The 62745-nt window shown below is 45.4% G+C and overlaps 3 protein-coding genes across 3 annotated transcripts; all 3 read left to right on the top strand.

Annotated features, from left to right (window-relative positions):
* The first annotated feature begins 3733 nt into the window (after positions 1-3733).
* On the top strand, positions 3734-10201 carry LOC129017178 (keratin, type I cuticular Ha3-II). The gene is made up of 7 exons (XM_054457407.2): positions 3734-4144; positions 5680-5762; positions 7076-7232; positions 8149-8310; positions 8402-8527; positions 8703-8923; positions 9746-10201. Exons 1-7 carry the CDS (start codon positions 3797-3799, stop codon positions 9861-9863), a joined length of 1215 nt encoding a protein of 404 aa, XP_054313382.2. The 5' UTR covers positions 3734-3796; the 3' UTR covers positions 9864-10201.
* Positions 10202-22824: 12623 nt separating this feature from the next.
* On the top strand, positions 22825-28000 carry KRT33A (keratin 33A). The gene is made up of 7 exons (XM_054457387.2): positions 22825-23233; positions 24225-24307; positions 25019-25175; positions 26432-26593; positions 26685-26810; positions 26986-27206; positions 27418-28000. Exons 1-7 carry the CDS (start codon positions 22886-22888, stop codon positions 27533-27535), a joined length of 1215 nt encoding a protein of 404 aa, XP_054313362.1. The 5' UTR covers positions 22825-22885; the 3' UTR covers positions 27536-28000.
* Positions 28001-58300: 30300 nt separating this feature from the next.
* LOC129017800 (keratin-associated protein 17-1) lies at positions 58301-59083 on the top strand. The gene has a single exon (XM_054458559.1). The coding sequence runs from the start codon at positions 58361-58363 to the stop codon at positions 58673-58675; it is 315 nt and encodes a 104-aa protein (XP_054314534.1). The 5' UTR covers positions 58301-58360; the 3' UTR covers positions 58676-59083.
* The last annotated feature ends 3662 nt before the right edge of the window (positions 59084-62745 follow it).

Here is a 62745-nt window from a genome sequence, read left to right as displayed (position 1 = left end):
TAAAAAAAAACACATAGCATAGATGAACTTTGTATTTTTCTGACTTGGCTTGGTCCCTGAAGACTCCAAGACTCCATTACCATTGGGAGTCCAAGACTGAGTGTAAGAGAAACAATGGTGGCTCTGGAGAGGATTTGTAGAACTAGCTCCTGAGTTCCATTTTGAGGTGTTTGTATCTGTTTTTGCTCAGCCTAACTTACTGCTGACCTGGCTTATTCTTCAGCCCCTCTCCTGCTTGTCCCTTATCAGAAGCCCCATGGAACAGGGCCAAACCTGTTGGCTTATTTCCTGAATTACCCCTTCAATTTCTCCTCTCAATGTCCTGAGGCTGGAGGACTGATAAATTGACAACAGTTGCCTTTATGGAACAGTTTGTGGAAGCCCTATCTTCTGCTCTTCTAGGAAGCTCTAACAGGCTGGCCCAAAACCATGGGCTTGGGTTGTTATTGGACTGTCTTTCTGCTTTTCTAATTTCCCTCTGGGATCCCTCTTTGGCAAAATTCCATCTTATTGCTCTGTGTGCCTGCAGTGATACCATTCCTGGCCTGATCCTGTGTATCATTTGTACACATTAAAATATAATTAATTTTCAAGTAGCCCAATGTTACTTCATATTTCTAAAAGAATAAATTTTACATTTCTCATGGTAAGAATTTCAAGCACCAGAGCCTGGACATTGGAGAAGATGGCTTTGGGAAGAAGGAGGGAGGCCTCCTAATGCCTTTGAAGTCCCACAATGGGGAAGGTGGCCTCAGCAGAAGACCCATCCTATGTCCACTCCATGGTTAAGCATCACTGGTGGGTTGGCATGTGATCTCTTCTATGGAAATAGCATGGGCTTCCATAATAAATAGCATCCTTAAACCTCAACTGCAATTTGCTCACATCTTAAGACCAGAAGCCTCAACCACAGCATCTGCCGCAATTACATAGGCATGTATAAAACCTTTCGGTTTGTTAGGATTTGACTTGCTTATCATGTTTAATGAAGGGCCATTGAACAGAGACAATAGCATCACCCATGTAAAGATAAGAATTCGCAGTACACAGCAAGTGGAGTAAGTAAAAAGCAATTGCCTTCCAGACTTTGTGAGAAGCTAATTGAAACTTGGCTCTTTTCTCAATAGACCCAAGTTCTTCCAACTATTAGTATATAATGGCCAAGTAGCTGTGCAGAAATCATAGTTACTTCTACTCAAGATGTGGGAATAGTTGTGTTTTCTAAACTCTGACCTCCACTTTTAAAGACACAAGGATACATATATCTGGATTATTCCACTGTGACTGAGGTAGAAGCTACAGCAATGGTTATAGGGATCCCTGTGGACATATTTACCAGTCTGTGACACACTATGCCTTTCCTTTTCTTTAAAAAGTGCCATTGTCAGATTTTTCTCTTTTGATGCTTGGGGCGTAGAAGAAGGAAAGAAGAACACAAGGTAATTAGAGAAAAGCTAATGAATTCAGCTATTTGCTTTATGTTATTTGATCTCATCCAATAGGACTTTAATCGGTTTGGTACTGATTTTAAACCAATATGCCCACACCATATCTCACTGATGGTGGAATCATTTTAAAGGTAGAGATTCAGACCGGGTGCGGTGGCTCACTCCTGTAATCCCAGCACTTTGGGAGGCTGAGGCGGGTGGATCACCTGAGGTCAGGAGATCAAGACCAGTCTGGCCAACATAGTGAAACCCTGCCTCTACTAAAAATACAAAAATTAGCCAGGCACATTAGAGGTGGTGTGCACCTGTAATCCCAGCTGCTAGGGAGGGTGAGACAAGAGAATAGCTTGAACCTGGGAGGCGGAGGTTGCAGTGAGCTGAGATTGCACCACTGCACTCTAGCCTGGGCAATAGAGCAATAGAGTGAGACTCTGTCTCCAAAAAAAAAAAAAATTAGAGATTCAGGCAGGAGGGGCGCAAAGTTGTGGATTGTGATTGTAGGGGAGGATATCAGTACCTTCAATGCATTCACCCTGGAAGACCACACATTTGCCCCAAAGCTGCTGTCCTTTATAAAAGCATATTTGAAGCTTCTCCTTGGAAATGACTTCCAGAGTCACCCAAGAAAACGCACATTATTATTTTGCAGTCACAACGTATTTCTGACCCATTAAAGATGCTATGCAGCTTGGTTATTCACCCTACGCACTAGGTGTGGTTTCAAATGACATCTGGCTGGTTCCAAAAATAAACACACCCACAGAAGATGAAGATTGGCCTTCAATGAGGATAACCAAATGAATGTGTCCCAAGCTGTGAGGGCAAGTTTGAAGGAAGGGTGATCGGAGGAATGGCAGATCACCTGTAGGAAAAGAATTCTTGTATGGCAAGACTTAATATGTAGCTTCCAAAAGGAATAACTTGGAGGAGTATCTTTCAGAATTTGAGCACTGATAGATTAAACATAAAATCCTCATATTTCATAGCTCCATCTGGAATGCATGAGAGCAGAGCATCTGCTTGCCAAAATGTGCCAATGGTCATAAAATGCCACTTCATGTACATGACATAGTGGTGGCTTTGCAGGGTCATATCCTTAGGAGAACTAGGCTTGGGTATTTCTCCCTCAGATCAACCAAGGGTTTCCTTTTTTTTTTTTTTTTTTCAAGCTTCTAGTGGGTATAATGCATTTTCACTTAGTAAACTTCCTTCCTTCAGCATAGAAGTGACTTTTGGTTCTTTAATAAGTAAAAAACAGGCTTGTTATTTTTTGGCCCATTCTAATTTAGGATATTGTCAGCACTGATTGAGCTCAATGGAGCTCAATCTGTATTTTTGCATTATTGCATCTCAGTACTGAAAAGATTGGAAGAGAGAGACATGTAATATGACAGAGAGAGTGTGGACACTGGAATCAGAGAGATCTGTGTTTGAATCCCGGCTCCATCATGTAGGAGCTCTGTGACCTTGGGAGACCTCTCAGAAGCTTAGGGTCCTTATCTACAAACCCTTGCAGCATTTTTGGAGGACTGAAGGAGCTGGTGCATATGAGGTGCCTGGCACAGTTCCTGGTACACAGTGGAGGCTCAGCAAGCAGGACCCATTACCAATGACAGAGTCACGCTGTGCACAGGCATGGAGCACAGTGCTTCATGCAGAGTAGGTGCTCCCAAAATTTTAGTTTTCTTAATGTTCTTGTGAACACTGAATACTAGTAGAAACAGAGGTGGGTGGCTTCCTGCAGCCCCATAGGAAGAGGGTAGAGTTGCCTCCATCTGACTGGGTGGAACTGCAAACTGGCGCTGAACCGATGGCCTTGTAAGTCCTTTCTCATTTCAGCTTCCAGGATTCCCTATCACATAGTCTAGTTTCTAGATGGGTTTCCTTACATGGCTTTTCTCACAGTGTCTTAATTGACTATGAACTGGATGAGACACAAGCCTTTCCTCATTTAGGAGAAAGAGGCACAGATGTGCCCCCTACTCTGGGGACAGGGCCCAGCTGTCACTCTAGCTCAATGTCCCATGGACAAGCACTGCTGCAGGCAAGGTTGGTCAATTTGAAGCCAAACCATGAAGCTCTTACTTAACCAATCAGCATGTTTTGTGAGGAGTCCTGACTTAGCAAGAAGCCAGAGTAAAACATTTAATGAGGTATAGGACTCAGGTGAAGTGGCTAAATAACAAATGGAAAAATCAGCAAAGGAGGTAAAAAGGGGGAATACTTGACATGGTTGCCACACCCACTGCTGACAGAATATAAAGCCCTGGAGAGGACCAAGGCTTATCCCAGGGAAAAGGAATCAGGTTTTGAAACTGACTTCCAGAGCTCCACTGCCTCCCTGCACCATGCCCTACAACTTCTGCCTGCCCAGCCTGAGCTGCCGCACCAGCTGCTCCTCCCGGCCCTGTGTGCCCCCCAGCTGCCACGGCTACACCCTGCCCGGGGCCTGCAACATCCCCGCCAATGTGAGCAACTGCAACTGGTTCTGCGAGGGCTCCTTCAATGGCAGCGAGAAGGAGACTATGCAGTTCCTGAACGACCGCCTGGCCAGCTACCTGGAGAAGGTGCGTCAGCTGGAGCGGGACAACGCGGAGCTGGAGAACCTCATCCGGGAGCGGTCCCAGCAGCAGGAGCCCTTGCTGTGCCCCAGCTACCAGTCCTACTTCAAGACCATTGAGGAGCTCCAGCAGAAGGTGAGGAGGTATATGGCACATGTATACATATGTAACTAACCTGCACATTGTGCACATGTACCCTAAAACTTAAAGTATAATAATAATAAAATAAAAAAAAAATAAAAAAAAGAAGGTGAGGAGGTGGGCACCACACTGCCAGCTTAATGAACTACTTATCTATATTTAACATACTAAACTGTGAATGGATCTAAGTCTATTCACAGTAATGCTGAGAATGATAAAGACATAGATGCACTGGTTTAGGTATGACATCAAGTAGTCTTAGAAAATCTGTTGTAGAGCCACAAAGGAAGATGCAGGCTGGTGTTAGAGTGAAGCATTAGACCAAAATCAGTCATAGCAATCTTATATGGTGTCTTACTCCAAACCAGAATGTCTGATTTTTTGGTTTGATTATGATATCCTGGTTTTGTTTTCAGAGCATTATAGCATTTTCAAAAAGTATGCACCTGAATTATTTTCTATGCTAAGAATTTCCTAAGTAAATCTTCAAATATTTAAAGCCTTTCAAAGCTGTAGCAAAAGATGGCACTTATGGCAACACAAGAGAGCTGTTGACTTCAGCAGTATCTACAGACACATGGACCATCCTCTAGAGCAGCCATGTATATAGATGACAATATGGGGCCATCCATTCTGGAAGAGAAGTAGACATAAGTAAACAGTCCACAGAGAATTGGGACTGAATACCTGGTGTAGGTTTGGGAGGGATCCCAGAAGAGGCAATATCTGAGCGGGGTTTGAAGGATGAGTGGGAGTTTATATCCAATTGTACAAGCCCTTGATTCTGGGAGGGAATTGACTGTCCACTGTTCTGTATATCTGGAAAAGTAGATGCCAGAAAGGGGTTGTGCTATTTGAATATCATTCATTTATTTACCCAGAGTTGGAGAGTGTTAGGCACAGTGCTTGGGTGGGGGATAATGAGTAAGACGGTCTCCTTCCTTCAGGAGCTCACAGTCTAACAGGGGAGATAGATGTGGAAACAAAATGATCACACAAAGGTCATAACAAGTGTTATTGATTAAGTATGTGGGTTACACAAGGGGTCTTGCTAGTAGGTGAGGGCATTCTGGGTAGAGCAAGAAGCTTTTTGCAAAGGCATGAACAAGGGCAATATGAGGGGAGAGTGGAGAAAAGTCAGCAGGTGGAACAAAGGTGGTATGAGTGTTGGATAACCAACTTGTTCTGGCTTGCCTGGGATTTTTCGCATTTTAGCATCCCAGGAACCCCTCAGTCCTAAGTAAACTGGGATGGTTGGTCACCCAACCGAAGGGTTGGATACGCAGTAACCTCAATTATTGCAGGAAGCCAGAAGCAGATAAGAATAGAATTCATGATGAATTCACATTGGTTGTCCTGGTTTTGAAATGGTCAGTTTTATGATCAAATCCTCCTTTAATCTCAGAGCTGAAAATCTGAAAGGACTCAAAGCTATTTGGGAGGAATGAGGCTGAAAGAAAACAGCATTTCACTTTAAGGCATAAGGCATTTCTTAGTATAACCCATTTCATGATTATTCCCATCCCCAGATCCTGTGCAGCAAGTCTGAGAATGCCAGGCTGGTGGTGCAGATCGACAATGCCAAGCTGGCTGCAGATGACTTCAGAACCAAGTAAGATTTTCCTAACCATCAGAGCAGTCTAGTAATGGACAGGCTGAATTGCAAAGTAATGAGCTCCCTATCCTGGAATGTGGAAGCAGAAGTTTCTATTGGGAGGATTCTTGCATTGGGTTAGGATTAGGTTGAATGTCAAAGCCTCTTCAATAGGTGCTCAGATTCTGTGTTTTAAGTTTTTTTTAATTTTTATTTCTTTTTTATTTATTTATTTATTTATTTATTTATTTTTTTGAGATGGAGTCTCCCTCTCTCATCCAGGCTGGAGTGCAGTGATGCGATCTCGGCTCACTGCAACCTCCGCCTCCCGGGTTCAAGTGATTTTCCTGCCTCAGCCTTCCTCGTAGCTGGGATTACAGGCATGCGCCACCGGGCCCAGCTAATTTTTATATTTTTAGTGGAGACGGGGTTTTACCATGTTGGTCAGGCTGGTCTTGAACTCCTGACCTCAAGTGATCCACCTGCCTCAGCCTCCCAAACTGCTGGGATTACAGGCGTGAGCCACCACGCGCAGCCCTGTGCTTTAAGTTTGATTGTAAGACACCATCCATTCTTACTCCTTTTCAACCCAATGTCTGGACTAAGTTTAAAAGTGATTTTCACATTGGTCTCTTTGTATACATTAGTCACTGTCAACCCCCTAAAAAGAAGTTATTAAACCACAAAAACAGGAGGCAAAATCCATTGCCTTTCAGAGAATCAATCAATACTTTTAGATATGACCATTATTACAATCATGAGAATCCTTTGCATTTTCCTGGGATCTTATATTTTACAATATAATTTTACATATATCATCTTCAGTTCAACCCTACGAGGTGTTAGTTTTGTCTCCATTTTACAGTTGAGGAAATCAAGCCTCAGAGAGATTAAGGTATCTATCTACAGTCATTTAATGACAAGACTGGCTCTGACTCTGAATTCAGTGTTTCTTCCACAACACTAGATTGCTTCTTGGCAAGGCTGGAAAGGATGGCAGGACAACCTGGAGCAGGCTTATGAAGGGCACTGATTCACTTGAGATGGCAAAAACAGCAGGGCTTAGTTGATAGCAACTTGTAAACGAGATTCTTAGAACAAACGTAGTTCGTGTTAGACTAAACTACCCACAGGCATTCCATCAATACCTTTTCTGTGTGTCTCAGTGACAAAATAGGCCTTCTCACTCAGTACAGGAGTATTTTCTCCCTTAATTTTTTTTAATTCAAAATATTTCAAAAAATAATAAAATTGACTAAGTCAGCCAAGTAAAGGCCGGGAACCAAAGACTTTTTTTTTGGACCACTTTTGACCTGTGGCTGTGTGTGCAGGTACCAAACGGAGCAGTCTCTGCGGCAGCTGGTGGAGTCCGACATCAACAGCCTGCGCAGGATTCTGGATGAGCTGACCCTGTGCAGGTCTGACCTGGAGGCCCAGGTGGAGTCCCTGAAGGAGGAGCTGCTGTCCCTCAAGCAGAACCATGAGCAGGTAAGAGTCCTAGCCCCCAATATCCCAATACTGAGAGCTCTGTGATCCCCCTGAATAGGATAAGGCAAGATTTGATTTGCTAAGCACCCTAGACCTAACAACATTTTGCTGGTTGCTCAAAACGTACTTTGGGGCTTGTTGGGGAATGAGTGACAGCTTACCTTTTTTACATAAAGGAGTGTGGTAAGCTGACCTATTTCCCCTTGGGACCAGACATGTATGGCTGAAAGGTCACACAAATATCTTTAAACTGCTGTCTACTGTTTGATGCTATCTATTAGCTTCTGAAGAGGTGCCAGGTAGGTTAATGACCGAGACTGGAAGGAGATAGAAAAAATTCTTATACTCTGTTTCACCTAGATAACTAGAACTCAAGGTGGATAAATGGATGGATGGATGAATGGATGGATGGATGAACTGATGGATGGGAAAAACGGGAGAAATGAAATAACTCAAATAATGGTTGATTCAGATCTCATGGCTGAATGCAATACTATGAAATCAGATGCATGTCTCAAAAATTAGATGTTTTCATGATGAAAACATGTGTCATACTCTAGTAGTATCCCATGAAATAAATAGGAGGAATGAAACCTGGTTTCTCTATATTTAAGCAGCAACAATTGTAAGCCAATTATCATGCCAGGCTTATCACTGAGCAAAGGGGAAATAAGAAAGAAATGATAGAATCTTGGATTGGGTAGAAATATTAGCAATCATTTAATGAAGCAGCCGTATCATACAGATGAGGGAAGGGATTCAGAGAAGAGGCCAGAATCTCCAGAGGTGACAGCTGGGCTTCAACTCATGTTTCCTAAGCTGCAATGCAATCCTCTTCCCATTATATTGAACTGCCTCAAAGAGGTTATTTATAGACTTCTTTCTGTGGGTTTATTTCTTCCCTTTTCTCCATTAGGAAGTCAACACCTTGCGCTGCCAGCTTGGAGACCGCCTCAACGTGGAGGTGGACGCTGCTCCCGCTGTGGACCTGAACCAGGTCCTGAACGAGACCAGGAGTCAGTATGAGGCTCTGGTGGAAACCAACCGCAGGGAAGTGGAGCAATGGTTCGCCACGCAGGTGGGCATCTAAGCACGTGGCCACTCAGGACCCGAGGTCCTCCGGGGCCCCGGAGGCAGGGTCTGATCCTTTCTCCCCTTGGGTGTTTCAGACGGAGGAGCTGAACAAGCAGGTGGTATCCAGCTCGGAGCAGCTGCAGTCCTACCAGGCGGAGATCATCGAGCTGAGACGCACGGTCAACGCCCTGGAGATCGAGCTGCAGGCCCAGCACAACCTGGTGTGTATTGTTCAGACCTGCTGGTGAGCTATGGGAACTTGGGAGGCAGAGTCTTGGGGATGCCATTGGGGCCACACACTCTCCTTAGCTCTTGGAGCTTGTGAGTTTTTTGGAATCCCATGGAGGAACCCTATGAGGAGCAGCTCTCTGACACTCTCGATCTTCCCCACCACAGCGAGACTCTCTGGAAAACACGCTGACGGAGAGCGAGGCCCGCTACAGCGCCCAGCTGTCCCAGGTGCAGAGACTGATCACCAACGTGGAGTCCCAGCTGGCGGAGATCCGCAGTGACCTGGAGCGGCAGAACCAGGAGTATCAGGTGCTGCTGGACGTGCGTGCCCGGCTGGAGTGCGAGATCAACACGTACCGGAGCCTGCTGGAGAGCGAGGACTGCAAGTGAGCACCTGGCGGGCGGCACCCCTGCAAGGGACAGGCACTGTTCTCCTGTAGGATAAAACAGGGACTTTGAAAATCAAGTTTCAGATGCCAATCAGTCTGTAGAGGTCAGAGTTTTATATTAGAGCCGTGGGAAGTATAGGATATTTGTTGCTAACATTATCCGGGCTAAAGATATTTTCTTTTACGAAAGATAGTCATGGGACTTGACTCCTTCCTCCAGTAGAGATTTTTTGGATGCTGATGGCCAAATAAATCTTTCTGTCTTCAGGACTGTCTTGTCACCACAAAAAGGAAAATGAAACTGTAACAATGATCGCTTTTTCTGATTTAAACAGAACTTTAAAATCCACTGTTTCATTAATTCTTGTTAGAATCATCTGAGGCAGGCAGAGTGGGAATCATTATCACCTTCTTATAGATGAGCATTTGAGTGTCAATAGGGATGATGATCAATAACAGTACAGCAGTTGCCAGCGAACATAATATTTTTATGAACACAATCTTGTGGAATTTTCATAATCCTGTGTGGTCGGTACTACCAGTCCTACCTTACATGTGGGAAAGCTGAGGCTTAGAAGGAGGAAGTGACTTTCTTGTGTGTCTAGGGTCATAGAAGGAAGGCTGGGATTCCACCTTACATGTTCTTTGCTCATTTCTGCCACTGTATCAGAACTCTGTAGAAGGAGTGATCCAAACAAGGCATGGCTTCCTAGGACATCAGAGAACCGGTTCTGCTTGCTTCTGTGTCTCTTTGGATTGAGTCTCCCTTGTTTGAATCACCCTTCTCATGCTGACAGTCTAACGCTTCTGCATCCCCAGGCTGCCCTCCAACCCCTGCGCCACCACCAATGCATGTGAAAAGCCCATTGGATCCTGTGTCACCAATCCCTGTGGTCCTCGTTCCCGCTGTGGGCCCTGCAACGCCTTTGGGTACTAGACACCCTGGGGCCAGCAGAAGTATAGCATGAAGACAGAACTACCATCGGTGGGCCAGTTCTGCCTCTCTGACAACCATCAGCCACCAGACCCCACCCCGAGGCATCACCACAAATCATGGTCTGGAAGGAGAACAAACGCCCAGCGTTTGGGTCTGACTCTGAGCCTAGGCCAGCTTGATCCTCCTCACCCCAGGTCCCTCTCCTGAAGTCAGTTTGAGTTCTGATGGTCAGAGGTTGGAGCTGTGACAGTGGCATACGAGGTGTTTTGTTCTCTCTGCTGCTTCTACCTTTATTGCAGTTCCCCAAATCGCCTAATAAACTTTCCTCTTGCAAAGCAGACATGATTCTCATTTGTATTCATTCTTTTCAAAGTGTTGAGTCTCTGTGTACTTCTTATAAAGCCACTTGAAAGCAGAAGGAGGACTTTATAGGTTAATCATCTCCTAAAAGGTCTTCATCACCTTCATTAACATTCATTAAGCACAGTGAGTCCCAGCATCCACTTAGGCCAGCATAAAACAAGTGGGATCACTAGGACAAGAGGCCTCATCTGAATATGATAAACATATTTCTCATGGGACCTTACTCAGTAAAATGCAACGGTGAGCATCTCTAGACAGTTCCACTCATTCTTTTAAGTCCCTACCAGGGATGACAGAAGTTAGTATTTATTGAACACCTATCAAATGCCAGGAATTGTGCTACTAATTTTTTCTCTTCCTCACAGTGAGGAAGGATCAATGGCAGGACTGAACCCAGAGTTCACTCTCTGCTTGTCAGTTACACATGAGGTGTGATTATGAGAGGACAAAATTGATTTCAAATAAGCACCCAGAGTTTATACATCCTCCTGGGGAGACACAATGCTATTAGTGCTCAAAACATCTCTGAAACTCTCCTTTGTGAAATACTGAATAACTCAATACTAAAAAGCACCACCTTGCCGTCTTCCATATTTGAGCAATACCCAACCTATTTTGAAAGTGTTTCTTTTCTCACTTGAATTGTTTAACTATGGGAACTACATATGAATTTTGGGGCCCTCCCCCTCAAAGTTATTTAGAATCATGTTAGGATATTACAAGTCAGGTGTCTGCAAATGCTAACAGTGACCATGGCACTGGTGCCTGGCTCCTACTGGTGCCCACTGATGTCTAACCAAGGTCAATGGCTCCCATTACTGTTCATGCTGTGGTTTGTGCCAAGGCCACTCCCTCAGTCTGCAGACTGTCCCCAGATTAACCAATCTGCTAGTTATGTCTTCTCTCCTTGAGATGAAGCTGATACTATCTCCCCTGCTATGATGATGCCAGTTCCATCATCACATGTCAGTCTTAAATTCTTAAATTTTTTTTTTTTTTTTTGGAGACAGAGTCTCACTCTCTCACCCCAGCTGGAGTGCAGTGGCATGATCACGGCTCACTGCAGCCTTGAACTCCCCAGGCTCAGGCTATCCTCCCACCTTAGCCTCTTGAGTACATGGGACTACAAGCATGCACCACCATGCATGGCCAATTTTTGTATTATTTGTAGAGACGGGGTTTCGCTGGGTTATCCATGCTGGTCGTGAACTCCTGGGCTGAGGTGATCTGCCTACCTCAGCCTCCCAAATTGCTGGGATTACAAGTGTGAGCCACTGTGCCTGGCCAGTCTTAAATTCTTGTGCTCTCATATTCTAGTTCATTTAATATCTACTCCTTTGTTGTTGATGTTGCTGCAGCTTAGACAGGAGACCTTGGAAGACCATCTGAGTGATACACCATGCTCTGCTCAGAATGTCTTAGACCCAGTTTGTGGACTCTATTCTCTCTTTCCTCAGGGACAGTTCATTCCCTGGAGCTACCTCCATGCCTCATGCAAACCGCCCTGGTTCAATTTATCCCAGCAGTTCTCCACACATACTGGGATTACTGTCCACTGATAGTTACCTCTCAACTGCCTTCACCAGGAACAGTGCCTCCCAAATACCCAGTTGCATGCTTTGTGAGTGAGAGGTCAAAGTTCTCAACACAGTAAATACACTTTGTTTTTAGTGTTCAATGTATAAAATATTAAGCAAAACTTGTCTCTATGTTTGATGTTGTGTCCGTGGAAAACGTGGATCTAGGGAAAACAGTCCTTAGTTCTTATCTCTGCCATGGTGCTTTCCTTGGAGGATAAGAGAAAGGAGTGTCAGGGAGATCACTTTTTCTCAGGACAAAGCCAAATTGCTCTTCTGAAGTACCTGGGGAGGGTCAGTGTTACCACTGAGAAATAAAACTAAAATCCTAAGTCCCCCAGCTGACTGAACAGACCCCGTCTTGGCCAAGGGGACCGAAGAGAAACCTTAAAAACAGAGTTACATGTATGTTTATTGCAGCAATGTTCACAATAGCAAAGGCCTGGAATCAACCCAAATGCCCAATAATGATAGACTGGATAAAGAAAATGTGGCACATATATACCATGGAATACTATGCAGCCATAAAAAAGGATGCATTCATGTCCTTTGCAGGGACAAGGATGAAGCTGGAAAACATCATTCTCAGCAAATTAACACAGGAACAGAAAACCAAACACTGCATGTTCTCACTCATAAGTGGGAGTTGAACAATGAGAACACGTGGACACACTGGGGCCTGTTGGGGGGTGGGGGGCTAGGGGAGGGATAGCATTAGGAGAAATACCTAATGTAGATGATGGGCTGATGGGTGGAGCAAACCACCATGGCACATGTATACCTATGTAACAAACCTGCACATTCTGCATATATATTCCAGAACTTAAAGTATAATAAGAAAAAAAAAAAAAAGAAAAAAGAAGGAAAGAAAGAAAAAAACAGAGTCCCTGACCATGACACGATGGGAGGTCAGACATGCCTCAGTATGCCCCTTCCTTATTAGCCTTTAACCAGAATTCTTTCCTAAGGAGTAAGCAGAAACCAGCTCTGGAAAATAAGAAACAGATGAATCATTCCTTTATCACCTTTAGCCCATCATCTGAAGCTGTGACTGGATTCCTTCCTCCTCTCTTGCAGTTTCAACACAGCAACCGACCAGCATTCCTTCCTGATAAGAGACCACCAACCATGGAGTGGTCTGGCCAGTCTACAGAGGATGTGCTGTGAGGGTTTTCACATCCTCTGCCTCACCTTTCAACATCAGAGGGCCAAAAACTCCATCCTTGGATCATGCTAATGCCACCATTTGTGAACATGCAACCCATGAAGAGGCATGAAGCTCAATTGCACATGCTTACATTTGTCTTCTCATAAACATTCATGACTCCTCCTGTAGCTTATTAAATAGTACATTTGGCCACCTCACTCAGCATACATTCCTTTCTCACATTTCCCTCCCTCAAAATGCTTACTCTTGGCTTCTGCCAGAGGCTACGCTTTCCAGCTTGCAGGATGGCCAGCCTGGAGGCTGCAGCTTTTTATGAGAAATAAAGCTCTCCTTTCCAACTTTATTAATCTTGTGATTTTTCAGTTGGCACTGCTTAGCTTACTGACTTGGCAAGATACACTGGCTGTAAAATTCACCATGACACAATGATGACCTGCAATTGGCCATCTAGTGTGACAAGGCAATGTTGCCAATGAAATGTGGGTGCAATCTAGCTTGTCTCACTTTATAATTTTAAAGTTTCTAGTGAAATTAAACATTTAAAAAACTTTTTATTGGTCATTCATGTGTCTTCTCTATAAACCAATTCAATTCAACATATAATCATTGAATGCTTACGATGGTGCCTGTTGGGTAGAGCACTGAACAAAGCAAAGACCTGCTCTTAGAAGTCTACTTTCAAGTGGAAGAAGACAGACAATAAAAAGAGGCAAACAAGCATGACTGTGTCAAGCAATAAGTGCTGAGACGAAAAATAAAGCAAAGAAAGGGAATAGGAAGTAGAAACTTTTGGATAAGGTGGTCAGAGCACTCTATGTCTGATGAGGAGAAATAGAGTTTAATCTATTTACGTGTAATTTTATTACTGACTTTTTGGACTAATTTTAAAAATCTTACTTTGTCCTTTCCATTAAGCATGATTTTTTTCGTTGCTTATTGTTTCCTCACTTTCTGACACCTGTGGATTGATCTTGTTTTCTTTGTTCCCCTTTTTAATATGTGTTCTTAATTTTTAAATGTGCACACTTGACTTAGCACTATATAATTTAATCTCTTTCTTCTTGCATTAAAACAAGGTCCATAGAAAATGTTTTTGTTTTTTGTTTTTAAGAGACAGGATCTAACTCTGTTACCCAGGCTGGAGTGCAGTGGTGTAATCATAGCTGATACAGTTTGAATGTTGTCCTTGCCCAAGTCTCATGTTGAATTGTAATTCCAAATGTTGGAGGTGGGAGGTGATTGAATCATGGGGGCAGTTTCTCATGAATGGTTTAATACCATCCCCCTTGGTACTGTTGTCACAACGGTGAGTGAGTTCTCACAAGATCTGGTTGTTTAAAGGTGTGTAGCACCTCCCCCACTCCCCTGCTTCTTCTCCCACCATGTGAGACACCTTGCTGCACCTTTGCCTTCCACCGTGATTGGAAGCTTCCTGAGGCTTCCCTAGAAGCAGAAGCCTCTATGCTTCCTACACAGCCTGCCGAACTGTGAGGTAATTAAACTTCTTTTCTTTGTAAATTACCTAGTCTCAGGTATTTCTTTATAGCAGTGTGAGAATGGATTAATACAATGGCCCACTGCAGCCTTAACCTCCCAGGCTCAAGTGATCCTCCTGCCTCAGTCTCCAAAGTAGCTGGGACCACATGTGCATGCCACCATGTCTGGCTAATTTTTTACTTTTTATTTTTGTAGAGACAAGTTCTCTCTCTGTTGCTTAGGCTGGTCTTGAAATCCTGGGCTCAAGGGAGTCTCTGTGTTGGCCTCCCAAAGTTTAGGGATTACAAGTGTGAGCCACTGTGCCCTCTCAGAAATTTTTGTTTGTGTTCTTTACTTTACTTTTTACCTTGGTTTATTTTATTATTTATTTATTTATTGACAGGATCTTGATCTGTTGCCCAGGCTGGAGTGCAGTGGCATGATCATAGCTCACTGCAGCTTCACCTTCCTTGTCTCAACCTATCTGCCTGTCACAGCCTCCCAAGTAATGGGACTGTAGGCATATGCCACCATGTGTAGCTAATTAATTTTTTTTTTTTTTTGCAGAGACGAGGTCTTTCTAAGATGCCCAGGCTGGCCTTGAACTTGTGGGCTCAAGCAATTCTCTCACCTTGGCCTCTGAAAATGCTAGGATTATAGATGTGAGTCACCACGTTCAATCTTACCTTATTTTTATGCTCCAAAATTTGGTCATTATTATTATTATTATTATTTAGAATTATCTACATGGTTACCAGTTTATTTGTTTGCAGTGTTTCTTGGACTTTATTCCTCCTTTCTGGTTTTAAATTTCTGTTTTCTGAAATACATTCTTTGTTAGTTTTTATAGCATTTGCTATGGTTTGAATGACACCTCCAACCATTCACTACTACTTAAACCATTCACTACTACTTAATGGTCAAGTAGTGATTAGGCCATGAGAACCCTGCCTTCATCAATGGATTAATGTCATTTTATCATGCGAGGGGGTAGTTATCACGAGAGTGGGCTTGTTATAAAACGAGTTTGGCGTCCTTTTGCTCTCTGGCTGTCATGCTCTCTTGCATTTACATCTTCTGCCATGGGGCAATGCAGCATGAAGGCCCCCATCAGATACCAGCATCTTGATATGGGTCTTCCCAGTCTCGAGAACTGGAGAAATAAATTTATTTTCTTTATGAATTACCCAGTGTGTGGAATTCTGCTGTAGCAACACACAGCAGACTAAGAATCTATAAGTGATAACTTCTCTGTTATTTTCTGAAAATGTCTTTTCTTAGTGGTCACTCTTACACGATGGTTTAGTTTATATGAAATTCTAGGTTGGCAGCTATTTTCCTTCAGCATGTTGGAAATATTATACCATTATCTTCTGGCTTCTGTTGTTGATGCTGAAAAGCCTATTGCTAATCTGTATTTCCATTGTTGATAATTCTTCTATTTTTTTCTCTCTTTGACTGTTTCTAAGACCATCTGTTTTTCTTTAGTGTTGTGCAGTTTCACTATGTTATTTCTAGGGATGGTTTTGGTTTAGTTTCCCTACTTAGGACTTGTGTGCTTCTTGATTGATTCATGTATTTCAATACCTGTGGAAAATTCTCAGCCATTACATTTTTTGAATATTACTTATATCTTATACTCCATTTTCTCCTTCTGAATTCCTTTTTCTAAAAAAATAGCTTCACTGAAGTATAATTAATGTATCATATATAATTCATATACTATAAAATTTACGGATCTAAAGTATAAAATCAAATGGTTTTTAGTATAATGAGAGTTATAACTACTACTACCATTTTAGAACATTTTATTACCTTTAATAGAAACCTTATACCCATTAGTAGTCACTCTCTGCTCCCTGCAACCCTCCAGGCCCAGGAAATCACTGCTGTCTCTTTAGATTTGCCTGTTCTGGACATTTTATACAATGAAGTCATACAATATGTGTTTTTTTGACTAGCTTCATTTACATAGTATGTTTCAAGGTTCATCTATGTTGTAACATACAACATGTATTATGGAGAAATAAGTGCATGATCCTAACCTAGGATCATGAAGATTTACTTTTACATTTTTTTCCTAAGTTTTCTAGTTTTAGCTGTTACATTTAGGCTGTGCTCCATTTTGAGTCATTTTTTTGGTCTGTGGTATAAGAAAGGGGTCAAACATTTTATTCTTTTGCATGTGGATGTCTACTTGTCACAGCATTATTTACTGAAAAGACTATTTTCCCCCATTAATTATATTGGGACCTATGTTGAATATTAATGGACCATAAATGTGAGGGTTTATTTCTAGACTCTCAATTTTATTCTGTTGGTCTATATGTCTATCTTTATGCCAATAGAATACTGTCTGTGTTACTGCAGCTTTGTAGTAAGTTTTGAAATCATGAAATGTTAATCCCCCTACTTTGTTCTTCTTTTTCAAGATTGTTTTGGCTACTCTGGTGTTTTGCATTTCCACATAAATAAAAGGAACAACACGTCAAGTTCTATAAAACAGCTCGCTGGGATTTTGGTAGGTGTTGCTGAAAGTTTAGATCAACTTGGGTGATACTGCCATCTTAACTGTGGGGCCCAATGGAACATCTCTCTTGTAACACAGAGGTATGTAGGAAAGAAGGACTGCACTCTTCAAGCCACCCTGCCTGGATCCTCCCTGTGTAGAGGGAACTGGGGTTAGAAATGGGTGAGCTATGAAAAATGGGATCTGCTGATGTGTATTGGCTGCTGGGAGGATTGGGAACTGCCACTCAGCTGCCCAGCCCATGGTGCTTCTGGAAGGCAGAGCCATGAGAAATAATGGAGTCCCTCATTTAAACATGATAGCCCCCAGTGTTCTTATCAAGTTTCCATTTTTTTTTGTGGTTGTTGAGTAAATGCTTCTCAATTTGTTGTAAGCCCTTTAATCAATGCCTAGAGCCTTTGACTGATGTCTTTGCTAATTTCGAGTGGCTTGATAGATGTCTTTCTAGGGGAGAGACTTCCCCAAGCTCTTCATACCACCATTTCTGTGCTTCTTCAAACAGATTTTGGACCTTCGCATTCTAGCTTGTCTGTCATCTCTTTCATATTTTCAATCTCTAAATATTTCTGTGTTATATTCTGGTAAATTTCCTTAGATATCTTTTCCAGTTGACTTATTCTCTTTTCATCTTTGTCTAATTTAATGTTTAACCTATCAATTGAGTTTGAAAATTTACTGTATTTTACTTTTGTAGAAAAGAAAGGCTCTTTTATTATTAATTTTTTAGACTTGGCTTTAATAAATGCAATTCTAACAGAGATGACAATACTTTATTTGGCTTTGTAAGAAGAGGATATTTCAGTTATTAAAGCTGACAACAATTTGATACATAAAAAGTGATTGAACACATAAAAGTAAAGGGAATAATAAGGCAGAAATGCATATTTTATATCTTAACAGAAATGAATAAATGCAACATTCCATGTAAAAACTAACAAAATTACATCAATCCCCAGATAAAAAACTATTAGGAGTCAACTTAATTTTATAAAAATGAATTTGTCATTTAATGAAAAAAGTAAAAGAAAAACAATTAAATTTATTGACTCCTAGAACTCTGTTAAAATATTTCTGTGAAGCTCTGTGGAACAATTATTAATAAAATTAAGCTGACAAAACAAATGCAACAATTAAACAATTGCTGTGACTTAATAGGAGAAGTATAAAATATCTAAAAATGTCCAATAGAATTATGAGAGCTAAAACTTTGTTTTTAATTAAAATTTCATTAGTTCAGTAGGAGATGAGTGAAAATTTAACACCCTGAATAATATTATTGATATCAAAGAAAATTTTGACTTTTTGAAGTCACAAAATACCTAGTGATGAAATTTTACACTTAAAATTTGCACTTTAAATTATACTCTTCACTTTTAGAAGTTGTTTGACTTTTTTTTTTTTTAAACATGCCTATGCTTTTTGCATAGTGGCTACCATTTTTTTAGGGATTTGATTCCTTATTTTGTCATATAAGCTCTTTAAACATAGTTATTTAATATTCTTGGCTTTAACCTTCGTTTCTTGTGTTTTCTCCTCCTTGCTAATTGTGAGTTATTTCCTTGGGTGTTTTGTTAATTTATCAGCATGAAGGTTCTTGAACCATATGGGTAGCATCGATGCAACCCCCAAACCTTAATGATAAATAGGTCACTAGTTTAGCAATCTCAAAGGAGATTTTTACTATTTACTTTTTTTTTTTTTTTTTTACTATTTTTACTATTTACTATTATAATTTTAAAATTAGAGCCCACTAATAGATAGTTCAGCTTTTTAAAGTTTTTCTTTAACAATAAGCATCCTTGATTTTTCTAGTTCACCTTTTTATTAAGGGTTTAGTGTTTAGAGAGACTTGCATCGTTCAGTGGTCTTAGCCTGAACTCTCTCATAAAGACTAAAAGCCTTATCCTATTTCTTTAGTCTAATTTATCCTCTTTCAATTTAGACTCTTTCACAAGCTCTCTGCAAGTTTGGGCAAGTCACTTCCCCTTTTGGGTCAAAGTTATTCCATTTTTAAAATGAAAGAGTTGAGTGAAATGACCAGTTAGGTCCTTGGTAGCTCCAGCATGCTAAGCCTGTAGGCTTTATCTGACTTAGATAGTATTTCCAGAAAAGAAATTTAATTATCCTTTATGTGTATGTGGGAAGTATAGTCTATGGATGCGGGTCAATATGAGGTGGTTCTAGCAGCCGATCTTGGACCATGGGCTAGCAGTCAATGGCAGAATGTTTCTCCAAGGGTTACTCCTCCTTGTCTTTTCCTTAACCTGAAGCTCAGACCTCATGCCAGTCAATTCATGAGCTATAGGTAGCTTGATTTCCCTTCATCCCTTCTTAGTAGCTCACCTTTGGAATGGACAAAGTCAGCAGTTGTCACAAGGGCATGAATGCCGATCACAACAAAGGCTTTATTTCTAGGAGAACAGGCTCAAGTGTAATTTAGTAATTATATTGGAACAGGAGCCTCCTAGGCTTTTTTTTTTAAATAACTCATTGTTCCTCTAGAAGATTTGCAAGAATTTCCTTCTGAAATTTTAAATGTAAATTTTATTTTGTTTATTGTGCAGAAGTAACACATATATTTTCAAAGAATTTGGAGAGAAGAAAAAAAGCATTCATAATCCTGTCATTTAACAGCATCCAGTGTCATTGTGGTGTGTTTTTTTAATCTCTCAGTTGTCCTCATTTTAATAATAATTTAATTTTGTTGTGACTATCTTTTGTGTACCTTACTCTGGATAAGCATATTGCTGTCGAGTAGGGTCACCATTGTTTGACCAATTGTTCTAAGTTGCTCCAAACAGATGGGATATAATCTATATCTGATGGGATATAATTATGTTTAAATTACTCCAAATTGTTGGTATATAATTGTATCATCAACTTAGAAATGACAATTGAAATCAGAGAGGTAACAAGAAACTGTACTATTGCTGAATTCTATCTTTATTTACACATTGACTCATAATTCTTCTTTAACACAGCATATCTATGGATAACAAGATGTTTTTCTCACTGCCCTTGATTTCTGTCCTTAGGTAATAGCAGATCAGATTGGTTGTGAAATTCTTCAACATTTCAGTAGAATGGTGATGGGGCTGACAATGCAGTGGGAATCAGAAGATCTGGGTCCTAGCTAGATGATAATAAGCAAGCCATTTCTCCATTCTGAGCCTCAGTTTCCCCTTTGTAAAATGAAGGGGTTGGATGAGTTGACCATTAGGATCCACAATATCTTGTTCCAAGATTTTCCCTCTCTCTTTTAACCATTTTCATATTTAGGATCTATGTTAGGAGGTGAGAGGGAGAAAGAGAAGAGCCAAATGCAAAGCCATCTGGTTTTTGGTCTGTAGCTGTAGCTGGGAGGCTTGGAATCTGTGGTCTGCTTCATCCTCTGCTAGCAAGGACATAGGGAGCCCCTCCTCTTTCTGGCCAATGTATGCCTCCTCAGGCACATACTTGAATTTTTTCCTCATTGCCTCTTTAGGATATCAAATAAGGCTCATCTTACGTCTTGTGACAAAACAGAAGTGGTGTCATATGCATGGGCAGTTCAGATTACTCATGCTTCTTGGATAATTGTTCCTAAATAATAAACTATTATGAATCATCAAGTTCAAACAAGTCTGGCATCTGCTTAAAGCCCACTCCAATTATTGTATAAAAGTCTGTATTGGTAAGATCAAAGCTCCAAGCTTTATAATCAGATATATAAATGTATTGCAGCAGAACTTCTCTAGGTAATGAACAGCTCAATTCTGTGTGTTTTAAGTCTTGGTTTACCAAAGTTCACTGTGGGCATTACTTTAAGAATGTGCACAGGCGCTGCATACAGCAGACATACCTGTGTGACCCTGGAAAGGTCCTGGTAACTTTCTGGTCAAGGTAGCCGGTACCCTCTCCATGGTCCTGATCATGTGCGGCCCCTTTGCTGCACTTGGCACTTCTAACATCACCTCCTCTTGGAAGCACCCTCCTTCCTGCCGTTCTGGGATGCCATGAACTTGTTCTTATCATTTTTTTTCTCATCATTTCTCCATTTATCACGGATTCTTTTTCCTTCTCCTGATCTCTGATTGGGAAATTCTCCAAAATTTGGTCCTCAGCTCCTTGTTGCTCTTCTCTTTGTACTCTCCCTTGGCTCAGTTCTCTAACTCTCTCACTTGTACTAAACCTTATCTGTATCATCATCCCTGCCATAAATTCTAGTCTTGAATGGACTGTTGCAATAGCCTCTTTGCTGAACTCTTTGCCTCCAATCTTTCCTTCATTTTTCAAAAACAGATAAATATTTGCTAAAACATTTCCTAAAATGCCTTTTGTCACACCACACTTAGGTTCAAAAGCTTATACTGGCTCTACATCTTCTGGGTAAGTCCAAGCTGCTCCACTTCACCATTGAGACCCCTACCATAGGGTCCCCATACAATCCCCCATAAAGCTTTAATTTCTAGCACTTCCCTTCACAACTCTCCCCTTCCTGCTGCCTAGATTTACCCTGGTCCTTCAACCATGCCTTGGGCTTTCCCACCCCATTCCTGTGTGCACATTATTCTCCTCACCTGCACTTCCTACTTTTCTCCCCTCTGCTTCTTAGAAGCCTCCCCATCCCAGCACAAATCCATTCCTGAGGGCCTCCAATCCTAGAGCTGCTCACCCTCCCCAGTGTGTAAACCACTCAGTTATCACTTGTCAACTTCTGCCTCAGATTATTATTTCCTGTATATTCCTTCATCCCTCTACCCACACCCATTCAACAGTGCCTACCAGGTGCCTAGAGCTGGGGATTCAAAGACAAACTAGACCCTGCCCTTGCCTTCAGGGAACTCAAATAGAGACAGAGAGACAAGCACATAAGTCATGACAGTGTCATGCTCAAGGTAAAAAGAGAGCTTGGAGAGGAGAAAGGGACGACCTGTCTGAAGAAGGGAAGGAAGTAAGCCATTTATATTTAAGCCACATGTTGTGATGAAAAGAAAAGTGAACTGCTTTGGAATCCTAGCTCCACAACTTATTATCCCTCACCCTCTATACCTTGGTGTTCTCATCTATAAAATGGGAATTATACAGTTTACCTTGAAGAGTTCTGGTGAGGAATAATGGACATCTAAGTTCTGCACGTTCAAGGATCATGTTTGTAAAAAGGATCTAGTTTGTGAAAAGTGTCCACACTACCTTGGGCTTGTGCAGGTTCTTAACAAGTAAGAACTTCTTCTGACCATAGCATTCAGTCCTATCTTCCACCCCTCCCAGTGTCTATTACATTACCCTGGATGAAATTGTTGTAGTGGATATCTATTATTTGGTTGATTGACATCATCATGGATATGAAAAAAGCTCATCATATCAGGAAACATGGCCATCAGGAACTGTCCCAGAAAGAATCTATTCCTTTTTCTGAGAACCATGAATTTGGAATTTGGCACTTGGAAATGTGACCTAGCAAAAGATACATGGGCAAGAGCTATGCTTTTCCATTTCACCAAGGAGAGCCAGAGGCTTACCAAAGAGTTGGGGGCCTCAAGCCACGAAGCAGAACAGCAATACTGTCTCCTGACCTGCTGCACCCCACTGAAGAAGGCCATGGCTTTCATGAGTCCAGGTCTTTGAAGTCACACCATGAAGTTCTTACAACATGACACACAGCATGGAAGAGGAGTCCTGACTTAGCGAGAAGCCCAAGTAAAGTCTTTTATGAGGGGAGAGACTCTTCTGAAGAAACACAACAAATGGAGGGAAGGGCTTTTGACAATCACCAAATGAGCAAAAAAAAAAAAAAAAAGGGGGTTGTCTTACGTGTCCACACCCTCCACAGATGAGGTATAAATGCTCCCTGGAGGAAGGAGACCCACCGCTCTACAACTTGGAGATTTTGGACTCTGTCTTCAGCTGGACACTCCCTCCCTGCACCATGTCTTACAGTTGTGGCCTGCCCAGCCTGAGCTGCCGCACCAGCTGCTCCTCCCGGCCCTGCGTGCCCCCCAGCTGCCACGGCTGCACCCTGCCCGGGGCCTGCAACATCCCCGCCAATGTGAGCAACTGCAACTGGTTCTGTGAGGGCTCCTTCAATGGCAGCGAGAAGGAGACTATGCAGTTCCTGAACAACCGCCTGGCCAGCTACCTGGAGAAGGTGCGTCAGCTGGAGCGGGACAACGCGGAGCTGGAGAACCTCATCCGGGAGCGGTCACAGCAGCAGGAGCCCTTGGTGTGTGCCAGCTACCAGTCCTACTTCAAGACCATTGAGGAGCTCCAGCAGAAGGTGAGTAGTGGGTGACACAGTGCCTCCAGTAGGAAGTTGTTGGGAGAGAATCCGAGCTGTGATTGAGAAACAACGTGAGCTCTTGATGTGAATGAAAAGCTGAAAACTGGCCTTTCCATTTTGTTTTCTTGAGGGCCCATCTAATATTAGACTTGGGACTGTTAGGTCTAAATATTTGCATAGTGTTAGTCTATGTGGAGGTAGCAGCACTTTGCATAAATGAGCTGTAATTAAAAACTACCTCTGAATGCTTCCATGCACTTGCCAAGCTCCAGAATTATTACCCTGAGGTGAGAGAAAAGGACTGAGTCCAAAGGAAGCTGGGGAAACGGAATCTTTTGTAAAGATTGGGCCATTTTCTTTCTCCCTCATCTGAGCTTTTTGCCCCTTGGACTGCTGGCTGCCTGTCTCTTCTGTGTTCCTTCTTATCCTGATTTCATTGTCCTCACCTTCATGCCTCTGGGCTTCTCCTGGTGCACAGTGTCCAGTGAGAGCCTAAAATGTTTGGCCAAAATTTGGAAGATTGGAAATTACCTAGGACAGAGTAGTCCCAGTTGTCTGGTACATCTGGGAACATGTGGCTTCTTCCCTGATCCAGTCCCTTGCAATTGCTAGTTTACCTATTTGTCTTTTCTGCTTGATTGAAAGTTTCTTGAGGGCAGGATCAAGCGCTTACCAATTTTTGTATCCTCAGCTCCTAGTATCATGCCAGAAACATAGTAGGCGTTTTTCATAAATGTCAACTATTATGATCAGCTTCTCAGTATTGCTCATTAGGATAGAAAAAAGATTATCTGCTTATACTTTTTGCATATTTTGGTGTTCTTTTTTGAATATAATTTTGGAAATATTCATTGAGTACCTGCTGTATATAGAAAGCATTTAATAAGATAGACATCCTGATCCTTTCAAGGAAGTGAATTAGGAAGGACTGCCATTGGTGAAAAATTACCAAGTCCTTGCTCATTCTTGAATGTTTTGGGCCTTCTAGATCCTGTGCAGCAAGTCTGAGAATGCCAGGCTTGTGGTGCAGATCGACAATGCCAAGCTGGCCTCAGATGACTTCAGGACCAAGTGAGTGGGCAAGCTGGGTGTTGCTGTTTATTTCTCTTCTCTGGCAGCCCTCCTTTCCTGTAGCCTGTTGTCAACACAAGTTAAACAAACACTGACTGAGCTATGTTCTAGCTGCTTTCTCCAAGATTCACAGAGCCACCACACACCGTAGCTCAGAGATCCTTTCCCCAGGCCTTAGACTTCCTTTCCTCTTTCTTCTCCTCTGTGAAGTGACACCCCCAGTCGTACTGTGAGTTAGTGTAGACGTTTTGGCCCCTGATGTTCTCCTATGCACAGAACCCATTCATGAGAATGGAGAATGTGGAAGTATATTATTTTGGAAATCTTACAGTTTGTCAGCTTTTATTCTAAATCCACTGGCTTTCTTTTTTCTTTTTTTTTAGAGACAGGGCCTTGCTCTGTCACCCAGGCTGGAGGGCAGTGGTGCAATCACAGCTCAGTGTAACCTCAGATCCTCAGATTCCTGGGCTCAAGCAATCCTCCCCCCTTAGCCTCCTGAGTAGCTAGGAATATGGAAGTCTATCCACTGGATCTTTAAACATAAAATTACCAGTGCATTTTCCTCCAGCTCGATGCTGAAAACCTAAACAAAAGAGATGGCTATAAAAACTACAAACCCTAATTCCTAGTTGCCTGACTAACCAAACCAAAGCAGAGTCAAGGCCAGGCCTATTCCTGCCCAGCCTGTTCCTGACCCTCCTATGATCACAGATATGAGACCGAGGTGTCCCTGCGGCAGCTGGTGGAGTCGGACATCAATGGCCTGCGCAGGATCCTGGATGAGCTGACCCTGTGCAGGTCTGACCTGGAGGCCCAGGTGGAGTCCCTGAAGGAGGAGCTGCTGTGCCTCAAGCAGAACCATGAGCAGGTGAGTTCCCTGAAGAGTGATGGGCTGAGACTCGCCAGGACCTGTTTCACAACCGCCACAGGGTCCAGGACAGGCTGTCAGTAGAGGCTCAATTAGCTGAAGAAGTAATTCTGCATACAAAAATGGATATGTAGAGAATGAGTAATCTAAAAACCTGTGATATGAGATTAGGATTTTTCTGCCAGAGGCAGGAATGAGAGTGAGGAAGTTGGCAAGCCCAGTAGTGAGGAAAGCTGAGTAACGAGGCAGCAGCCACAGCCTCTCCTCCACCCAGGTTAGAGTGCATGCAGCAGCAATCTTCTATTCCAATTCTCCATTTGTAGCTGGAGAAGCCAGGTTGGCCTAGGCCCACCAGGCAGAGAGGGCTGAGCTGGAACAAAATGCAACTCTCTTCGTTCCTGTCCAGAGCTCTTTCTGCTTGCTGTTCAGTGTTGCTTGGAAACAGCCTCGAGCAAAATGCTCACCATTATGGCTAAGTTGGGCAAAAAAGAAGACATGTATTTTACGAAACCTGAAATCCAAGAACAATGTAAATGGTGACAGTTAATATTAATCAAGTGCTTAGTATGTGCCAAACATTGTGCTAAGTGCTTTAACTCCGGAGGCAGTTCTCATTTTAAGATGAAGAAATCGAGGCTTTAAGAAGCTTCTAGAAGCAATGTATTAAGTGGTAGAGATGAGGTTGGATACAAATTTGTCTGAAATCCGCCTAAGCCCAAGTACCAAGCTATGCTTAGTAGGGAAGTAAACAGATACTTATTGCCTTCAGCAAAATCTATGCTGGTGGAATCAACAAATCACCCTTAAAGTCTCTTCTATGCCAGGATGGCAGATTTTGAAGTAAGCATTCTGTATTTCCTCTTTAGCTAGACTCTGTTCTTTTTATTATCCACGCTTAAGAGTCAAACATTTGAGGCCATATGGTATACTAGCAAAAACACTGAACTGGGCGTTTGGGGACCAGAGTTTAAATAATGGCCCACCGTGTATCAGCTTTGAGCCCAAATCACTGAATCTCTCTAAAGGAGGAGTGATACATTTAATACAAAGAGCAGAGAGAAGTCATGGGCTTGAAAGTACTTTGTAAAAAGTGGAGTATACAAATTAGTCATTGAATATAGATCCTGGTTAGTGACAGAATCAGAGGGAACAAAGTTTCTTGAAAGCTTAAGAATGATGAGAAGTTGAATTGCATTCTCTTAAGGAGAGCACCAAGATCCTTTGTGAAATTTAAAATTTTGCCCTTTCTCCATCAGGAGGTTAACACCCTGCGCTGCCAGCTTGGAGACCGCCTCAACGTGGAGGTGGACGCTGCTCCCGCTGTGGACCTGAACCAGGTCCTGAACGAGACCAGGAGTCAGTATGAGGCTCTGGTGGAAACCAATCGCAGGGAAGTGGAGCAATGGTTCGCCACGCAGGTGGGCATCTAAGCACGTGGCCACTCAGGACCCGAGGCCCCCCAGGGCCCCGGAGGCAGGGTCTGATCCTTTCTCCCCTTGGGTGTTTCAGACGGAGGAGCTGAACAAGCAGGTGGTATCCAGCTCGGAGCAGCTGCAGTCCTACCAGGCGGAGATCATCGAGCTGAGACGCACGGTCAACGCCCTGGAGATCGAGCTGCAGGCCCAGCACAACTTGGTGTGTATTGTTCAGACCTGCTGGTGAGCGTTGGGAAATTGGGAGGCAGAGTCCCGGGGATGCCCTTGGGGCCACACACTCTCCTTAGCTCTTGGAGCTTGTGAGTTCTTTGGAACCCCATGGAGGAACCTTGTAAGGAGCAGCTCTCTGACACTCTCGATCTTCCCCACCACAGCGAGACTCTCTAGAAAACACGCTGACGGAGAGCGAGGCCCGCTACAGCTCCCAGCTGTCCCAGGTGCAGAGACTGATCACCAACGTGGAGTCCCAGCTGGCGGAGATCCGCAGTGACCTGGAGCGGCAGAACCAGGAGTATCAGGTGCTGCTGGACGTGCGTGCCCGGCTGGAGTGCGAGATCAACACGTACAGGAGCCTGCTGGAGAGCGAGGACTGCAAGTCAGTATGGGGGTAGTAATCTTTTCCTTGGGGCACGTGAGGTTGCTGTGGAGATGAATAGTCTTCTTGATGGAAATGAATTTATAATTTCAAGCTTTTGTTTGGAGGAAGTCCAAGGAGGAACAATATTCTTACACAAAGCCCTTTTAGTATTTTCCAATCTCTTCAGCTCATTTTACTCTAACTTGCTCCAACGATTTTCTGCCCACAGGCTCCCCTCCAACCCCTGCGCCACAACCAATGCATGTGAGAAGTCCACTGGGCCCTGTATCTCTAATCCCTGTGGCCTACGTGCTCAGTGCAGGCCTTGCAACACATTTGGGTACTAGAGGCCCCACAACCAGGAGGAGAAGAAAGGCATCAGTCACACCTAAACTTTACCTCATCCCAACATCACCAACAGTGACCACACTTCGGAAAGAGGCAAAAACCTTTCTATCAGCCCTGGCTTCCAGGGGTCAGCTCTAGCCTTCCACTGTATTCCCTGGCTTGATTCTTCAGTATAAGGCTGCAAAATCTGTCTTCTGAAGCACATAGAGAGACCTACAGCAGGATCAAGATCAAGTAATATCTATCATCATAAAGACACATTTGCATAACGTGTTATACTTGAACAAAACTTATCTAAATGTGATTTAGAGAAAATTCCATTAAGTGTGATAGAGCTGCTATGATGCCCACTATAGATGGGCATGCTATGAAACAGAACATAATTGGAGTAAATCTTCCTTGTCACTCTTGGTTTCTGGAGATGCAATAGAAATCCTTTATTAACCTCCTAATAAACTGTTATTCAAAAGTTATAATTGTCTGTTTCACTCATTAATTCCAAAATTGGCTGTCTTGTATAAATTAAAAAAAAAACCCAGTGTTTTCCCATCAGATGAAGAGGTTGTTCACCCCATATATGGTCTGTGATTTCCTTCAATGGAAAAGACTCCATGAAAGACTATTAACTGGATTTAGTGTTTGGGAAGAAGGTGGTGGGAAACAGAATGGCAGATTCATATGAAGGCGTCTTTAGAGATACAGGAACTATTTATTTTGAAACATTAAGTGGAGGGATCCAAAAACATTTGGAGTAAAAAAAAAAAAAACTGTACTAAGGTAATATAAATCTATCACCTTAACGTATGGTATATAATCTCATATACACATATACATAACCACATACCATATAAGCATATGTACACCACACACACAGGCATGCGCACGTGTGCACACACACATGCGCACACACAACCACGCTGTGCTGAAATGTTTAGGTAGAAAGTAGAAAGGAGCAGCCAAGGGTAGAGGGATATAGTGGCCAGGAGGAGTGTGGGATCTGCTAGGCTGGATGGTGGGGAGGTGCCTTTGGTTCACCTTCCTCTCTTTGTCCCTGCCTCGGCACTCAAGGACTCCTTGTGACTTTCTGTAGTTCTATGATTTGGGCCTGGAACTCTATTCTGGAGTTCTTTGCTCAGTTGCCTGGGGTCCACGTCAGATGATGGAGAACTGTGAGTGGGTTATTTGACGGAAAAGCCTCTTTTGTCCTAGTGAGCCTTGAGCTTTGGTCCCACCTGTTTTTATTTATACGCAGTTGGGACCATCATTCTGTCACATTACTGCCTTCAGTGGCATCCAGATTTGGCAATGTTTAAAAAAACAAAAACAGCAATCAAGTAAGGAAACCCAAGGCCCAGCCCACAAATGAGATTGAGTCTCGTTTTTCACTTCTCTACTCTTACTTTTCTAAATCAATGATTGAAATGAAGAGATATTGAGAATGGGAACTCTTAATAGAGATTAGAATATCATCAACCTATGAGAACAGTTAGGGAGGGGCAGGAGGTAGAGTGGGAGTTGGAAATTCTCTCCAAAACTTGCAGACCATATATTTAGGTATGGTAGAGATGTCCAGGGAAACATACCCAAAACCCTCCATTCAGGGCTGTGGATACCAGAAGACAGCTAAGGAGACCAGCCCTCAACACTTGCTCGTGGCCACCTTCTCCCCTTAGGTGTGCCAGTCCTCTCTTTTGCATTAGGGCTAACATGGAGAATGCTGAGTCTCAAAGATTGATCACTCTCTACTCCATTTGTCTTCAGCAGCACAATCCTATAGAATGGAGAATAGATGTTCCTGAGGATCTGAGTGTCTGGGCTCCTTTTTAGTGGAAGATCATGCATACAAAACATTTCTTTATTTGAGTTTGGAAGAGAAGAATCAGTAGAAAAGGTCTTTATCAACTTTAAAAATAACCTGGATAGGATACAGATTTCAATTAAATCAATGTAGAAAGTCACCTCATCATTAATCATGAATGTCTGCTGCTTGCTTGGAAGGAGGAGATAAATAATGGGTTCAGAACGCTTTCTTTCTCTCTTGTATATTTCAGCAACAAGGCAGAGGCAGGGAAAAAAAAGCAAGAATTCTTAAAGGCGAGGTTCTGTTATTCAACCCTGGGCTTTCCCAGGTGCAAACTTAATTTCTCCTTTCCACAGGTTCCCAGGTCTGCAGTCACTGAGGTCATCAGCTCCTAGAGCCAGGCCTTCTCAGAAAACAGTGCTCTGAGGGGGGAGGCCCACAGCAAGGAAGCAAGGAAACCAGAACCTGGGAAATGTCTCCTAATCCCTGCCCCACTCCTCCCTGTGAAATAAACCATGATGGCGCTGGGCTCTGAGTCTTACCCACTAGAAGATGGTGTGGGATGCTGTGATGAGAAGAATTATGGCTTGTTTTGGAGGCAAAATTTTTGGGTCCTGGTTTTTGATATATTGTTGACTCTCCTGACCATCAGAGTCCTCCTTTCGAGAGACCTGGCCTGGCAGCCTTGTGGGGTTGTGAAGATCCCCTGTGTATGGAAGTGCTTTATAAATGGTGCAGCATGGTACCTATGTAAGGCTCAGTATTCTTGTTGTTGACACTTTGACCTTGAATACGAATTCCTGGGCTCTTGGAATCTAAGTTTGATATTGTCTAGTCCCAGTAAAACATTCTACTCAGCCTCCTAACAGCCTGTTTGCTCCTAGTTTTGACAGATGTGAACCGAGCTCCTATTGTCTCAGTTTGGAGAGCTTGCCTGAGAGGTGACATTTGCATTGAGACCTGAAAACAGAGAAGAAACAGAGCAGAGGGAAAGATCTTTCCAGAGAGAAGGACAGCAAATCAAGGAAGGGAGGGAGTGAGGCAGATGCCTTTGAAGAAGGGAGCAAGGCCAGGGCATCTGGAGTGATGAGTAGGGGAGGAACAATCAGCCTGTATGTGTTGGCAGTGGCCAGGGTACATGGGGGCTCGCCAGTTCTGTGGAGGATCTGATTTCATTTCAAGGGAAGAGGAAAGCCTTGGGAGAGTTAAAAGGATGAATTTGATTGACACTTTTATTAAAAGGAGTGCATTGGCAGCTGAATGGAAAATAGGTTTACTGAACACTAACATTGAAAGTTTTGGGGTAGTGGATGACAGTTACAAGTCAGGTATGTCTTCTTTTATGTTTCAAAGAAGAATCAATGACATCTAACAACTGCTCACATTTCTCATCAAAAACAGAAGAGTCTGGCAGCAGGCACCAAAAGTCCCAAGAATGGCTCCAACTATAAAAGGATATGAGGATGACATGGTCTGTCCCTTGTTATTGCAAAATGCACACTGACAACTTGATGAAGTTACGTGCCAGGCAGGTGGGCCCCTGCCCCACCAGGCTCCTCACTGAGCCTGCTGCAGGTGTGCTGAGGTAGCGTTCCCTCACTCTCACTTTTTTTTTATTATACTTTAAGTTTTAGGGTACATGTGCACAATGTGCAGGTTAGTTACATATGTATACATGTGCCATGTTGGTGTGCTGCACCCATTAACTCGTCATTTAATATTAGGTATATCTCCTAATGCTATCCCTCCCCCCTCCCCCCACCACCCAACAGTCCCCGGTGTGTGATGTTCCCCTTTCTGTGTCCATGTGTTCTCATTGTTCAATTCCCACCTATGAGTGAGAACATGCGGTGTTTGGTTTTTTGTCCTTGCAATAGTTTGCTGAGAATGATTGTTTCCAGCTTCATCCATGTCCCTACAAAGGACATGAACTCATCATTTTTTATGGCTGCATTTTTTATGGCTGCATAGTATTCCATGGTGACTTTTTTTTTTTTAAACATGCAGGGACAAGCACAGGATTGAAATGTAAGGTGTATGGAGACCCCTTGAAAGTATTGCTATGGAATAAAAGATGAAACGCTCCTGATTATTATAAATACAAAGTTGCAGGCAGGATTGTGTAAAGACAATGCCAGGTTGGCCTGCCAGAATGAGCCAACAGCACATGATGTGCTTCCCCCTGCAGAGAGCCTATGAACGGAAGTGCAGGCACAGAGGTTTCACATCACCAAGATTCCCATCCCAGAAATGCAGATGTTCATAGCTCTGGGAATGGAATGCGACCCTTGTGGAGAGCCTATAAATGGATGCATGAGGGGCGCCTGTTCATATGGATAAGATAGGGCTATAAATGCCCTCAACTTGCCACAGCTCTTCTAGGCCTCTTTAGGGTGAAGACATAGTCCCTTCTGAGAATTTCTGGTCTAACCAGTTGTCTAACTTCATGTTCTGTTTCTATGGATTTTTTTGTAACCAGCTTTTGCTGCAACTGTTACTGCTGATTAATATCTTGCTAATCATAGGTTATGGAAAGACTGTGTTTCTATTTTAAGGCTCTGTTAGAAATTACTGATGCACATACTATATTATAAATCCTTATCTCTGTATATTGTACTTCTGCATACTGATGTTATGTTAAAGAATTATTTCATCCCCATGTGACCATCTCACCTCATAATCAAATGACCCTAAATCCCTCACTAACCTACCCTCGCCCTCACTAAACTTAATAATAAATGCTGGTATATCCAGTGCATTGGCAGCATCACGGGACCAGAAGGCGGTGATCCCCCTGGACCCAGCTTTCACTATCTTGTGTGTGTCTATTCTTTCTCGACCTGCCAATCCTCCTGGGAACAAAGAAAGAGCCCTGTTGCATTGTGGGCTGCTGGCCAGATCCCGCAATAGTAAAGCCTAAGGAAGATTTACAGCCTTCCCAGTCAAAGATGTATTCACAAAAAATTCAAACACATGCTCAGCTGCGGCCTGGATGTGATGGCGTCTACACAAGATGACTTCCTGCAGCAGCACAAACGAAGCTGTGGGGGACCCCGACGAGCTAAAGCTTGGGTGTGGCACATGGGAGTGCGTGTGTTTAAAGTTTTAAAAGTGGTTAAAAGGTGAAAAAAGAAAGGCTAGAAACCAAACGCCAGAAAAATCATGCATTTGAAAGTGACTGCTTTAGTTTTCAATCTGGTTTCAGTCTTGTAACATCTATCTGTATCTCAGCCTGCAGTGTGTTACTAGACTTTTTAAACTACAGTTTCTTAAACTGAAAATGGGAGACTAATAACCACCTCATTTTTTAAAAATAAGGATAGAATCAAATTATGTTGCAGAGATGCTCAACCCAACCAGATACATCGTTAAGTGTCCAGTAAATGGAGTTCCTATTCACTTCCTTAGCAGCCCTGCATTCTGACCACTTTCCTATTGCTCAGGACAGGGTCTCCACAGCCTTGAGAATCAAAGGTTTTGCTCATTCGAGCCCTTCAGTACCCAGGTGAGAATCTAGTTTCAGGTTCTCTCAAATTGAGGATTGTAGAAGACAGGCCAGACGGGGCAAGAAACTGAAGAATCTGAGCTCGAGGGATGAGAATCAGAGAGAAATGAATTCAGATGTGCCTGCATGCATCTGTGTGGGTCTATGCACCTATGCTTGTGTGTGTGAGTGCAGGTGTGTGTGTGAGTGCAGGTGTGTGTGCGTGCTGTGTTAGGAGGAAGATGGGTAATTATGATTATGAAACTGGTGGTATTTTTGTGATTATAACAATCAGAATTTTCAAATGGAAAGATAAAAGTAAAGCACAGAGCTGGTGGTGTCAAAGTCATAGGAATTTCAGTCACTTTATGGGAACTGGTTTCCACTTATGCCTATTTTCTACATAGGAAACCAACAATTAAGTATATCATTAAAGGCCTGGGTAAAATTTAACGTGTTTGTATTTCCTGTTAATAATTATTTCAGACCTGCACATGCTGACTTCATCTTGGTTGGTTGTGGAGACTGGCTGACTGCTGGCCACTGTGAAACATGAGGATTACCAAGACCCTGAGAGCAGAGAGTGTGCGGTCCATTGTCAAAGAGCCAGGGGGACATGTGGAAGGGTCACTGTGGGAAGTGACCACAGGCCATGCATGGTAATGCACCGGTATGACCAGCACAGAGGGACGTGCCTCTAAGAAGGGTGCACTCTGGGGGCAGGGAGAGGACATAGATGAGAGAGTTTGAACCCGTTCTTGATAAATGCTTAATTAGATTGGTTCCCCAAGGCAGCGTTTTATGAACTGAAGTGCATAGACACTTCAAGGGGCTATGAGAGGGAAGATATTCCATGGGTGAGAGATGGAGAGAGGAGCATCTAGAATTTTGCAACTGAGTTTTAGTGAGCTCTGTTTCACATTTGGATGTCAAGGATTTTAGAAAGGCAGGTGTCTGCCTCACAGCTGTCCGTTTAACTGAGGGCTTTACGCTTGTGCTCTGAGATTGTTACTAAAACAGAAAGGGGAAGGAGAAGAAGAGGAGGATGAGGGGGAAGGAGGGAGATGAGTGAGGAAGGAAGGAAGAAAGGCAGGGAGGAAGAAAGGAGGAGAAGAAAAAACAAACTGTCTATTGCAGTTGTCTTAGGCATTTAGTAAATTGTCAGTTTTTTTGCTTGGTCGTTGTTTGCGGCCCTGTTTCTGTCACTACCTTGCCTTTGTCTCCATTTCTAGCCCCATGTTCACCCCTTGGATTTAATGGAAGATCCAGCTTTTCTGGTTCTGGCCTTGGGTGCCTCCAGGGCATTATTTGCCCCTATTCTCTCTAGCTTTTCCTAATTCTGGCCTTTGATGCCTCCTGATATGTACCCCTATTCTCTCTAGCTTTTTCTGCTCTTGGCCTCTCAGCCAGGTCTGCAGTAACCCCTGTGCACCATTAATGGTTTAGAGAAAGGCTTTCTTTCTGGGTGGATGCAGCCTGCAGGTGCCTGGTTTGGCAAGCAGCACATAAGCTGGTCTCCATCCCACCCTGCCGCTGGGTGCTCTTGTGCCTGGCACAGCTCATACCTTCATATTGCTGCCTTGGAACAACCCATGCAGCCAGCTCAAAACTTCATCCCTGGACTCCATCCGGCCATTGTCCCTGCTAGATTAGAGCTTGAGTCAGACAGTTTAAATAATTTTGAAGAATTTTCTCATTTTTAAACTGATCCTTGTGGTACTTTTATGGCAGACACAAAGTAGGCACACAATAGGTGCTCAACAAATAATTAATAATCTGCCTGCCTGAAATGCATAACCTATTTAGGGCAGATGAGGAAATGAGGCATAGAGGGGTTGCTTGAGCAATGTCATGCAGCAAAAAATGTTTTTGTTTATCAACAGAAGATGCACTTAGGCAACTGAGAAGAGCAGGAAACATGTGGGCACATGATTGTCTTTTTTCTAATGAGAAGGGAGTAATTCTTCCTTTTCTCAACCTTGACGCTGTTCTTTGAAGGCAGTATGTTATTCTTAGATTAACAACCATGACACTCATAGGATTAGACGTGAAACTTTATGGTGAAAGAACTTTGGTGGCAAGAACAGGGATACAGAATGCAACATTTGAACCAAGCCCACCAGTAAACAGAAACTAAGAACTAAAGTGGTTTGCCCACACAAAGATTGAATTTGTGCCAAGGGTTTTTCCAGTTCTCAGAGGTGCTTAAGTGTAAACCCAGAAAGTTGCCTGACATGCTCACGTCCCTGTGGCTCCGTGATATGTTGAGACTGCAAAGTTTTGTTCTGGTCTGCTGCCCTTTTTTTCCATAGAGCTCTGGGCATCTCTTGCTAGACATAAAGCTCAGGGGCTGTTGAATCAAAGGTGGTCAAATGTAACAATGTGAGGCATCCATTCTAGAAAGTTTTGGATTCTAATTGAGAGAGTCAGGATGTTTCTAAATTTTTTCTTTTTCTTTTCCCTTTAGTGATCATTAGGTTAAGCTGTGACTGATCACGAATAAAGACCTGGTGAAAAAGTGAACTCCTTGTTTGGACCAACAAGTTCTCTCAAATTCACACTAATTGTATATCCAATTAGAGGAGTTGATTGAAAAATACCAATTCATGCTTATGTTTATATTTTTAAAGAACTTAGACTTGTAATACATTTACAAAACCATAAAATGCTAGAAGGACATACATATCAAATGTATAATTGTATTTGTCTCTGGGAAGAAGAGATTGGAATGAGAATGGATATAAAAGTCAAGGAGGTTCTCAATGCTGTATTTCTTAATTTTAAACCCACTTAGAGCAAATATGTAAAAATATTAACAGCCACAGATTCTGGGTAGGAAAGCACAAGTTTTAAAATATTTTCTCTGTTCTTTTTTTTTGACTAGATGTTTGTTTTAAAGTATTTTATTGCTATTAAAAGAAAACAAAATACAAAAGAATTGGATGGAAAAGCAAAGGCTAATCTCTTTATTTCAGCCACTAATAATTGTGGTAATCCTGGGTGTTAATCCTTGAAGTCTTCATGGCATTGCTGTTTATCTGGTGGAAACTTATGATGCTTAGAATAGGCTGAGTAACCTGTAATGTCTTGTGTTTGACCCAGGTCACCACAGTCCCAGGCACAAAGTGGTTAATTTTTTTCCTTTTTCCCATTAATGATCATTAGGTTAAACTGCGACTGATAACAAGCGAAGACCTAGTAAAATAGTGAACCTCTTTGGTTGGATTGGACCAATGAGTTCTATCAAACTCACACAAATTGTATATCCAATTAAAGAAGTTGATTGAAAAATGCTAGTTCATGTTTATGTTTGTATTAAAAAAAATCTTAGACTTGTATATACATTTACAAAACCATAAAATGCTAGAAGGACATACATATGAAATGTATGCATTAATGTATATTAAATGTATGTCCTTCTAGCATTTTATGGTTTTGTAAATGTATACACAAGTCTAAGTGATGGCAATGACATTTGTTCAGACCCCTCCAATAAGGTATTTGTATAAAGGTATTGTGATTTTCATACTTACTACCATAAGGATAAGGTTAAGTGAGTCAAAGGTCACTTTATAAAAAATCTAGCTGCTTTGTTACAATAATATAAGGCTCTCCTGGAAACACTATACAAGGTTTAAACAACGAATATTTCCGCCTCTATGATGGACTGGGAAGCACCATGTCTCAAGAGGAGCATGGCAATGCTATTAACCATAGAAGCATCAATAAAATATGTGTATGTTCCCAATGAGGACCACATTTGGGTTGATTTGTTTCTCTAAGATATCTATCTAGCTGATTCATTGTCTCAGGACATTTTGTTGCCCAGGATGGACTTTCCTCTTTCAAGTACACATCCTTGATTTTTATTGAGAATATATTCCAATGATATTTTCTTTGTCAGAAATTTTGCAAATAAAAGTAGAAAGAAAAAAGGGATTTGTGGAGAGAGAGTTCCAAGATGGCAGGTGATGGAGTTTATGGTGGCATATGTGCCCCAAACAAAACGCAGGCCTGGGAAGGGCCTGGACAGCTTTTCCTGGAAATAGGAGACTGGGAATGGGAGGGAGTGTGGATTCAACATGGACCATATTTTCCAGTCCTTATACCACTCCGACGTTAGTAACTCTAAAGCATTGCATACGTTTGCCTTCAGGGCTAGCCGAGAGGGCTTCTTTCCTCTCTTCTTCAAGTAAGGAGAGAGGGAAGAGAGCCTCTTGCTTCTCTCCTCCTAGCTTCTTGCTGATGAGAAACTTGAGAGTTTCCCATGAGAATCTAATGCCTTATGATCTGTCACTGTCTCCCATCACCCCTAGATGGGATCATGTAGTTGCAGGAAAACAAGCTCAAGGCTCCCACTGATCCTACATTATGGTTAGCTGTATAATTTTTTCATTGTATATTACAATGTATTAATAGTAGAAATAAAGTGCACAATAAATGTAATGGGCTTGAATCAGCCCCAAATCATCCCTTTCCCTCTCCTCGGCCCACGGGAAAGTTGTTTTCCATGAAACTGGTCTCTGGTACCAAAAAGTTTGGGGACCACTGGTGTAAATGCTTCTAAGAATAGATAAGCAACTTAAGGTTTACAGGGTACTAAAAATATGGGTTTAAATGCTAATAAAACTGGATGCACATGAAAACACTCTCTTGCTGTGGTCCAGTGAATCTTGACTATTCTATCACAGAGACTTGCAGCTTTGAGTTGGAGCTGCCCCCTGGACCTCCTGTCCACAGCACACCCCCGCAACACACACACATATGCACATACATACATACATGTTCACATACCTGCACACATACACACACATGCTGTGCTTCATGCCCTCACTAACGTGGCATGGGAGGGAATGAGTGTTTTTAAGAGAAATGAAGACAAATCAGGCTTCTTGTTCTCCTGGTGTTTGCACAAGTGCCTTCTCTGCAGACCATGCTTCAATCTCTTTCTTGGCTTTCCCTCTTAGTGAAAGAGAGAAGCAGAGCCCCAGCATGTATCCGACTGCTTATGGTCCAACCCAAGTTCATAAGCTTCCTGGGGAGCCTAGTGAGACAAAGGCACTGCAGAGCCTCCCAAAAAGAGGCATCAGCTTTTAGTGGAGCCTTGAGCCCAGGAAGGTGGGACATCATGGTTCATCAGAGACACAGCCAAAATCCAGTGAGGAATGGCAGCCATCAAAAGTTTTATTCTTCAAGAGAAGGAGTTCTCAGGGGCTGTGGGCAGCAGGCACAGAGCTCTTTAGTGCATGTGTGGGCAGGTGATGGCGACCTACAGTTTTCACTGGGAACTAAGATCAAGAGTGACCTGACCTCTGCTCATGCCCGTCTCTCCCTGTCTCTCTCTCTACCTTTTATGTCTCTCTCCTTATCTCTCTCCGAACACTCCCTCTCAGGCTCCTCTGTCTCTCTCCCCATCTCTCTTTCTCTCTCTCACTCCTTTCTTCCCATGTCTCTTTCTCTCTCCTTCTTCTCCACTTCTCTCTCCCTCCTCCTCTCCCTCTCTGCCACTGTTCAGGCTCCTGCCCCACCCCCCCACCTTGCAGAGAGGTGCACACAGGACTCCTAGGCTACCTTCCAGGACACACGCACAGGGCTACAGGGCCTTGGTCCCAGCACAGTGCCCCCACCTCCCAGTGCCCTCAAGGTCAGGGGTGTGGGGTGTGCTTGTGCTCTCCTGGGTGGGCATCCCACTCTCCAGGAAGCAGAAGCTGCAGGTCACTGCTGGCTTGAGTGGCATGCCTATTGGACTGCTGGCTTCCATCCTGTGATCTGCCAAGGCCAAAACAGAGGACACCTGCCAAGGCCCCACCCTGCACCAGGGTTGGGGTAGAGGTAGGGGTAGTGGTGGGGATGAGAGCAGCCACTGCAATCTGAACCCTGCCCAGCATCCTGCCCTGCACTCTGCCATGCAAGGCCTCCTCTGGCACCCTTTCCCTGCCCCTCACCATCTCCACCCCTAGAAAGCCCCAGGCACAGGCTCCAGAAATAGCCCTGGATCCAGGAACTAAGAGCAACCACCGGGCTCCACAGCCCCAGGCCAGGTGTCAGCCACACCCACTGCATGCTGACAAATCTTGGCTCTCACTTATGCCCCCTACCCAAAGCCAGCCACACTCTGCCCCCACACTCCCCACTTCCTGATTTTAGCCCTGACTGACAGTGCTGCCTCCTGGTAACCTTTCCCCCTCCCCACAAGGTCCAGGCAAGCCCACATGCCAGCACCCGCCACCCACCCTTCCTGGGTGCTACTCTATTGTCTGCTTGCCTAGATGTCTTAACCTCATTTTACCAAGATAGAATAACAGGGATGAGCCCCCAGCCTCTCCCAGGAAGATTTGGCAAAATGCTCTCCATTTAGAAGCAGGAGCAGTGACAGGACCTAGGGATGACCCGAGGCTTGTCACCCAAGCAGCAAGAAGGGCAAGGAGCCCAGTTTTATGACCTCACCTTGGGAGGACGTGGCCAGGGCTCCACAAGGCCCTGTGGGGGGCTGGCAGGAGAACAGATCCACCCTCCTTTTGAGGAAGCGGGCCCCACCCCCAGGAGGCAGCAGATGGGGGTGCACAGGCAGAGCTCCCGCAAGCTGTAGAGCAGGGCCAGCAGATCTGCACTCAGCTTCAGCCACGGGGGATCTGCAAGACAGAGTGAGACGCTGATAGGTTTGGCTCAGTGTCCCCACCCAAATCTCATTTTGAGCTGTAATCCCCATGTGTCAAGGGAGGAACCTCATGGGAGGTGATTGTATTATAGGGGGCTGGGTTCCCCCATGCTGTTCCCCTGATAGTGAGTCAGTTCTCAGGAAAGCAGATGGTTTTAAAGCGTGGCACTTCCTTGTTTTCTCACTCACTCCCCCCTGCTGCCTTGTGAAGAAGGTGCCTGCTTCCCCTTCACCTTCCAACATGATTGTAAGTTTTCTGAACTGTGAGTCAATTCAACCTCTCCCCTTGATAAATTACCCAGTCTCAGGTACTTCTTTATAGCAGTGAGAAAACAAACTAAGACAGACCCCTTCTCTGAGGTGCCTTCTCCTGAGGCCACCAGCTGCCCCCATGCTCCTCCTCTGCCCCCTGGTCTTTCTTTTCCCCTCATGAGGCCCAAGTGATCTGCATGGCCAGCCCCAGCCCCATCCTACTGCAGGCCTGTCTAGCTGGTGGAGAGGCCGAACTCCTTTCCTGACCCTGAGGCTGGCTGATATGCTCTCTGGATCCTGGAGGAAACTGATTGTCTCTCCTCATACTGGTAGCAACCTCTTCCAAGACCACAAAGCTGGAAAACTGGTCTCTTTGTTGTCTCCGCTTGCTAGGGCTGTAGTTGGGACAGTACTAGAGGTGGGCCAATGGATGAATGGGACAGTAATCCAGGGAGGATGTCCCTGTCTGTCCAGTTTGCATCGGTGTGCAGTCGCATAGCTCCCTGCTAGCTGAGTTGAAATTAAAACCCATTCAGTCTGGCTCCTATATGGTTCATGAGGCCTGTGGACTGGACTCTCCTTTTCCCTCCAGACCCCATCCCCATTAAGTCCATGAGCAAATCATGCAGGTGACATCTTCACAATGATCCTGAGGTGACACTACTCACCACCTGCCTTCTCCCACCTAGTTTGAGCACCCTTCATTACTTACCTGGACCAGCCAGCTGGTCCCCCTCTCCTCCCTGCTGGTGTGGTGTGGCCTGTTAACACCTGAGCCACAGCTGAGCCTGCTTCTGGCTAGGACCCTCTGCTGGCTCCCTGGCTGCTCTGAGTGACAGCTAGAGCCTTGCAACAGCCTCAGCCATTGAACCTGGGACTTCTGTCCCTGAGCTGTCTGCTGCTTGCCTCTGCTCACACCAGGCCAGATGCAGGCTTCCCCTCTGGGCCTCAGGCATGCCAGTCATGCTCCTGCCTCAGGGCCTTTGCATGAGCCATTCCCACTGCCTGGAATGCTCTCTGCCAAGATATCTGCTTGGGTGACCCACCACCTCCTGCAAACCTTGCTCGAACCTTGCCTCGTCAATGAGGACTACAACCCCGGCCATGCATCTAGAAGGCATCCAGCACAGAGTATATGCTCAATACACAGACAAAACAGGACAATACACGAGATAGCTGTCCCTCTCCCAGGACCCTGGGATATGCTGGGATGGGGAAGATGTTCGGATGTCAAGAGGAATAGGGCCCAGTGTCTTGGTTCTCATGCCAGTGCTCTTCCTGTTCACAGGAGTGGCAGGGCTGCACATTTGGAGCAAAACTGAGATGAGTTTCAAGGGCCACTGAGCATCTTCCCTACCCACAGCCTTTCCCAGTGTCCTGGGAGATGCACAGCTGTCTCCTGTATTGTCCTGGATCCCTGGAGGATGGGCCAGGCTTGGAGGTGGAAGAAGAGCTCAGTGGGGAGGGGGCTGAGAAGGGGCTGCCCAGAGGTGACACATCTGAAGTCCCCAAATCTGCATCAGGGCAGATGAGTAGAGCTGCACTCTCCCAACCTGCTCATGTTGGCCTTTTGTGATCTTCAGTTTTTCCCCATCCGCATTGCCCTTAGGTATTCATTGCTACCTGTTATCACTGGAATAAAAATGGCCATGGGCATTCTGCCCTTCCTCTACCTCCCTCTTCTCCATCCCTTCTTTCTTCATCTGTGTATTGAGCACATACCCTGTGCTGGGCACCTTCTAGATGCATGGCCAGGGTTATCCTCATTGATGAAGCAAGGTTTGAGCAAGGTTTGTAGGAGGTGATGGGTCAGCCAAGCAGTTTTCTAGGCAGAGAACATTCCAGGCAGCGGGAATGGCTTGTGCAAAGGCCCTGAGGCAGGAACATGATTGGCATGCCTGAGGCCCAGAGGTGAAGCCTGCATCTGGCCTGGTGTGAGCTAGGGGAGAGCAGGAGATAGCTCAGGGAGAGAAGGCCCAGGTTCAATGACCTGAGGCCACTGCAAGGATTTAGCTCTCACTCGGAGCAGCTGGGGAGCCACTGAGCAGTGCAAGAGCCAAACTGAATGGGTTCCAATTTCAGCTTAGCTATCAGGGAGCTATGTGACTGCACCAGGGCCAGGCGGACCCACCTGTACATGAGTGACAGCACCCCACAGGGTCCAGAGCTCACATACCCATGGGTCCAGCTCAGTGCCTGGCATGCCGAGAATACTTGGGAAATGCCAACTAAGGACTCTCACCTCAGGAGGGTCTCTTCTCATTTCCAAAGCTGTCTCCTGCTTTGGAATGCATGCAGACACTGGGCAAGTATATATGGAGCTTTTAAACTCTCCCTGACACCAGAGACACATCCACAGACTGAGTTTCCTGCCCTTGTGCTGCACTCCCCTTGAGGAGACAGACGACGGTGACATGTAAGGAGCTAAGATGTCAGGACACTGAGCTGTGAAGGAGGCAAGCAGGGGCTGAGGGATGGAGGCGACAGGGTGATGGCAGGTGGGGGTGGCCGGGATGACTGGAGCCCGGGACCAAGGCAGGTTCCTACACTGCTCTGCCTGGGGACCTAGCTGGGCTCTGAGTCATGAGGGCAGACAGTGGCCAGGGTGAGGGTGGCACAGTGCATCCCCTTCCCCACTGCTGAAGACGCCACCTAGGGTGGACTCACAGGCTTTGGGGAGTTGAGAGCCATCCTGATCCTAGACGTGGTTATTTCTGGAAGCAAAAATCCAGGGTTTATGTTCCTGGGACAGGGGATCCCTGGAGCCTCGCATCCTCCCCACAACCTTTGCATTGGGCAGTGAAGGCATCTTCCTGTTGAGTCTGAGGAAGGGAGAAGTGGTGTCACTTGGGGTGTCAGCTTTCATGTCACTTAGTCCTCATGGGGGCCCTGCGAGGTAAGGGTCACCATCGGCCCAATTTACAGATGAGGACACTGAGGTTCAGAGAAGTTACATGATTTGCCCAAAGTGACACAGCTACTAAGTGGCTGAATGGGATTGAATCCAGGTCTTTCTGAGACAGCCCAAGCTGTTGATGGAGCCCTCTGGCTCACGGATGAGCAGATAAAGTGAAACAAACACTTTAGAAAGCTTACCTGAGGGTGAGGGGGCGGGCAATTGAGCCTTCTGTGGGGTCTGAAATGTTTACAGTTGTCCCTCCGCGTACATCGGCAATCAGTTTCAACACCTCCCACAAATACCAAAATCCACAGATGCTCCAGTCCTGATATAAAATGGTACAGTATTTGCATATAACCTAAGCACATCTTCCCATATGCTTTAAATCATCTCTAGATTACTTACCTATGCAATAATGTGTCAGATAGCGACATTTCAGTCCGTGCCAGAATGCATATAGAATGGTGGTCTCATAAGGTTATAATGGAGCTGCCCTATACAGGTGTACCGTCTCTAAAAATTGATATCTAAAAAGAGATAGGGTCTTTTTATATGCCCAGACTAGTCTAGAACTTCTGGGCTCAAGTGATCCTCCCAGCATGGTCTCCCAAAGTGCTGGGATTATAGGCATGAACCACTACACCTGGCCAGGTGTACCAATTTTTTTTTTATCATTTATACTGTATTTTTATGATCCTTTTTTGTGTTTAGATACACAAATAGCCACCACTGTGTTGCCATTGCCTATGGTACTCAGTATGGTAACATGCTGCAGAGGTCTGGAGCCCAGGAGCAATCAGCTCTACCATTCAGCCAAGGTGTGTGTTTGGTTGCAGCCTCTGGAGGAAGCTAAGGAGGAATGACCTAAAGACAGAAGGTGAGTCCGAGGTGGGATCCTGGGACAGGTGCTAGAAGTTAAGCAAAAACAGGTGAAATCTGAATGAATTTCACCATATTAATATAATGACGACATTAATAACCTTAAATAATAGTTAACATTATTATTCAGTTAACAGGATTGCACCCATGTTAAATTCCTTAATTTTTTTTTTTACGAGATAAAGTCTCACTCTGTCGCCCAGGCTGGAGTGCAGTGGTGTGATCATAGCTCACTGCTTCCTGGATCTCTTGGGCTCAAGGGATCTTCCTGCCTCAGCCTCCTGACTAGGTGGGACTATAGGCACACACCACCATGCCTGGCTACTTTTTTTTTTTTTTTTTACACTTTTCTCCAGAGATAGGGTCTACCTATGTTGCCCAGGCTGCTCTCAAACTCCTGGACTCAAATTAACCTGAACCTCCTACCTCGGCCTCTCAAATTGCTGTGATTACCGGCGTGAGCCATCACACCTGGCCTAAATTTCTTAATTTGGACAAATGTGCCTTGGTAATGCAAAATGTCATTATTAGGGACAGCTGGACGGAAGGTGTCAGAGTACACTATAATGCCTTTTCGGTTTTTCTGTATATCTAAAATCATTTTAAAGGTAAACATTTATCTTAAAACATGGAGGTGGTTATCCTTCCATGAGTGTAAAGTACAAAAGGCAGGCTCATGGTGTCGTCAGAAGTCAGAACACTGGTTGCAGGGCTGGGGGCGCTGGGAGAGACTGGGTTGGCTTTGTGATCTGGGGACTGATGTGTTCCACATGTTAATGTCTTTAAAACTGTGCACTTTCTTCATAAATTTTCATAAGTTTAACAAAAAAGCAAAACGAGGATGGGAAGCTTGTTTGGGTTGTGGGGCCTCGGGAGTGTACTGCTGCTTGTCCCTAGCTGTGAATAGGGTGCCCTGGTTGGAAGCAGTGCTGTGTGCACTGCAGGGCCGGCAAGTGCATGTCCACTTTGTGGCTCAGTGCAGTGAAAGCCAATCTCAGCCCCTTCCGCAATGTGGTCGGCCTGCCAGTAGGTGGCCAGCTGGTCCTCCTGGGAAATGGTGCCATCCCAGGGGTTGGGTGTGAGTCTCTTGTCCACAGACGGGGCGCTCAGCAGTGGTGTCAGTCTGGTGAGCCCTGGCAAGGGCATGTGCAGGATGCTGAGCCTCTCCCATCCCCATGCCCGTCTCATGGCCACTTGCCCCGCAGGCCCACCCAGCAAGCATGGTGGCTGGGAAAGAAGCCGGCTCCATCCACAGGGCATGCTGTTTTGCCCACCTCAGGACCAAGAGTATTCTCTGTAGTAATTCTCTTTGGTGGGAGCACTGGGAACATGAACAACAGATACCTTCAGAGTCTGAGCTGCTGAGGCGAGGGCTGCAGGGTGCCCTGCTGTCAGGAGAGCCTGCACTGGCAGCTGGAAGGCACGTGGTGGTGGTGCCTGCTGCGGCTGCAGCAGTGGCTGCAAGGCTTCGAGATCTCTCCCCAGTTCTGTGAGGTGAACTGTGATAGTGCAGAGCTCTGCAGTGCCAGGGTCCCCTGCATGGTCATGCTGACTGCAGCTGGGAGCCCACCACAGTCCTGGTACCCTTCTCTTCCCAGGGCTGGAGTCTAGGCCAGGCCACTCTTGGCCTGGGAACTGTGCCCCAGGTCCATGCTGCTGGCTGTCCGGGGCTGCGGGGATGCCGTGCTCACATCTCTGTCTTGTGGCCTTGATGGGACCAGCTTCCCCACTGAATGGGATCTTCTAAGGTGTCTGGGGCTGCGGGGAAGCTGGTGGCTGCCACCCTGGCTCCTTCCAGATACAGGTGCCCATGTTGCAGTGGGCGTATCTCCTGACCTCCCTCTTAGTCCTGATGGGCCTGGGCAGGGCCTGGTGTCGAGGTCCCCATGGGCTTCCTGGGCTAGGTCTGTCCCATGGTCCCGGGGCTGTCCAGGACACATTTGGAGGGGATGCAGGTCGAACAGCCCTGTTTGAAATCATAATGGGGAAACCAAGGACTCGCCACATCTGAGTCCGTTGGGAGCTGAGGCAGGGAGTTCCACTGCAGGTACCTCCAGGAAACCCGAGGTCCTCCCTGAGCTGGGGCCAGGCTGGGCACACCCTGGGATAGCCCCACCAGGACAGGACAGAGTGTGAAAGGAGGAGGCACCCATGGCGGGGAAGCTGACCAAATGCGCTGCGGAACCGGGCTTGTGGGCCTGGAGGGGCCTGCCCACCCCCCTTGCAGAGGTTCTTCCTGCCACACGGTGAAGCCGGCTCAGGCCTGGGTGCCGAGGACCCTTGCTTAGGTTTGGCTGAAAGAAAAACAGATGTGGTCAGCATCTCCAGCAAGCCCATGCGGTTCTTTCCAGGTCAGGCCCCACCTGCCTGGGTCTCTAGAGTCCTCGGGGTCTCTGTGTGGCCCCCGTGGCCTGACAGGACATGCCTGTAGGCTGCTGATCCCAGAGGGAGGAAGTGTGTGTGGCCTGGGGTGGGGAAGCTGTCGGGGCATGGCAGGTGGCTCCTGGGAGTGCCTCCCAGGGTTCAGGCTGGCTGGGGGCTTCCTGCCTTACCACCCTCATCCCAGCGCTGTTGGGCCTGGGATACAGTCCCTAGTCAGAACTCAGGTGGGAGGGGCCTTGGCTGTCACCCAGCCCCCTTGCCACCTCACATGGGTACCTGTCTTCACAGTGGGTGAGAGGACCTGGACACGGGGCCCTTTCTGCCCTCCTGGGCTGCCCAGTCCATGCCAGGACTGACTGTTCCCACATCTGGCTGAACTCTTGGCTCTGGCTCTGGGCCAGGGGTCCCCCCCATGCCCTCTCTGAATACTCTGGGAGTCAGGGACATCAATTCCCTTGTCTCCCGGGCTCAAGACTTGTTTTCCTGGCACCCTTGGAAGGGTGTGCAGGAGTGAGGGTCCTCTGGCGCTCTCTGAGTCTGTCAGTGCTTGCAGGGAGGGGCGGGGGCTCCCCCAAATAGGTCTGGCTCTTCCAATGCCCTTGAGGGCCATTTGAGGGGGAAGGCGGGACAACAGAAAGTGGGAGGAGGCTTGCTGGAGGGTCTTGCCCACATCCCCCTCCTGCGTGCACAGCACTGAGTACCAGTACACACGCGCTGAGTGCCTGCCCTGAGGACTGGTGGGCCTCCTGCACTTACTTAGCGTCCAGGAGGAAGAGGAGGAAGAAAAGATGTAAGAGGAAGGCCCAGGTTTGGGGTCACAGGCACTCCCCCACTATTGACTGCCCCAGAAGGTGACTCGGTGGGGGGATCAGGTACTGGAGCCTTCCTGGGGGTGGCAGGTCCCCATGCTTCCTGGTAGTTTACTCACAGAACACAGAGGCCTTAAGGTGCCTAAGAACTGCATCACTGTCCGGGGCCCAGGTTTGGGGGAACTGGTCCCAAAAACGCGCCCACAGGCCAGACCTGGAAGCCTTCATGAGGTGCTCTAGGGACAGGGTGAGGATCAGGCCAGCAAAGTTCCCTGGGAGGGGTCAGAGCCCATACCCCATTGCCACCTCTGTCGTCTCCCACTGGGTGGTGCTGGATCCTTTTGTCACCCCAGGGGTCCAGATGTGCACAGGAGGCTGTGGTTTGGGGGAGGCCTGGGCAGGGAAGTGCTCGCCACACTCCCGACTTTCATCTGGGTCATGTGTGGGATGGGCTCGGTGTCACTGTGCCCTGCCCTGCCCACCAGGCCAGACCTTCTTCTGGGCTGGAGTGGAGAAACATGGGGACAGTGTGAGGAAGCTGCCTTTGGGCCAGTCGGGGTCTGACCCCAGAGCTTCCCAGGCCCCATTGGGCACACGTGGACTTACTCCTCTGAACCTTAAAGGCAGTGCGTGCCATCGGCATCAACACCTGTTCCTCTCTACCAAATACATGCTCCACAGGCTTAGGGTGAGCCCGAGAGATATCTGTGGGGACAGCAGGCATGGGAGGCCCTGGCCTTTCCAGGCTGGAGGCTGGTGGCTGGATCTGGGCCCACTGGGGCTTCAGTCCCCCAGAGTCAGTGACCCTCCCCATGAGGGTCATCTGACCCCTCCAGGAGGCTGGATCTGGCTTCCCTGAGACCTCCCAAGTTAGGTCCTGGGTCAGTCTGTCCATGAGGCTGGGCCTGAGCCCTGGCCTCTGCTGGGGGATGACCCCTCTTGGGCAGAGGGCCTTGCTTGTGTGTCCTACAGGGACCTGCCTGAGCCTCCTGTGAGCTGGGGGTGAGCCAGACCCCTGGGCTGGGGGAGCAGGGCACTGCAGGGCAAGGAGGGTCCCTGAGCCACAGTTTCCCTGTGCCTCCTTACCCCATCGATCACCCTCTGTAGAAGCCAAGCTAATGAGGACCCTTGAGCGCATAGCCCTTCCGTGTCCCGACGGGAGGAACAGAGGTGCTCAGGGCCCCCTGGCCTGCCCTAAAAACCTCCCTCTTCTAGGGCCCTCAGAAGACCCTTCCCCAAGTGCAGAACACTGGGTGGTGTCCAGGCCTCCCCACAACAACTTCCCCCTTCCTGCATTCCCAGTGGACACACTGCCGTCAGCCCTGCTCTGCAGGAGCTGGGCCCCCGTCCCTGTGCCTCTGTCTCCTCCAGGGCAGGAAAGGAAACCCAACTCCCGGTGCATGGAGAACCCCACGTCCCAGGTCAGGCCTTGGCTGGGACTCAGCCTCTCACCAGCCCCACGAGGGGCTCCAGCACCCCCCACTCCTCTGGCCCCATGGGATGCAGGGCCTCTAGGGAAGAGTCAAGGGGACCATAAACTCACCGAGTGCCTCATGGTCTTGGGGTGTGACATGGGTACCACATGCTCCTGGTGGTCTTGGAGCCCCTGGACCCTTGTGCCATTTGGGCTGTGGAATCCCGAGAAGCCCCCAGCCCACCATGAAATCAGAGCCTGTTCCCAAGATGTGGAGCTGTCAGCTGGAATTGCTGGGCAGCTGCAGAGGCCCATGAACACCAGGCCTCCCACCCTCCCACCCTCCCACCTGGTGACCTCACCATGTGGCCTTGGCTCTGGGGAAGAGGGGTGGGAACATCCCCTGGAGCCTGGCTGGAGGTGCTCCTGGAGGCCTCCTGGGCCAGGGTGCTAGGAGGGCAAGGCTGACTTTGAGGCCATGACAGAGGGCGGGAAGAACTGGGTGGGTGCTGGGTTTCGTGGTCGTCTCCTGGAAGTGGGGTCGGGCCGGGGGACATGGGAAGGGGAGATGCTGCCATCTGGGCTTCATCGACCCATCTGTGGGCACCAAGGGCAGCTGGAGCCTGGCCAGCAGGAGGGCAGGAGGACTCTCAGGGAGGGGACAGTCAGCTGCACAGAATCGGAGCCAGAGGGTGTGGCTCCAGGACACAGAGGGCAGCCACGGGGGGATAAGATGCCCTCTGTTGATGGGGATAAAAGGTGCCTCACTCGGGGCCTGGGGGTACCTGTGTAGCCCTGGGGGTATCCGTTCAGACCTGGGCTTCTGTGGGGCCCTCAGCAGAGACATTCTAAAGGCTCCAGACAAGTTGGTGACACAGGAAGGTGCCTTCACTGAAAGTGGAGATCACCTGGCCAGGGTGGCTGGGAAAAGTCAGCCTGAGACGGGACGGGTGCCGCCCAGGGTGGGTGGCCGGGCCCTGACAGGAGTCCCTCAGGGAGTGACCACATCACCCTGCTGGGGTTTAGGGAGCCTGGCCTGAGACCTGCCTGGTGCACCCAGGGCCCATCCCACCCGACATTCCCAAGCCCTCGCAGGGTCTGACCTCCCGGCGTCCACCTGCCTCTCCCTGCACCCCAGCCACCCACCCTGCTTGTTCCCCAATTTCTGCCATCCTGTCCAACCCAGAGACTGTGAATGTTTCCCCAGCCACCCTGGCCCTTCTTTGATCCTTGTCCTGTCAGAACCCCCGAGTGAGACTCCCCAGATCTGTTCACATGCCTGCCTTGTCTGCTTTCTCACTGGGCTGCCGACGGCTGCTGGGGAGATGCCAAGGGTGACGTGGGTGACCAAGGACCCCACAGATGGCCAGGATGGCTTCCCTGCCCCACCTGCAGCGTCACCTGGCTCTTGGAGCCCTTGGCTGTCAGCCCTCAGCCTCCTCCCAGACACTGCAGCAGCTGGGATTGGGGTGCCTGACTGTCCTCCCCCACTGTCCTGCCTGCCTCAAGTCGGTCTCCCCCATCACTTTCTGCCCACCGTGCTGTCCAAGCCAACTGGAAGCAGAGTCTCTGGAAAGCCATGCAGAGCCTTGGGGACTGGCTGGCTCCCTCTGCTGGGACTCTGCTGACCAGTCCCAGGTGAGTTGGTGTTTTTGGCCCCACCCCCTCTGTCATCCTCATCAGACCATCGGCTACTTTGGGGTGCATTTCAGAAATGGCACAGCCCATAAGCTCACTCCCACCCCACCTCCCCTGGGATCCTCTGTTTCTCCATCCTATGACCCCCGAGGGATCAGCTCCAGGCTGGGCTCCTACCTGGCCCCAGATTCCTTCCCAGCACCAGATCCAGGGCCTTTAGCCACAAGCTCTGCTGCCTCCCTGGTCTCACCGTGAGATGCCCAGAACATGGCCCTGACCATCTTCTCCCCCATTCCCCCAGGGTCACAGCCATCATTCTCCCCATGCCCTTCCCCATGGGGAATGCGGGAGAAGACGGGCAGGTGGGCCCTCAGAGACCTGCCGGACAAATGCCCCCAGGCTGGGCCAGGCATCCCCTCACCCTGTGGCCACAACCCTTGGATCTCAGAAAGTGGACAGGGCCAGACCCTCAGGCTGCCCCCCTCCTCTTGTGCTAACTTGGAGACAGAACTGCTGAGAGCCCAGGGGCCTGACCTAGCCCTCTCTCCATTCCCACCCACTCCCTAGATGAGCCATGCTCCCTAGATGGGCCACGCACCTCTGGCCTAACAACGACCATGGGCTGGACCTGCAGGGGCGCCAGGGAGGAGTTCTGGCCCTGAAAAGGAGGTTGGCTGGAGCCAGGTAGACACATCTTGCCTCAGAAAGGCCTTTCTAAGGGCAAAACCCATCCCTGAGCTGAGACTGGTGCTTTAGGGGGTGAGGACTCACTGCAGAATCCCAAGGCAATCAGTGCTTTTGTAGATGCCAGCATACTCAGGCCCCATGTCCGCTGGCAGCCCAGCTCGGCATCCCTGCAACTCAGAGAGAGCCAGGGTGAGGGGTCCAAGGTAAAGGGTGCATGTGTTGCTTCTCTGGCCAGATCCGGCTGCCCTACTCATGTGTGCAGCCAGTTCCTTATCACTCTCACCCCTGGGTCCCAGGGCCAGCATCAGAGCATCTATGGGTGCTCCCTAATTTCAGCCCTCCCCACCCAGCATGGTGGAGTGGAGAGGCAAAAAGTTGAGGGTTGAAGGCAGAGGACAGAGGGCAGTGGGTGGTTAACACCTGAGCCACAGCTGAGCCTTCCTCTACCCAGGACCCTCTGCTGGCTCTCCATCTCCTCTGAGTGACAGCTAGAGCCTTGCAACGGCCTCAGGTCATTGAACCTGGGCCTTCTTCTTCCCCTGAGCTGTCTGCCGCTCTCCCCTGCTCACACCAGACCAGACCAGATGCAGACTTCCCCTCTGGGCCTCAAGCATGCCAATCACGCTCCTGCCTCAGGGCCTTTGCAATTTTCTGTGGTTCTCTCAGAAAGCCAGACATAGAGGAGGGAAGATGGGCTTCAGAAACAGACAGATCTGGGTTCAAATCCAAGCTCTACATTGTCTGGGTAAAATAATTGATCACCATGAGCTCCAGTTTCTTCATGTACAAAATAAGGATAGTAACACCTGTGTTGAGCTATCTTGAGCATTAACCAAGAAAACACGTACAAGGTGCTCACAGCAGGCCTGGCATGTGGGAGGGACTGGTAATGTGCCTCCTTTGCTAAGAGATCGTTAATTGGATGCATGGTTTAAATTAGTTCCATGTAAATATAATAAGCTTCTCTCATCAAACCAAATTTTTGTTGAGTTGCTTCTGGTGAATCTAGTGTCAGAGCCTGTCTTGTGAGTGCTTCTAAAGGAAACACTAGAAGCTGCTTGTGTAATATCATGAGATAAACACTAGAGGCCGCCAGAACAGATGACATGATTGCGTTTTTGATCTCTACATTCTGTTCTTTCTTGTACAGAAACTATTTTTTTTATTTATTAGAGACAGGGTCTCGCTCCATTGCCCAGGCTGGAGTGTAGTGGCTTGATCATGGCTCCTTGAGCTCAGTCACTGCAGCCTTGAGCTTTTAGGCTCAAGCCATCCTCCTGCCTCAGCCTTCTGAGTAGCTGGGACTACAGACATGCACCACCACACCCAGCTAATTTTTTATTTTTTAATTTTTTGTAGAGGCAGGATATTGTCAGCAAACTTCATTTAATAGGCAGTCAAGTTCCCCAATTAGGAAAACTAGGATTTTTTTTTTTTTTTTTTGTAAAGCAGTATCTGCCACACGCCAAAGTAAATTCCTGATGGATAGCAGCATTAAGTATAAAAAATACAACCATAAAATAGATGAAAATAAAGCAAATAGTTGTCTGATTTGGGGATGGAGGAGAACTTTTGAAACATAAAACACTAGGAAAAAAAGATTTCCCTACATAGAAAGAAATTTCTGTGCATAAAAATATAGACACAACTAAAAGAAAGTGATACACCCTGGGACAAATTTTGCAACATGTGTGAGTGACACAACGAAAAGTTAATATACTTGGCATAAAACAAGTTCATATAAGTAAGGTGGGAAAGATGAGTAGCTAATTAGAATGAGCAGATAATTTCTAAAAAGGAAATAACAGTGGCCTATAAAAATATGCAATGATAATTACTAAGTACAAATAAATACTATAATGAGACTTCATAATTGGCCTACCCAATTGACAAAGAGATTTTAAAAATAATAACTAATATTGGCGAAGGCACTGTGAAGTGAATACAAATGAGGACAATTTTTCTGGAGAGTAATTTAAAAAATAATTTCAACTTTTCTTTTGGATTCAGGGGATATGTGTGTAGGTTTGTTACCTGGGTATATATGCTGAGGTTTGTGGTACAATTGATCTCATCATCCAGGTAGTAAGCATAGTAACCAATAGTTAGTTTTTCTACCCTTGCCCCCCTCCTTCCCTTCCCCCTCTCATAGTCCCCAGTGTCTATTGTTGCCATATTTACGTCCATGTGAATCCACTGTTTAGCTCCCACTTGTAAGTGAGAACACATGGTATTTAGCTTTCTGTTCTTGCGTTAATTCACTTAGGATAATGGCCTCCAGCTGCATCTATGTTGCTGCAAATGACATGATTTTTTTTTTATGGCCAGGTAGTATTCCATGGTGTATGTGTGCCACATTTTCTTTATATAGTCCACTGCTGATGGGCATTTAGGCTGATTCTATGTCTTTGCTATTGTGAATAGTGCTGCAATGAACATATAAGCGGATGTGTGTTTTTTTGGTAGAACGATTTATTTTCTTTTGGATGTATACCCAATGATATGATTTGGATCTGTGTTCCTGCCCAAATCTCATGTTCAGTTGTAATTCCCAACGTTGGAGGTGGGTCCTGGTGGGAGGTAATTGGATCACAGGGGTGATTTCTGATGAATGGTTTAGCACCAGCCCCCTTGGTTGTGAGAGTGAGTGAGTTCTTGTGAGATCTGGTCATTTAAATGTGTGTAGCATCTCCCCACTCTCTCTCTTCCTCCTGCTCTGGCCATGTAAAGTGCCAGCTACCCTTTGCCTGCTGCCATGATTGTAAGTTTTCTGAGGCCTCCCCAGAATCTGAGAAGATGCCTGCATCATGCTTCCTGTATAGCTTATGAAACTGTGATCCAATTAATCCTCTTTTCTTTCTAAATTACCCAGTCTCAGGCATTTCTTCATAGCAGTTCAAGAACAGACTAATACACCCAGTAATGGGATTGCTGGGTTGAATGGTAGTTCCATTTGAAGTTCTTTGAGAAATCTCTAAACTGCATTCCACAGTGGCTGAACTAATTTACATTCCCACCAACAGTGTATAAGCGGTCCCTTTTCTCTACACCCTCACCAACATCTGTTGTTTTTTGACTTTTTAATAATTGCCATTCTGACTGGTGTGAGATGGTATCTTACTGTGGTTTTGATTTGCATTTCTCTGATGATTAATGAAGTGGAGCATTTTTTCACGTTTGTTGGCCACTTGCATGTCTTCTTTTGAGAAGTGTCTGTTCATGTCTTTTGCCCACTTTTTAATGGGGTCATTTGTTTTTTCCTTGTTGAATTGTTTAAGTTTTTCATAGATTCTGGATATTAGATCTTTGTTGGATGCATAGTTTGTGGATATTTTCTTCCATTCTATAGGTTATCTGTTTACTCTATTGATAGTTTCTTTTGCTGTGCTGAAGCTCTTTCATTTAAATAGATCCCACTTGTCAATTTTTGTTTTTGTTGCATTTCTTTTTGAGAACTTAGTAATACGTTTTTTCCCAAGACTAGTGTTCAGAATCATGTTTCCTAGTTTTTCTTCTAGGATTCTTATAGCTTGAGGCCTTACATTTAAATCTTTAATCCATCTTGAGTTAATTTTTCTATATGGTGAAATATAGAGCTTGTTTAATTCTTCTGCATATGGCTAGCCAGTTATCCCACCACAATTTATTGAATAGGGAGTCTTTTCCCCAACGCTTATTTTTGTTAACTTTGTCAAAGATCAGATGGCTGTAGGTGAGCAGCTTTATTTCTGGATTCTCTATTCTGTTCCATTGTATATGTCTGTTTTTGTACCAGTACCATGCTGTTTTGGTTACCGTAGACTTACAGTATAGTTTGAAATTGGGTAATGTGATACCTTCCACTTTGTTCTTTCTGCTTAGGATTGCATTGGCTCTCTGGGATCTTTTCTGGTTCCATATGAAATTTAGAATAGTTTTTTCAAATTCTGTTAAAAATGATGTTGGTAATTTGATAGTGTTGATTCTGTAGCTGTGTTGCAACAGATACTGTATACTTACATCATTTTATATATATCTTGATATATCCCTGTCATAAACTCTTAGAATATAAATTATTGGATCAATTAGTTTTTGCATTGGTAATTTTGATGGATATTGCCATAAAGGTTGTACCAATTTACACTCCCATCAGCAATGTGTGAGACTATCTCTCTCTTCATTCCTTATTACACAATGTGTTATCAAAAGATATGACCTTGCAAATCTGGTAACAGGTAGGATTTTGGAATAGTTTTAATCTGCTTTTCTGTTATTGTGACTGCAACTAAGCAATATTTCATATGCTCAAATGCTATTCATATTCCTTCTTCCATGAATTATCTTTTCATCTCCATTGTCAGTTTTTCTACTGGGTTGCTGGTCTTTCTCTTTGATTGATGGAAATCCTTTGTTAAATAGAAAATGAAAGCAAGCTTTGTCTATGAATTACTTGTATTGTTCCCAGGTTTTCATTTGCCTTTGACACTGTATTCAAATAATAATAATAATATAATGTTTACATTATAAATTTCATACTTACACACTGCAAATTTCTAAAAAATACAAAAAAGAGAAGAAAATAAAAATCATTTATCATGCCACAATAACTACATTTACTGCTAATATTTTAGTTTTCCTTTTAGTGTTTTTTCAAAGATCTGCATGTAAATATTTATATTAATGTAGATAAGTATCCATAAGGATATATACATATATAAATATATAATAACATATATTAGTTACAAATTTCAAAATTCATGTTCTAAGATATGTTAAAATATATAACTTTATTTTTCTCTGAGACTGCTTAAACTTATTTCAAACCCTCATTCCACCTTATGGGGGAAAAAAATAAATGTCAGTTCTATGTAAACACAGAAATCATTCAGGATTTCTCCCTCCCAACCTTCATCTGGAGGTGGTGTCTGAGCTTTGAGGGGTGTTATGTTTGAATGCAATGGAAATTTCATAGCCTTCAAGAGGCTGGCAACAGGTTCATGGTGGGCATTTGCTGAAATATACATGGTACTCTCTTACTCTTGGCCCTATCATCCCTCTCATGGCATCAACTAAGATATTAGAGTTCTCTCTGATCTTTAGTCCACAAATTCTACATCCTCTCATTACCCCATCCAGGAGGCTAGATGGACCTGGTCATCTGACCACCCACTCTCCTGCATTGCAAAAGTCTACTTTGAATTGTATAAGCTAAGCATTGACCTAAGTCATTCTCTCTGCATTTCTACAGTAATAACCCTACCCTGGGGGCAGTAAATATAAAAAGTCCCCACTGCTTCCCAATTTGTGTGGAAAGACCAACAGTGAAAGAAACTGCAGAAGAAAAATAACACCACCATAATGAGGACTTCAAGTCCTCATCATGACATGTACATTTACACAATTGAAATCATAGTGTATAATTTGAGTTGCACACTGAATGTTGTACTTAATCTAAGTAAATGCTCATGAGTCTATGAATTGTTAAATGTAAAAGTTTGATAATTTATATTTTCAAGTTGTTCAAACAGCCAAGTGTTCAATATGTATACATTTATATTTACTCATTTAATTGAAACAGCTCTATGAAACTGGCACTATTATTATCCTAATTTCTGTTTTATAGATGAAGAAATTCAGGTACAGAGGGGTTAAGTAATTATGGGAGCAGCAAGGGGGTGGGTGAGAGGCAGGAGAACTGAATGGTGAGACATTGGAAGATGAGGAAGACTTTCTACTCTTTCGTACCTTTTATCCTGGGAATGCTTGACCTCTTATTAAAATAAATAAATATGTAAAAGGACGTGTCGGCCGGGTGCGGTGGCTCACGCCTGTAATCCTAGCACTTTGGGAGGCCGAGGTGGGCAGATCACTTGAGGTCAGGAGATCCAGACCAGCCTGTCCAACATGGCGAAACCCTGTCTCCACTAAAAACACAACAATTAGCTGGGCTTGTTGGTGCGTGCCAGTAATCCCAGCTACTTGGGAGGCTAAGGCAGGAGAATTGTTTGAGCCCAGGAGGCGGAGGTTGCCATGAGCCAAGATCAAGCTACTGCGCTCCAGCCTGGGCAACAGAGTGAGACTCCACCTCAAAAAAAAAAAAAAAAGGACATGTCTGCCATAGACATTGCTGTATTATGCTCACTCAGAGGTGCCCATCTGTGGATGTGGTATGGTGGAAGAAACAGTGGACCAGGAGGGAGAACATCTGGGCCATGGGTCCAATCTACCATGGATGTGTCATCTCTGGGCCTTGGTATCATCTTCTGTAAAACACAAGTGCTTGGCAGTGACAGTCATGATAGGATTAGATTATATCAGTGTTTCCTAATGTAACCCGAGTTACCTGAGAAAGTTTAAAATATATAGCTTCTCAAGCTCTCATAAGCACACATTCTGATTTATCATAAGGACTGGGATACAGTTTTGGAATCTGTATTTTTCAAAAGGCCCCCTTTTAGGCAATTCTGATATAAAACCCTGGACCAGATGATGTTTCAGGGGTTCCTCCCAGCTCTAAAATTCCTTATCCTGTGAAGTATTGAGTATCATATCAGATCCAAGTAACTCATTCATCATTTATCCTCCCGACCCCCACCCTGTCCTTAGTCCTTCTAGCCCTTCTTAGAGGCTGTCTTACTTCTAGCCCATCTTAAAAAGAAATGGAAATGAAAAGGGAAGGACTAGATCCCTTGATCCAGATCCTTACTCCCATCCCTCCTTCCATTCCCACCCCACCCCTATCTTCTGTCCTCTACCCCTACTAGATGTTGTATTCCAGCTCCAGGGCTGCCATGGGCACTCCAAGAGGAGAACAAGGTACCAAAGCCCAAGAAAGAGACAGAAATTTTGACCCATCTCAAAATTTACACATGGACCCGAACCAGCTGTAGATTTTAGACTCCTTGCAAAGGCATTTTATTCCTTGAGATGACACTCTGGGTATTTTGTATTCTAATTTCTCCTTCTGCCAGATGGTCTATAAGGTTGGAGCTCTTTTAAAAAAAGTGCGTTACATTCCCATTTTAATGTAGCATTTTGGATATTTACTGATCTCCTTCCTGCTTTCTTCTTTCTTTTCTTCTTTCCTTCCTTCCTCCCCTTCTCTTCTTCCTCCTCCTGCATCTCTTCCTTCCCTGGTCAAGGAAAGGCCTGGGGCTGGAGTGGGGGTGGGTAGAGGGTTCTGATCTCAGTTCTTCCCATCTATTTAGAGAGAAGTGCGAGTATTCAGCTCACCTTGCAGCCGAGACAGACCATGCCTTACCAGCTTCTTGCAGCTTTACGATGAGTCTCTCTCCATTTCACAGGGCAGTTATTACTCATGACTGATGCTCACCGGCCAAGCCTAAATGTGTGGCACACTCCCCATACCACACACAGGCACAAACATTTGCCTGGCTCACATGAACCGGGATGAGGATGCCATTTCCACCTGGGAGGAGCCACGTGACCAGGCGTTCTCAGTAGCCTCCACTGGTGTCAGGGGGAACAGGGCATTCGGCTGTTGCCGGTCTGCCTTTCCAGGACTAGCACCCATGCAAGATGGGTCCATCACCAACCTGTAAGATGTGGGAGGCGAGCCCCTCATTCCAGAGCCAGAGGCTGTGGCCGGCTTCCCCTTCCCATCTCCAACCTGGGCTAATGACAGCTGGCAGATGCTTGGCCATGATGACAGGTCTTTTCGAAGATGTATTTTTACCCTCTGGATAAACAGCAGTTGGCAGGAGTGGGGCGTTTTTATGAGTTGAGGTACTCAGGACTGGAAAATAAACAGCCAGTTAATGAGCCAGTCTTATGGAAACTTGCACAAATAATAACAAAGAAAACATCCCGTCCCTCATGCCTGGGTGAGGGGATATAAAAGCTGCCATCCAGCTAGCTGGCCACGGTCAGTCGTGGGGAACTCCGGCTGCGTTACTGACCTGTGAGCTGACGGGCCCGGACCATGGGGTGCTGCCCGGGGGACTGCTTCACCTGCTGCACCCAGGAGCAAAACTGCTGTGAAGAGTGCTGCTGTCAGCCGGCCTGCTGTGGCTGCTGTGGCTCCTGCTGTGGCTGCGGGGGCTCTGGCTGTGGGGGCTCTGGCTGCGGGGGCAGCTGCTGCGGATCGTCTTGCTGTGGAGGCTGTGGAGGCTGTGGAGGCTGCGGAGACTGCGGGGGTGGCTGCTGTGGATCCAGTTGCTGTGGGTCCAGTTGCTGCGGCTCCGGGTGCTGTGGGCCTGTGTGCTGCCAGCCCACACCTATATGCGACACAAAATGAAGACCTTTCCCTCCACCACCGAAAGCCTCCATCTGCTCTAGGGGGACAGCCCCTCGTGTCCAGAACCTTCCATACCCCCAAGACAGTGTCTTGTCTTTCTGTAATTTGTAGAGGAGGGCTTGTTCTCCAATGCCTGCTCTGGTATTTCAAGGCACTGAGAACAAGAGCCATACTCTGATGAAACATTAAAACTCAGTCACAACAAAGTGATCCCAAGCTCAAGGGTGAATCCCCAATACTTTATTTATTCACATGAAGTTCAATGTCTTGTAATATAAGACATCCTCTTCTTCAAGGTGTCTTTGGGACTGATCCTCCGCCCTGGCTTTCTGCTGCTTTGAGATGCAAAAAAAAGTCCACCTTCTTTGTGAGCCTCTTAATAAATTTGAGCATGCTGGCATAACCTAATTAGTTCTCTTGCCTCTTCTTGACCTCCCTGCTGAGGACTGGGTTAGAAAAATTCACTCTGGCATCTGCCTTAGGGTTTTTGAATTGTGGTTTGTGGATCACCTGCATCGGAATCACCTGGGAGCTTGTTAAAACTGGAGATTCTGAGGCCCTCCCTAAGACATACAGAATCAGAATCCACCAAAGTGTGGCCTGGGAATCTGTGTTTTTAACAAGAACCTTAGATAATTCTTATGCACTGAAGTTTGAGAACCATAGATCTAGATGGAAACTTCCGTGTGCTGCATGAGATTCACTTGAAAAGCTTTTAAAAATATAGATCCTTGGGTTTTATCACTGGAGATTTTACCTGTTAGCTCAAGGGCCTAGAGTCCCTAAGGACCTGCATTTTTAAAAGCTCCTGGGTGAATGCTGATGCTGGCCACATTTAATGGTGATTGAAAGGCATGGCTTTCTTCTGCACTACAGTTCTCCTAGGATGGCTCTGCAGGAGGGCTTCAGGCTTGATCAGAACTTTCTGGCAAAGTCGGAGAGGAGGCTTTGGTAAAACAAGATTGGTTCTGAATGGAAAGGATTTCTAATGGCAAAGCTAGTGAATTCATAGTTTCTGAGGATGTTCTGCACAGTACAGTTCCTTCTTCCAGCCTCATGGTTGGTCCAGTCTCACTTTTCTGTGCTAGGTTGTCTTACCTGGAACCAGCTACGTTTTTTCTGCCTGAGTCCTAAGGAGGAGGGAGTGAGTATACCTCTGCTAGGTAGGGCCCAGTCAAAGCGTGTGGGTCCACCTGGGAGGTTAAAACTCAAAAGGCAGTTGATTCAACCTCTTGTTGAAAGTGACCTTAAGCTGTGTGTGTAATAAAACTAATTTTGCTCTTGCCCTGGAAAAGTAGTATTTATTTTTATGCCTACAAAGCAATGTTTCATTTGACAAAGAAAATGTTTTTTCTGATTATAAGCATAGCAATGAACTCTAAAAAATGAAAAAATACAGAAACATATAAAGAATATAGCATTCTGAAGGCTCACCACTCAGAGTTTACTACTGATAAGCTTTCCAGACTCTTTTCTAAGCATAGTTATGAATAAAACTGGGATTATGTTGCTTTTACTTTTTCTTTAAAAAATTTTTTTGTTTCATTTTTATGGTCAACTTTATTGAAATATAATTTACATATAATAAAAAGTTCCCATTTTTAGTGAACAGTATGATGTGATCTGACATTTGTGTATACTTATGTAACCACCACCGCACTCAAGATCTTTATGGAACTTTCCATCACCCCCAAAATTCCCAGTTTGTCTTTGCAGTCAGTTCCTCCCCCACCCCCAGACCCTGGCAACCATCAACCTGTTCTTTATGTTACTATAGATTTCACCATGCCTAGAATTTCATACAAAATAAATCATGCAGTACGAACTATTTTTCATTTTGCCTATCATGTTTTGTATCTATTCATTGTTGCAGGTATCAATAATTCATTTTTTTTCTACTGAATGGTATCCCATTGTATAGATAAACTACATTAAAAATATATTTACCTAATTATGGGCATTTAGATTCTTTTGCATTTCTGGCTATTATGAATAAAGCTGCTATAAGCATTCTCGTATAATTTTTTTTTTTGGTGAACATATGCTTTATTTTGGATAAATACCTAGCAATTTGATGGCTGTTTAAATGGTAAGTGAATCCTTAACCTTATGTGAAACTGCCAAGTTGTTTTGCAAAGTGGCCACAGCATTTTGTATTCCAACCAGCAATGTCTGAGAGTTCCAGTGTCTACGTCCTTGGTAACACTTAATATTATCAGTCTTTTTATTTCTAGCCATTCCAACAGGTGTATAGTTGTAGCTCATTGTGTTTTCATTTTTTTCTTTCATTTATGAACCCAGCAGTATTATTAATGTCTTCTTTTGGAGAGAACCTGAGATTTGACTCTGCCCTGGTTCAGTTTCAGACTCTACTATTTGAGCCATTTTCACTCTGGCTGGAACTGGCCTCCTAGGAACCGGCTCTTTAACCCCCAAGACAAAGCCACCGCCAAAGCAGGAGCTGCCAATGGGACACACTCGTCCAGAGACCAGTGAATCTGCATCGAGTACCTGTGATTCAGAGCAGCTGATTATTCTATTGTTCATGGTCATGCCTCCTGGATGCATGTGTGGAGGTGGTGATTTTTGAATTACTGATACAGGCTTGCCCTTCTTAGCTATCCACAGAGGTTCTCATTTATTCACTCAATAAATGCTAACTGTGTGCCTCCAATGTATCAGCTGCTGCTCTGGGTGCTGGGTATGCATCTGTGAATAGACAAGGTCCTTGCCCTCATGGTGCTTATATGAGGTCAAGGGGTGATAAGAGCTATAAAGAAGAATAAACTAGAAATTGGCTACATAGTTGAACGACCCGCCTTTTCATTTAGCAGGGAAGGATTCTTCGAAGAGATGACATTCCAGCACAATGGATGAGTATCTTGGCTGAGAGAGTTTATGAGAAATTTTTTTGTGGGGCGGACTTCCATTCACTGCTGGTTTAGCTGAGGAAGAGAAGTGAATGGAAAAGAGACGGGTCTCAGCAGCTCCTCTGTATTTCCCTCTGCAGGCCTGTCCAAAAGTCCTCTTTGCCCACTGCTTGAGAGCCACATTTAAAAGAATGGCACTCCCTGTTCCTAATCTTCCATTTTCAACCACCACGACCCATCTCTCAGGTCTCTGAACCTGCCCAGTTCAGGTTGTTGTCATGAAACTTCTAAGTAATTGCCACAGACCCCTAATGGTCTCCCTGCCTTCAGACTTGCCCTCACCCTCCCTTCTCCACATCCAGAGAGAGGGGACACATCCTTCTGAAAGGGCAACCCTGATCAAGTTACTCTCCTGCTTAAACCCTCATTATCATTAAAAAAATACAACTTCTTAATCATGGTCCACAAGACCTTTCATGATTGGGTGCCTAGTAACTCCTCTAGCCCCACTGATTTTCCCTCCTATCCCCTCTGCTTTTCATCCTGGATATGTTGAACCATTTGCTGCTTCCCAAATGTTATGTGCTCTATGTCTTTGATTTCCACATCTTATCCTTTTCCTGCCTTTATGACCCTCTTTTTGTCCACTCTCTTTGAGCCTTCACATTACTTGAAAAGGCTTCTCTAATTCCCCAAAAACCATGTCTTTTTAAAAATTTTCCTTTGGGACAGAGTCTCGCTCTGTCACCCATAGTGCCATCTTGGCTCACTGCAACCTCTGCCTCCTGGGTTCAAGCAATTCTCCTGCCTCAGCCTCCCAAGTGCAGCTGGAATTACAGGCACATGCCAGCATGCCCAGCTAATTTTTGTATTTTTAGTAGGGACAGGGTTTCTCCATGTTGGCCAGGCTTGTCTCGAACTCCTGACCTCAAGTGATCCACTCACCTCAGCCTCTCAAAGTGTTGGGATTACAGGTGTGAGCCACCATGCCCAGCCTGCAAAAACCATGTCAATATCTCTCCTGGGTGCCTCCAAAGTGAGGGCCTCGGGGAGCTGTCACAGTCAGGCAGTGACCTCTCAGCACTCACAAGAATCATGGCCACCTCTATCATGTCTGGCAGATGCTATTCTAGGAAATGCCTCTCCATGCCAGCTATGTTTCTCTGCTGCATCCACCCCCTGCATCCCTCTTTCACAACA

Source organism: Pongo pygmaeus, chromosome 19 (assembly GCF_028885625.2).
Source record: "Pongo pygmaeus isolate AG05252 chromosome 19, NHGRI_mPonPyg2-v2.0_pri, whole genome shotgun sequence".
Lineage (NCBI taxonomy): Eukaryota > Metazoa > Chordata > Mammalia > Primates > Hominidae > Pongo > Pongo pygmaeus.
Note: the sequence above shows the minus strand (reverse complement) of the source record. Positions and strands in the feature narration are given on the sequence as shown.

Coding starts and splice junctions, on each gene's coding strand:
- LOC129017178 (XM_054457407.2), top strand. CDS start 3,797: ATGCCCTACAACTTCTGCCTGCCCAGCCTGAGCTGCCGCACCAGCTGC. Junction 8,311..8,401: donor AGCAATGGTTCGCCACGCAG/GTGGGCATCTAA, acceptor TGGGTGTTTCAG/ACGGAGGAGCTGAACAAGCA. Junction 8,924..9,745: donor CTGGAGAGCGAGGACTGCAA/GTGAGCACCTGG, acceptor CTGCATCCCCAG/GCTGCCCTCCAACCCCTGCG.
- KRT33A (XM_054457387.2), top strand. CDS start 22,886: ATGTCTTACAGTTGTGGCCTGCCCAGCCTGAGCTGCCGCACCAGCTGC. Junction 25,176..26,431: donor TCAAGCAGAACCATGAGCAG/GTGAGTTCCCTG, acceptor TTTCTCCATCAG/GAGGTTAACACCCTGCGCTG. Junction 26,811..26,985: donor TGCAGGCCCAGCACAACTTG/GTGTGTATTGTT, acceptor TCCCCACCACAG/CGAGACTCTCTAGAAAACAC.
- LOC129017800 (XM_054458559.1), top strand. CDS start 58,361: ATGGGGTGCTGCCCGGGGGACTGCTTCACCTGCTGCACCCAGGAGCAA.